The sequence below is a fragment of the Balaenoptera borealis genome, assembly GCF_965194805.1.
Source record: "Balaenoptera borealis genome assembly, chromosome: 5".
Lineage (NCBI taxonomy): Eukaryota > Metazoa > Chordata > Mammalia > Artiodactyla > Balaenopteridae > Balaenoptera > Balaenoptera borealis.
This window is the reverse complement of record NC_138862.1, coordinates 114,941,775-115,003,747: the sequence shown is the minus strand read 5'-3', so window position 1 is coordinate 115,003,747 and position 61,973 is coordinate 114,941,775. Positions and strand designations below refer to the sequence as shown.

The following is a 61,973-nucleotide window of genomic DNA, read 5'->3' as shown; positions in this document are numbered from 1 at the left end:
TGCTTAATCATTATACGCTGAGTCTAAGAAGCCAAACTTTCCCTTGGCAAATTGCTATTCCAACTGGCCCAATGCTACATGTGTGGCCTTTACAGGATCAGCTGTAGACAGCAATGAAATTCTATCAAATTTAAATTCTGTTTAAATTTCCAAATAAGAGATTGATTTTAGTTGACTTATCACATTTACACAACAGTTCATTTTATGATCTCCGGTCTCCTTTTTCCACTCTCACCACCTACTTCATTCTTCATCATTCTCTGATCTGCTTCTCTTGAGCAAGTTAGTCCCCTGACACCCTCCTGCATATCTCTTATCCTCCTCACACAACATTTTCCCCCATCTTTGCTCTTTTAAGTGACCAGGAACTTCTGAATATTCTTGGGACAGCATCCTGAGATAATTGAAGGGAGTGGCATCATAATTACCCTTTTAAGAAGACATTATGTTAAAGTTGTTTATACTGTTTGAATTTTTGCTTTTGATATTTTCTGGAGTACTTTTTTTATTGAATGAAAAATTCTTTAAATTCTATACTGCTTTACAATTTTCAGAATTTTACACACATGGTTTCATTTAATCCCATAGTATGGATTTTCTGGAGTAATTTAAACTATTCTTAAATGTTCAATTAAAGTGGTTAAAAGAGAAAATCTTGTATCAAAGCAAAAATCACCTGTCTTGCTATCCCCATTCCATTTTCCTCCCTGCAATTATTTCGTATCTGTTAAAATCTGATTTGTCACTCTTCTGCTTTAAACCTTCCTTTCTGTGGTTCCCATTGCTTTCAGGGAGAAGCTCAAATGCCTTAACAGGGCTTCCAAGGTTCCCTATGATCTGGCGTTTCTCTTTACCACTTCCTCATTCTCCTCACCAGCCCCGTAGAGAAGTGAAGGAGTCATGGTTAAGAGCATGGACTCTGGAGATAGAACACTTGGCTGTGGTACCTGGTTCTTCTTGTTCCATCTCTGTGACCTTGAGCAAGTTACTTAACCTCTTTGTGCCTCAATTTTCTCATTTGCACTTTGAGATAATAACTGAACCTACTTCATGAGGTTGTTGTGAGGATAAAATGAGGCAACATGTGAAAGGAACTTAAAACAAGGTCTGACATACAGTAAGTACTAAGTAAATATTTGCTATTGTAATTTTTATTTCAATTATTTTAAGATGCTATACCCTCTGCTCCCAGATATCTGTACTGCTTTTCTTTCTTTCTAGAACTTTCTCTCTTTAATTCTTATCATTATTTGTATAATTTTCTCTCTTCCTTTTTATTAGTCTGAGTTCACAAGAGAAACAGAACCAGTATATATGTATTGATTGGCTCACCTGATTATGGAGGCTGGCAAGTCCCAAGATCTGCAGGGTGAGTCAGCAAACTGGAGGCCCAGAAGAGCTCATGTTTAGTTCCAGTCTGAGTTCAGAGGCCTAAGAACCAGGAGAGCTATTCACTCTGTATTTCTGGGTTTTATTCTTCAGCATTGGGAATGGGTACAGTCTATGGCTATGAAAATTGTGGTACAATTATTTTAAAATTTTTGATCAAAAGGATATCATGAATTGCTCCAAATTTGATTTTCAGAAACCTTATTTTCTATTTTAAAGATGAAAGAAACTAAGGGCTAGACAGGCTAGGTGACTTGTTCAAGGCCATAACACTTCTAGTGAAGATATCACCAGGACATAGCTAGGTTCCCATGACATAGCCCATGCTCATTTCTCCACCTCACCTCTATATGGAAAGATGACCAGCTTATACCAGGTCAGATTAGTGGCCATGGCCTCAATAGCTTTCTGTTCTAGTGTTTCCAAAATTCAAAATGGTCAGAATCAACTAGAGGGCTGTTTAAAACACAGATTTCTGGTCCTCCCTTGAACCAGTTTTACTGGCTAATCTTTCTCGGTGAGGCGGGTTAAAGAAGACAGGTTGGGCTTGCTACTCTACTGTGTTTTTACTAAGTTCTGCCACCTGTCTAAGCACGCATGTGGAACTATTTTCTCTATGATTGTATCCTTGATGCAGTTCAGCTTTCAGCTATTTATTTAATTTTTAAAAATCTTTTGAAAGTAAAAAAAAAATCAATGTTTCTGGAATAGAGCTTTCAATATGGGACTGGGCAGGAACTACTGCTATTAATATCATGATATGAGTCAAAGAAAAACAAACAGTCAAGATTTTGTTATGCAAATTTTGGAAGTTTCATTGTCCTACTAAGTACGGGTAAGATTGTTGTTTATGATTGTGTAAGTAGATCCCACGTGTCCCATTTCTGAGAATTTCTCCCCAGAACTCTGACCAGCTGTAAGGTAACCCTGTACCTATGTTTGTTTCTACAACCTGACTTTGCTCCCTGCTCATTCCTGGAAGGGGAATGGGTGGATCCCTGACCAAAAGGGCTGATCAGATCCTGCTCCTGAGACTTTGAAACAGAGGTATTTGTTACAGATTCATTTAGTTCTAGAAACTGAAGGACATTTATATGCAGGAGCAGGGGGGTCAATTACTTACCTTCATGTGCAAAGTGAAGCAGAGAAAGTAGCCTGGAGACACATACACACACCCACATAGAGAGGCAGAGAATAACTGAGTTCTTGCTGCTTTTCCAGTTGCAGGTTCTAGTTCCTAAGGAGGCCTGACCAGAGGTTTGTAAGATGCTCCTGATCCTTTCTGAGACTCTGATTTTTGAGTGGGTTTTTGTTTTTGCCCTCCAGAATAGCCTAAGAGAGTTTGCTACAGACATACTCTTCCTATAGAACCACCTTTCCTCGGGGAAAGTGTTGTAATTGGCGAGGAATGGAGAATCAGCAGTGCCGCCTCTGTGACGAACTAGTTACAGGACCTCAGGGACATGACTTTCCTACCTCAGATCTGTCACCTGTAAGTAGAAGAGTTCATTTAGATTATGTTTAAAGAGCCCTTCCAGCTCTAATATTTATGCTAAAGGAAAACAAGGAAAATGGAGGTTGCTCATTCTTGATCTGGAATTTTAAATGGGAGCCTCATAACCTTGGGGCTGAGTCTGGGTGGGGACAGCAGCGTTCCCCTGAAGGACCTTAAAGAGAGAACCAAACTCAGAGGAAGAGTCAAGAGGGCTTAAACAATTACCGCTAAAAATAGGGAGAAAGTCTGGTCATTCCAAACGTCTTTATTAAGCCTTTGTGCAAGGTTTTCAACATGAGGGTTAGGGTTAGAATCACCTGGGAACCAAAAATTCAAAATCAAAACCAAAAAACAACTAATGTTCTGGTCACACCCTTGGCCAATTAAATCATGAATTCTACAGCGTGAAGAGGGAGGCAGGCAGGCATTCCTGGGTGTTAAAGCTCTCCAGGTGATTACAATCATGGCCAAGTTTGGGAACTACTGTGCGTTTGTATTTGCATTTGTTTAAAAAGAATGTGATTAACTTTAAAAGGTCACAGCTGAATATAAGCAAAATAAGCAGTGAGGGCATGCAGGTAAAAGCAGAGCTCCTGTCAACTGAAAAAAGAAAACTTAAAATGTCGAGAGCCATAAAAGTTCCCTGTTCCAAAGACTTTTATAATATGGTCTATATGTTTAAAGATTTCTTAAGAATATCAAGGTAATATAGATAGCAAAATATCTGACTTTGAAAATCTTGGAGTTATAAAGATAATGTTAAATTTCCTTCACATATTTTTAAAGAAGGTAAATAAATGTAATATATATTTTTAAGAAGGCTTCTAACAAAATAGTTTGAATAAAAGGAGAAAGCTTCAGGATCTAAGGTAAGACTTCTCTGTGCTAAAAATCAATAACGAGATAGCCTTAATCTCAGTGTGTTAACAACGTAGGCCTTGTTTGCATGGAACTGAGTTTGTATGGAACTGAGACAATTTAGGGGACGTTAGGGGCTCACAAAAAAGGATTCAATCTTAGCATTTGAATTTTCAGGTTTCATTGGAAAAGACAGTGGCCCAAGAGAGCTTTTTGTAGTCCATGGTTTACACTCTGCTTCATTCTCATCGCTCAGTTTCTCTCTGGTTTCTTCATCTATTTTCACCACTTACTCTCTCATTCTATATCCTCTCTAGTTGGTGGATTCTCCATACTGTCTTCCATATGCTTAAAACTTCTGTCTATTGACCTGAAGGATCTTCAGTCCTTTCTTCATTTACCTACTTTATGTTGGGCATTGGGCATACAGCAGTGAATAGGTAGGAAATTTCCCTGCCCTCCTAGAATCAGCATTTTAGTGGAATAAAAAGACAATTAACAGGAAAACAAGTAAACAAGGTAATTACTGAGTAGGATACATATTATACTAAGAGGCACACTAACTGGTGGATATGAGGAGATAGTAATTTTCTTTAGATTGCCGATTCACAAGTTGGCTGCAGTTAAAATCACCTGTAGAGGTTTGGTTTATTTTGTTTTAATTCTGATGCCATGGTCCTATTCAGATTAATTAGTAGGAGTGGGATGCGGTCAGCTGAAGTTTTTATAAGCTTCCAGGTGATTCTGATACATGGTGAGGATTGAGAATTACTGTTTTCGAGGAAGACCTCTTGAAGAAGATATATGAACTGAGACCTGAAGGAAAAAGAAGAGGAAGCCAGCTTGCTGGAGGGGGGGAGGAGATTGCCCCAGAGAGAGGAAAGGGCAGTTGCAAAGGCCCTGAGGTGCTAGGGACTTTGGTGTGCCCAAGGAAGACAGTGGAGGGCAGCATAGCTGCAGCACAGTAGATTAGAGAGAATGGAGATTTAAAAAGGCAGGTAGGAAAAAAAAAAAAAAAAAAAAAAGGCAGGTAGAGAGCAGTTCATGCCAGAGTTGGAATTTTATGTGTTTTATATGTTTGAAGTTTAAATGAAATGAGAAGTCAATGGAGAATTGTAACCAGGTAAGTGACATGATCTTAAGTATTTTTTAAAAGAACACACTCTCTGCTGCATGGAAGATGGATTTTAAGGGGGCAGTGGTCACAGTGGAGAGACCAGATAAGGAGACTATGGCCTCAGCCCAATAGAGAAGATGGTGTCTTGGATAGCGTGGTGGCAGTGGGGTAAAAGGAATGCATGGACATGGAGAATATTTTTGAAGACAAACTGGTAGGACTTGCTATGTAGCTATTACCTAACTCCCCAAGAAAGAAAATCTGAGTAGTGAGTCAGTAACTTAGTTGATAGACCCACTCCATTCCCATTGCAGAACACCATGCCATCTTACAGGCTACTAGTTTTCCTTGTGTCAATCAATGGATGATTGTCTTAGTATCTGGAGCTCAAATGAATCATGGCCCATGATGCAGCTCATGTGGGACAAAGCAAGTTAATTCATACAGAAGGAAGAGCTTTATCTGGAGAGAGGTTACAGGTATAATAGTTACTCAGACTTTCTTAGATTCCCCTTTAATGATCATTTTTAAAATAAGATTGATCTTTAGTGAATGACATAATGATCAAATATATAAATTATGAAAACTGCAAACTTCTCACACAAAGGTGTGTGTAAATGTGTTTTAATTAAACTTGGGTAAGACATGCATATTTTCAAGGCCAAGTTTTTTTTTTTTAACTGGGTTTCCATTCTGCTGGCCTCAGGCTGTCCAGCTAAACTGATTTTGTCTTTAAAAAATGCACATAGTAGTTTGGTTATAAAGAAGGAAGAAAATGTTGTGATTTTTGTTAGACTGTCATAAATCAAGTTTGAGAAAAACAACTAAAAATATTAATTTTGTAATGTAGCTTGTCATATGCAAAAATTCACATAGTTCAAAGAAATCTTGTAAATGAGAATATCTCTCTAAAAATGTTATAAACAGTCTTCAAATTTCTAGTGAAAGTACACGTGGAAAAAGTACTTTAATGTTTTCAATGAAAATTCACCAAATTTTTAAGTTCCCCAAACTTTAAGTATTAAGTCTTTGGGCATTTATTATTTATACATTTTGAATGTAAAGGTCTGTTACTTTTGCCTGTGACCAAATGGGCAAAACATACATTTTGAGCCTGCCCAGATCCAATATCTTGATTCATTGACCTATAAAGTAAGAATTTCTTGGTTTTGTTTCTATAAAAAGGGAAAGAGAAAACATGAGAGCCAGAACAAAAACAGTATTTTTTAATGTTGCCTTTTCCCCATGGATTTCTCAGTTCTCTGTAATGGATACCTTCCATGAGTCCTTAAAAAGGATTTTTGTTAGCCAGAGAAACTTTCCATGAGCTTTCTTGCTTGCCAAAATTATTAAGACCTCCTGACATGATGTATGCTAGCCCAGTAATAACAAACTCTACCTCTAAAATTTTAGCTGCATGTAGAAAACAGCTTAAATTGTATGTACATTTTGCCACTTGTATTTTAACCTGAATTCTGCATTCCTTCTTTTTTTAAGAATTAAGATTTATTACTTGAATAACTATACTAGGTACTAGACTGGAGAAGGAATATTAAGTAGTTAACAAAAAACTATGTAGGAATTCCCTTCTAGGCTGAGCCACTGACTAACCTTCAGCTTTAAGATAATTCTGCTAGTGAATAGGAACATTGGTTGGATGTGAAAAGTTATGGAAGCTCAGATGTTTTGAATAAATGTTGATACAGTAGGGAAATCAACAGCATTGATCATAGGACTGTTTCCTTCCTTATCCTCCACTCCTTTAGACTTCTTTCCCTATCTCCAAATGAATGTCTTGTGGTTCTTTTGTTCCAAGCTCCATCTTCCATTTTCTTATCATTTGCTCCTGTACCTAGTATGTAATTCTTATCAAGTTCTCAAAGCATTTTCTTTCTCTTTCACAAACTTGCTGAAATCTCAGGACCCCAAGAGAAGCCCTGGAAATGAATTGATAAACATTTTCTTTCTCATTTAATTCCCCTGGTGTGACCCACACACAGTGTAAGATGATTTCATAGCACAATCCTAGGCTGTTCTATTCACAAAAAATGTGGAATCTAGAAAAACGGTACAGATGGACCTATTTGTAGGGCAGGAATAAAGACGCAGACGTAGAGAACCGACATGTGGACATGGAGGGGTATGAATTGGGAGATTGGGACTGACATATATACACTACCATGTATAAAATTGATAGCTAGTGGGAACCTGCTGTATAGCACAGGGAGCTCAGCTCGGTGCTCTGTGACGACCTAGAGGGGTGGGATGGGGGGTGGGGGGTTGGGATGGAGGTCCAAGAGGGAGGAGATATAGGTATACATATAGCTGATTGACTTTGTTATACAGCAGAAACTAACACAACATTGTAAAGCAACTATATCCCAATAAAAAAAAGATGTCTGATTGTGTGATACCCACATACCACAGAAACAGTGATTTCAGCATCTTGGGAAATGCTTTTTCAGGTGGTGGTTAACCTTCAAGTTTTTCTCTTCCAAAATGACCCAGAGGGAAAGAGCAACAAAAGAGTATAAAAAGTAGAAAAGAAAGACCCCCCACCCCCAAAATAAGCCATTCCCAAATAACAGTTATCTGCACCCAACACTTTGCTGAGAATTCAACTGAAGGAGATACAGATGCAAACAAAAAAACAACAGTTAGAGTTATGGGTATATAAACTCTAAGGGAAAGACCTAAAATTCTCTGCAATGAGTGTTAAAGACCTGATACAAAGAAACAGAAATTTTGGAATAGGTGCTTGTGGATCAAGACCAGTGCAGAATATAACAGGATTAGGAAGTCACACCCAACCAACAAAAGGGAAGGAAAATTTGAATTGAACCAGGGAAGATAAGTTTCCTTCTATATTAGTTTCCTATTGCTGGTATGAAAAATTACCACAAATCTAGTGGCTTAATACAATACAAATTTATCTTACAGTTCTGGAGGTCAGAAGTTGGAAATGGGTCTTACTTGGCTAAAATCAGGTGTTGGAAGGAATTCAGGGCTTCATTCCTTTGGGAGACTCTAGAGGAAAATCTGTTTCTTAACTTTTCCAGCTTTTAGAGGTTTTTAGTGACTCTCCTCCTTCATTTTATTCCATAGTGTCAGCATAGTGACTGCAGCGTCTGGTGAGAGGTGGCTATGTCAGTGCCTGTCACGGAATTATTGGAGAACAAGAAGAGTGAATAGAGGTGGTTGTAGAGATTGTCAAAGGAGTTTAAGTACATGCAAATCATCCTCTGGGTTCTCACAGAAATGCATGCAAGTTACTCAGCAGAACATGGATATCATTGTGGAAAATGCAGGAAAGAGCCAGTGTAATTTGAGTTGATACTATTGCAATCTTTGGGTCTTGGTGAAACTTGGGGTTACATGTATATATATATAGTCCATTCCTGAGTTTTGAGTTCAGACATTCTCAGCTAATCTTTTTTTATTCTCCAAATTCTATTATCCAATTATATATTGCTAAAGATAATTACTTGTACCAGCTAAATCTCAATTGAATTTGCTAGTACATTTTGGTATTTAAGTTGAGCAGTCTCAGCAGACAGCATCCCTTACAGAAAGGGTCTAGCAATTACTCGTGTTTGAGTGAATTACACATGACATGAATGGCTCAAAAGTGTTATAACATAAGAGCCACAATTGTTCCAGTTTGCCAACATAAAGAAAATATATTCCATACTTGATTTACTGTTTCTTCTGTAATTTCAAATTATATGTGTATGCATTCAATTTAGGATGTTGTTTCTTTCCATAAAACTGTTTAATTTGCCTTTAAAAGCAGATTTACTGTGGTATAATTATTATATAAAGAACTGCATATATTTAATGTGTACAATTTGAGTTTGAACATATGCAAACACCAGTGATACCATCATGACAATCAGAGTAACAGGCATATCCAATACCTCCCAAAGTTTCCTTGTGTCCCCTGCTCTTTGTGTGTGTGTGTATGTGTGTGTGTGTGTGTAAAGATGGTCAGCATCATTAATTATTAGGGAAATGCAAATTAAAAATATGAGATATCACCTCACACTGGTTAGGATGGCTATTATCAAAAAACCCCCAAAAGATAACAAGTGTTGGCAAGGCTGTGGAGAAATTGAAACTCTTATACACTGTTGATGGGAATGTAAAATAATGCAGCAATTATGGAAAAAATATGGAGGTTCCTTAAAAAATTAAGAATAGAACTACCATATGATTCAGCAATCCTACTTCTGGGTATGTATCCAAAAGAAGTGAAATCAATCCTGAAGAGATATCTACACTCCCACGTTCACTGCAGTATTATTCAATAATAGCCGAGATATGGAAACAATCCAAATGTCATCACAGATGAATAGATACAGAAAATGTATACATGTACAATAGAATATTATTCAGCCTTATAAAAGAAGGAAATACTGCCATTTGCTACAACATAGATGAACTTGGAGAACATTATGCTAAGTGAAATAAGTGTCATAGCAGAACAAATATGGCATGGATTCTCTTATGGGGTATCTAAATTAGGCAAACTCATAAAAGCAGAGAATATTTTTCATTGAAGTGCTCATGGATGCAAGGTTAAATTTTGTATACATGATCCTTAATGTGGGGGGAAAATAAGTTTATCATCCATCATCAATAATAATGTTAGATAATCCATTGTTAGAAATATATCCCTTTGTGTTGAGACATTTTCTCAAAAATGTCTTTTATAATGCATATACGCCTAAGAAAAATGGCTCATTTTGTTTTTAATAATGCAAGGTCATGTCCTTTAAGAATTAGTTTCTCAAATAGTAAGTACTTTGCAATGAAATTACTGTGGATATGTGAATTTTATATAAGTATGAATGCACTGATTTAGAGCACTGAAGGAGAAATTCTGTTGGGATATAGAAGGGCAAAATACTTCTTAAAAAGTAGTTGATATTTGAATTGGAAAAAGATTATCTAGATGGAAAGGAGTATCAAAAATGCCAAGATGAATAGACTCCAAAGACAATCTTTATTTAATTTATAATTTTTGTCATGAGCATCCCTGTGGGAAAGAGCTTACCATAGTATTTCTGAGTATATCCTTAATATGTTTCTTAAAACATGCTTTAAGAGCCAATGATATAGTGTTAAAATTTTGGCATATGAAAAAGCTAATGGTGTTATGGAAGTGGCGTGCATTTGGTTTGGTGTTCATTGGCCAATGATTAAGGGAATATCCACAGAAACCCTTATAAAATTGTTTAGGTAATTCTCTTCAGTATGGCTTCTGGCTATTTGCATTCTTTAGCACAGTGTATTATAATATTCCAATGCTGAATAAAATATCTTCTAGACCTCGGACTTGGCTCTTAGAGAGCTAAACATTTTTCTTGATGTCATTAAGTTGATAGATAATTTTGGAGGCCACTATAAAGTCTATTTACAAGTGGAGGGAGTTGGGATTGTGGAGCACATACAAACAAAATCCATCTGGTGCTTATGTGAGTTTGTGCTTATAAAGGCAGTTTCCACCGTACAAATGGATTGTATTTTAAAAATTCATTTTGAAGTTCATTGTTTGGAACCTAGAACACATTTTCCCTTAGAACCAGCTGTTCTGTATAGCAGCTAGGTTCCTACACCAGCTATCAAAAGCCTCTTTAACTCACGGGATTCCTGAAATGTCCATGGATACTAATACCATTAAGGAAACAGCTATCATGAACAATGCTGCTCTCTGGAAAAATGAGCTTGAGTGCCAACTGGGGATTCTGGAGCATTCTCTTCCCCTTACCTTCTGCAAGTCATGCAATGAGAGAAACTCTGTAAAGAAAACAAATTAACTAGGTAGAAGAGTGCTAAATGCCAGAGCAAAGCAAAGAGAAATCAGTTAAATAAAAGACGAAGAAATAGAGCAGTTGTAAGAGATGGAAAATAGAGAGGCTTCTAGAAGAGATACCAGAGAAAAAAGTAATAGAACATCAGAGAAATAATATATTAAGAGAGAATTTCTGAGAATTCTTTATATGGAAGAACAAAATGCCAAGAGTTGTTAAAACAACTTTGAAGAAAAATAAGGTAAAATTATAAAACAATAGTAAATTATAAATGACAAAAGTTATTAAAAAAATGGTAATCAGTATAACATGGTATTGAAACAGGCTAGGTAAAGGGACCAGTCGTACAGAATAAAAAAACTAAGAAACAGATCCACCTATATATAAAAATTTGATATAATAATGAAATTGGTATTGCATATCAGTAGGGACATGATGCAATAAATTGTACTGAGTAGCTATGCATATTGAAAAACATAGTTATAACCCTTCCTAAAACCATATACAAACAATAACTCCAGGTATTATATACTGCTAGTAAGTGTATAAATTAACATGAGCTCACACTTGTAGAGCGATCTGGATATGTATTAATTTTCTATTGGTGCTGTAATAAATTAAGTAGCTTAAAACAACACAAATCTATTATCTCACAGTTCTGGAGGTCAGAAGTCTGAATTGGGTCTCTCTGGATTAAAATTAAGGTGTCAGCATGGTTGTGTTCCTTTCTGGAAATTCTAGGAGAGAGTCTGCTTCCTTTTTTTTTTTCTAGCTTCTAGAGGCAGTCTACATTCCCTCCATGTTCCAAGTCAGAAACATTGAGCTGAGTCCTTTTCATACTACCATCTCTCTGGTTCTTCCTCTCACTCTTTTCCTCCTTCTTGCACTTATAAGGACCCTTGTGATGACATTGGGCCCACCTGGATAATCCAGGATAATCTCACCTCATGGTCAGTTGGTTAGCAACCTTTATTTCCCTTTGCCATGTAAACAAACAGATTGACAAATTCTGGGGATTAGGACATGGGCTTCTTTGAGGAACTATTATTCTGCCTACAATAGGAACTATCTATTCAAATTGAATGTTTTTTATATCTGATGACTTTGCAATTTCATTTCTAGGTATAGTCCCTTCAGAAAATATAGCACATTTTCAAGGGAATTTATATAAGATAGTTGCAGCTTTCAAGGGAATTTATATAAGATAGTTGCAGCATTTTTGGTAGTATAACCTAAATGTCTGTCATCAAGAGCAAGGGAAAATTGTGGTCTACTGGTACAACAGAATATTACACAATAGTCAAAAATAATGAACTAGAGGCCACAAGTGTCAACACGGACATTTCTCAATAACAAAATGTTGTAGGAAGCCATTTATTCTATGAAACCATTTATATAAAGTTTTAAAACCTGAAGACAACCGTATTTTATTTATGGACACACTGCATGAGGTGTAAGTAATTCTCACCGAGGCTGCAATGTTTTTAGACTCACCCTTTAGCCTTCACTTTTGTGCTTATGCCCACCTTTCTATGGCAGGCGTTGGTAAATTATGGTGCTGTGGGCAGGCCACCTTTCTCGTGAATAAAGTTTTATTGAAATACAGGCTGCCTACCTTTTTGTAAATAAAGTTTTATTGGACTAGAGCCATGCTAATTTTTTTTTAACATCTTTATTAGAGTATAATTGCCTTACAATGTTGTGTTAGTTTCTGCTGTATAACGAAGTGAATCAGCTATATGTATACATATATCCCCATATCCCCTCCTTCTTGTGTCTCCCTCCCACCCTCCCTATCCCACCCCTCTAGGTGGTCACAAAGCACCCAGCTGATCTCCCTGTGCTATGCCATGCTCATTTTTAGAAAAACGTTTTATCTGTGGCTGATTTAGTACTACAGTGGCAGAGTTAAGTAGTTGTGACAGAGACTGGATAGCCCTCAAGTCTAAACTATTTACTACTGGCCCTTTAAGAAAAAGCTTGTTAGTATGAGGTTAACACCACTTGTCAGTCCTGGGTATTGAGCTGGTTCCTGGAGACACAAAGGTGCTTAGAGGGTCCTGCCCTCAAGGAGCTTAGACCAATAGAGAAAAAGATATAAAATAAGTTCAGTAAAATGGTTTATACCCTAGGAAGGAAGTTCTGTAAAACACAATGAAGTGGGAGATTTTTCCTCAGGTACTGAAAGGACAAATAAATGAGGATTAAAATATAAAGTGCCTGGCTCATAATAAGACTTCAGTGCTGGGGGTTTACTATTGATATTCATATGTTTGTGACTGTCATCATCCTATGAAACTGCATGAATAAGAGTAAAGAAAGGGAAGGAAGAAAAAAAGGCAGAAAAAGAACATTTAGAAGAGGAGAACATTGAAAGTGTGTTAAATAATGAAAGATAAGGAATGTCTATTTTTACTTTTTTACAAGTTAATATTTCAAAATAGAGTCAATAAAACTGTTATTTATCTTTTTTATATCAATGAAATGTAAATCAGTCATTTTTACCAGAAACATAGCCGTTTGACTTCCCTAGTGCTAACTATAAATAAAGTGAATAGATTTCTCAAATTATCTTGCTTGGGTTTTCATACTAATATTTACTGGAACATACATGCCTATGAATTATAAATATGGTTTATTTAAAGCATACCAAATAATTTTTTTGGAACAAAGTCTTTCTTATGAGAGAACACATTTATTTTCTTTAATGGATTCTTAAGGTAATAAAAAAAATGTAGATAAGTTATCATTGTGATCATTACCCATTTTTATTTGTGGGGTTTCTAAGGCCTGTTCAGTTCCCTGGAGAGCATGTTTCACTCTGCTACTCAGTCAATCATGTTTCCCCAAATGGCCATTGAAGTTATTTTGGCTCATGTCATCTTTTGAGAGAGAAACCATTTTTATCTGTCTCCAGAATAATAATAGTTTACATGTAATATATTTTTCTCTTCTTCACTTCTCTTTGATCATTCAGTGGCTCCACGTATTTGTTCTCTTGGGATTTCTGCTAAGGAGGAGCTGGGCACTTGTCTTGAACAAATGATTTTCACTCAATTACAAAACTATTATTACTTGGTTTTCCTTCCTGGATAGTTTTTCAAATTTTCAGCTATTATTGAACATCTCATAGCTGTGAGATTTTTAGAATTAACTTGATGGTAAAACTTTGTTAAAAAGGCATTTTGCTCTTTTCTCTGGTAGAACATTACCAGGCTAGCAATTTCCTTCTAGGGCTAAAATTTCTTGCTTAGTTCTATTATGTATAGCATCAAAATGGTATTTCATTAACAAATAGGAAGAGAACTTTTATCTTCCTCTAATAAAATGTTCATTTAAATTCAATTTAATTGTACTCCTGTAGTTTTTATTAGGCTTCATTTTTTCTTCACCTGGCAATGACCTTCTTAAGGAGAGGCAAGAAGGAATCCAACTAGCAACATTGCAGGAAAGTGCTGTTACATTTGGGAGGGTAGAGGGATGGGAAACATAGCTGATGCTGCTAGTTGAATGGGAATGGAAGTACACTAATGACAGAGTTCAGAGGGCATGCCCCGAAAACCTTCCTACTCACCTATGAATAAAACACCCAACTTCCCCAAGGCCACATCTATAACATCCAGGAGATGCAGTTTTGAAAAAGTATAATTCTTGAGAGATTACACATTTCATTCTGACCTTGACCTCAGAAACCTTACTTGTTTAACTTTCCTCTTAAGAATTTTGTTTTGTATTAAAGTAATGAAATATATTCAGAATTCTAAAATCTAAAATAGTGAAATATGTTTAGGTTTCAAAATGGTTGCCTTACAATTGGTGCATTTTACAACCATCTATCCTTTTTTTTTTTTCTTGTTCCCTGACCTTCTCTTTGCCTAACTTTGCCTGTGCAGCCAGAATGAGGGCAAGCGCTGAGCTGACCTGAGCTGAGCAGACCAAACAATACCCCCTTAGAGGCTGTGTGACCTCAGGCAGGCTCCTCAGTCTCCAAGCTTCAATCTCCTCCTCTATAAAATAGGCGAAATGCTAAACAAATGCCTAATTGCACATTTTTTTAAAAGGAAGCCTCCTCCCAAATGTCTTGTTTTTTTTTTTTTTTAATTTTATTTATTTATTTATTTATTTATTTGGCTGTGTTGGGTCTTCGTTTCCGTGCGAGGGCCTTCTCCAGTTGCGGCGAGCAGGGGCCACTCTTCATTGCAGTGCGCGGGCCTCTCACTGTCGCGGCCTCTTCCGTTGCAGCGCACAGGCTCCAGATGGGCAGGCTCAGTAGTTGTGGCCCACGGGCTCAGTTGCTCTGCGGCATGTGGGATCCTCCCAGACCAGGGCTCGAACCCGTGTCCCCTGCATCGGCAGGCAGATTCTCAACCACTGCGCCACCAGGGAAGCCCTTGTTTTTTAAATTTTTAAAATTTTTATACAGAAGGTTCTTATTAGTTATCCATTTTATACATATTAGTGTATACATGTCAATCCCAATCTCCCAATTCATCCCCCCCCCCCAACCCTGCTTTCGCCCCTTGGTGTCCATACGTTTGTTCTGTACATCTGTGTCTATTTCTGCCTTGGACTCTGGTTCATCTGTACCATTCTTCTATATTCCACATACATACAATATTTGTTTTTCTCTTTCTGACTTACTTCACTCTGTATGACAGTCTCTAGGTCCATCCACATCTCTACAAATGACCCAATTTTGTTCCTTTTTATGGCTGAGTAATATTCCATTGTATATATGTACCACATCTTCTCTATCCATTCATCTGTCGATGGGCATTTGGGTTGCTTCCATGACCTGGCTATTGTAAATAGTGCTGCAATGAACACTGGGGTGCATGTGTCTTTTGGAATTATGGTTTTTTCTGGGTATATGCCCAGTGGTAGGATTGCTAGGTCATATGGTAGTTCTATTTTTAGTTTTTTAAAGAATCTCCATATTGTTCTCCATAGCGGCTATATCAATTTACATTCCCACCAACAGTGCAAGAGGGTTCCCTTTTCTCCACAACGTCTCCAGCATTTGTTGTTTGTAGATTTTCTGATGATGCCCATTCTAACTGGTGTGAGGTGATACCTCATTGTAGTTTTGATTTGCATTTCTCTAATAAATAGTGATGTTGAGCAGCTTTTTTGTGCCTCTTGGCCATCTGTATGTCTTCTTTGGAGAAATGTCTATTTAGGTCTTCTGTCCATTTTTGGATTGGGTTGTTTGTTTTTTTAATATTGAGCTGCATGAGCTGTTTATATGTTTTGGAGATTAATCCTTTGTCCGTTGATTTGATTGCAAACATTTTCTCCCATTCTGAGTGTTGTCTTTTCATCTTGTTTATAGTTTCCTTTGCTGTGCAAAAGCTTTGAAGTTTCATTAGGTCCCATTTGTTTATTTTTGTTTTTATTTCCATTACTCTAGGAGATGGGTCGAAAAAGATCTTGCTGTGATTTATGTCATAGAGTGTTTTGCCTATGTTTTCCTCTAAGAGTTTTATAGTGTCTGGCCTTACATTTAGGTCTTTAACCCATCTTGAGTTTATTTTTGTGTATGGTGTTAGGGAGTGTTCTAATTTCATTCTTTTACATGTAGCTGTCCAGTTTTCCCAGCACCACTTATTGAAGAGGCTGTCTTTTCTCCACTGTATATCCTTGCCTCCTTTGTCATAGATTAGTTGACCACAGGTGCATGGGTTTATTTCTGGGCTTTCTATCCTGTTCCATTGATCTATATTTCTGTTTTTGTGCCAGTACCATATTGTCTTGATTATTGTAGCTTTGTAGTATAGTCTGATGTCAGGGAGTCTGATTGCTCTGGCTCCGTTTTTTTCCCTCAAGATTGCTTTGCTTATTCGGGGTCTTTTGTGTCTCCATACAAATTTTAAGATTTTTTTTCAAGTTCTGTAAAATATGCCATTGTTAATTTGATAGGGATTGCACTGACTCTGTAGATTGCTTTGTATAGTATAGTCATTTTCACCATATTGATTCTTCCCATTTAAGAACATGGTATGTCTCTCCATCTGTTTGTGTCATTTTTGATTTCTTTCATCAGTGTCTTATACTTTTCTGAGTACAGGTTTTTTACTGCCTTAGGTAGGCTTATTCCTAGGTATTTTATTCCTTTTGTTGCAATGGTGAATGGGATTGTTTCCTTAATTTCTCTTTCTGATCTTTTGTTGTTACTGTATAGGAATGCAAGAGATTTCTGTGCATTAATTCTGTATCCTGAAACTTTACCAGGTTCACTGATTAGCTCTAGTAGTTTTCTGGTGGCCTCTTTAGGATTCCCTATGTATAGTATCATGTCATCTGCAAACAGTGACAGTTTTACTTCTTCTTTTCCGATTTGGATTCCTTTTATTTCTTATTCTTCTCTGATTGCCATGGCTAGGACTTCCAAAACTATGTTGAATAATAGTGGTGACAGTGAACATCCTTGTGTTGTTCCTGATCTTAGAGGAAATGCTTTCAGTTTTCCACCATTGAGAATGATGCTTGCTGTGGGTTTGTCGTATATGGCCTTCATTATGTTGAGGTAGGTTCCCTCTACGTCCACTTTCTGGAGAGTTTTTATCATAAATGGGTGTTGAATTTTGTCAAAAGCTTTTTCTGCATCTACTGAGATGATCATATGGTTTTTATTCTTCAGTTTGTTAATATGGTGTATCACATTGATTGATTTGCGTGTATTGATGAATCCTTGCATCTCTGGGATAAATCCCACGTGATCGTGGTGTATGAACCTTTTAATGTGTTGTTGGATTCTGTTTGCTAGTATTTTGTTGAGGATTTTTGCATCTATATTCATCAGTGATTTGGGTCTGTAATTTTCTTTTTTTGTAGTGTCTTTGTCTGGTTTTGGTATCAGAGTGATGGTGGCCTCACACAATGAGTTTGGGAGTGTTCTTTCTTCTGCAATTTTTTGGAAGAGTTTGAGAAGGATGGGTGTTAGCTCTTCTCTAAATGTTTGCTAGAATTCACCTGTGAAGCCATCTGGTCCTGGGCTTTTGTTTGTTGGAAGAATTTTAATCACAGTTTCAATTTCATTACTTGTGATTGGTCTGTTCATATTTTCTATTTCTTCCTGGTTCGGTCTTGGAAGGTTATACCTTTCTAAGAATTTGTCCATTTCTTCCAGGGTGTCCATTTTATTGGCATAGAGTTGCTTGCAATAGTCTCTTATGATGCTTTGTATTTCTGCGGTGTCCATTGTAACTTCTCCTTTTTCATTTCTAATTTTATTGATTTGAGTCCTCTCCCTCTTTATCTTGATGAGTCTGGCTAAAGGTTTATCCACTTTGTTTATCTTCTCAAAGAACCAGCTTTTAGTTTTATTGATCTTTGTTACTGTTTTCTTTGTTTCTATTTCATTTATTTCTGCTCTGATCTTTATGATTTCCTTCCTTCTACTAACTTTGGGTTTAGTTTGTTCTTCTTTCTGTAGTTCCTTTAGGTGTAAGGTTAGATTGTTTATTTGAGATTTTTCTTGTTTCTTGAGGTACGCTTGTATTGCTATAAAATTCCCTCTTAGGACTGCTTTTGCTGCATCCCATAGGTTTTGGATAGTCATGTTTTCATTGTAATTTGTCTCTAGGTATTTTTTGATTTCCTCTTTGATTTCTTCAGTGATCTCTTGGTTATTTAGTAATGTATTGTTTAGCCTCCATGTGTTTGTGTTTTTTACATTTTTCCCCCTGTAATTTATTTCTAATCTCATAGCATTTTGGTCGGAAAAGATGCTTGATATGATTTCAATTTTCTTAAATTTAGCAAGGCTTGATTTGTGACCCAAGATGTGATCTGTCCTGGAGAATGTTCTGTGTGCATTTGAGAAGAAAGTGTAATCTGCTGTTTTTGGATGGGATGTCCTATAAATATCAGTTAAGCCTATCTGGTCTATTGTGTCATTTAAAGCTTGTGTTTCCTTATTAATTTTCTATCTGGTTGATCTGTCCATTGGTGTAAGTGAGATGTTAAAAGTCCCCCGCTATTACTGTGTTGCTGTCGATTTCCTCTTTTATAGCTGTTAGCATTTGCCTTATGTATTGAGGTGCTCCTATGTTGGGTGCATGTATATTTATAATTGTTATATCTTCTTCTTGGATTGATCCCTTGATCATTATGTAGTGTCCTTCCTTGTCTCTTGTAACATTCTTTATTTTAAAGTCTATGTTATCTAATATGAGTATTGCTATTCCAGCTTTCTTTTGATTTCCATTTGCATGGAATATCTTTTTTCCATGCCCTCACTTTCAGTCTGTATGTGTCCCTAGGTCTGAAGTGGGTCTGCTGTCTTTTGTAGACAGCATATATACGGGTTTTGTTTTTGTATCCATTCAGCCAGTCTGTGTCTTTTGGTTGGAGCATTTAATCCATTCACGTTTAAGGTAATTATCAATATGTATGTTCCCATTACCATTTTCTTAATTGTTATGGGTTTGTTTTTCTAGGTCCTTTTCTTCTCTTGTGTTTCCCACTTAAAGAAGTTCCTTTAGCATTTGTTGTAGAGCTGGTTTGGTGGTGCTGAATTCTCTTAGCTTTTGCTTGTCTGTAAAGCTTTTGATTTCTCCATTGAATCTGAATGAGATCCTTGCCAGGTAGAGTAATCTTGGTTGTAGGTTCTTCCTTTTCATCACTTTAAATATATCGTGCCACTCCCTTCTGGCTTGTAGAGTTTCTGCTGAGAAATCAGCTGTTATCCTCATGTGAGTTCCCTTGTATATTATTTGTCATTTTTCCCTTGTTGTTTTCAATAATTTTTCTTTATCTTTAATTTTTGTCAATTTTATTACTGTGTGTCTAGACGTGTTTCTTCTTGTGTTTATCCTGCCTGGGACTCTCTGCACTTCCTGGACTTGGGTTCCTATTTCCTTTTCCATGTTAGGGAAATTTTCGAGTATAATCTCTTCAAATATTTTCTCGGGTCCTTTCTCTCTCTCTTCTCCTTCTGCGACCCCTATAATGTGAATGTTGTTCCATTTAATGTTGTCCCACTGGTCTCTTAGGCTGTCTTCATTTCTTTTCATTCTGTTTTCTTTATTCTGTTCCGCAGCAGTGAATTCCACCATTCTGTCTTCCAGGTCACTTATTCGTTCTTCTGCCTCAGTTATTCTGCTATTGATTCCTTCTAGTGTATTTTTCATTTCAGTTATTGTATTTTTCATCTCTGTTTGATTGTTCTTTAATTCTTCTAGGTCTTTGTTAAACATTTCTTGCATCTTCTCGATCTTTGCCTCCATTCTTATTCCGAAGTCCTGGATCATCTTCACTATCATTATTCTGAATTCTTTTTCTGGAAGGTTGCCTATCTGCACTTCATTTAGTTGTTTTTCTGCAGTTTTATCTTGTTCCTTCATCTGGTACCTAGCCCTCTGCCTTTTCATCTTGTCTATCTTTCTGTGAATGTGGTTTTCATTCCACAGGCTGCAGGATTGTAGTTCTTCTTGCTTCTGCTGTCTGCCTTCTCCATTTATCCTTTAATTATATCCTTTAATGCATAAGCTGTGGCATACAACTTCAAATGCATTGTTCTCTTGGCTGTCGTAGTCCAGGTAAATAAAGATTAAATGATACATTTTTGATTGTTTTGGATGCATTGAAGCAGTAAGATCAATTTAATAGTAGTCTGAATTGAATTAAGAATTTAGAAGAACAAAGTCTAGAAAGTCTTTGACTTACAAAAATGTGTTGTTGGCTTGATGAAAATGTCATATCTAGTTTTGGGGTATGTGTGTTTATAAAGGAAATAATATAGCATGAAGGTTAAGGTAGAAATTCTAGAGTCAGCCCTAATCTTATTCCTAGTTATTAATTCTGTGACCTTGTGAAGTCTCTTAATGTCTATAAATCTTAATATTCTCATTTCTAAATAGGGTTGAATATAAAGAGTTTGGCATAATGTTTGTCAAATTACAGGGCACAATAAAGTGTTACACTATGTGACAGAGTCACAATGCATTTGAAAATGGGTGGCAAACAGTAAAGCACTATATAAACGTGAGGTGCTCTTACCACATGACTTTCATGAGAAACATGTAGATTTCCTGCACAGAGCTGAGATGGGGAAATTGTCAACCAGACATTGTTTGTATTGCCAGTGGCTCAATAAGTGGGAGAAAGGGTTAGCTACAAGTAACAAAATAAAAAAATTCATTATATTAAAGTTTAGCTCAATACAAATCTTTTTATTGGTTTGTTTGTTTTTAACCTGAAAGTATGAATAAGCAATCAAGAATCAATATTCTGAAAATGCATCAAGGGGTAAATGAGTCTTAGAGAGTATGATCTTCCTGAAGCAATTCTAGTACAGCTAAGATCTTGGTTACTGTTGGAGCATGTATGTGGGGCAGAGGGTATAAATACAAATTCCTTAGCCTGATATTCAAGGTCTTCACAATCTCGTCCCTGACACGTTTCCAGTTTTTCTTTGCAGTATATCCTTCCATATTCCATAATCTTCACCGTCTCTGTCCAAGCCATGCATATGCAGACATCTTTGTCTCTGTTTTGCCTAAAGTATCTTCTCTCTCTTCCTCACAATTGTATTTGACATAATACTTAATCAGTAACTAGAAAATCCTGAAAGCTTTTCTAGTTTCACTTTTGGAGATCATAACCTCTCTCCCTGTGTCTCCCAATCATATTTCTTTCATCTCCATTTGTACAAATATGTCACTTTACTTTGAATTACAGTTATTTGTGTTTCTTCTTCTTTTTTTTTTTTTCTTCAAAAAGCTTTACTGTTTCCATTTGGTCCGAGGTTTGGGGGAGAGTGCTCCAGAGTGGTTAAAAAGCTGCCTAGTGGCTGCAGAGAGGGGCTTCAGGCAGAAGCCCTGACACCAGAGAGGGCTCCTCAAAGGCCACTGGGCTCCGGAGGCTCCTAGTCGTGCTTGAGGGTGAGCCTTTTGAAGGGATTCTTGCTCAGGCAAGCCTAGAGATCAGCCAGCCTCCAGAGGTTGGTCAGGTGGTCACCCATCTTGATAAGTTTCACCTCCTTATCTGGGAAGTGGCTCTCTAGGAAGTCACAGAGGTGGGGGCCTACACAGGCAGAACCCAGGGCATGCAGATCCAAAAGGGCCTGGTTCAGCTTCTTCTCCATGAGAATGGCAGCTTCCATAGTGTCCTGGGTTTTACCCCACTCATTTTGAGATGGCTTCTGCACATCCTGGAAGAGGGCATGACCACCATACTGCTTTTGCATTTTCAAGAGACTGTCAGCACCCTCACGCTTCTCCTCAGCCAATTCACGGAAAAAGTGGCCCATGCCCTTCAGAGCCATATAGTCGCAGTTGAAATAGAAGCCCAAAGGAGGCTTGCAGATGCATGTTGACCAGGCGGTTGATGGCGACCTCCACCTCGGTGCAATAATTCTGACAAATCTGGGAGCTCATGGTTGATCGGTAATAAGTTAAGCTCAAAAAATGGTGTTGGCTAGTCCTGGTGATGAAGGATAGCTGAATGGCTGATTCCAAAGGTTGTGACTGGAAAAAAGTTTGGAGAGTGGTCAGAGACTGGAGCAAGGGATGTCCCTGGGGTCTGTTCCGTCCAAACATCGTTGGAGAAAGAGAGAGATCTGTGGGACGGCTGAGTGCACTGCCTATTTGTGTTTATTATTCTTTTACTTGAAGGCCAGCTCCTTGAGGGCAAGTTCCTTAAGATCATCCTCTGTGTCTTCTGGTCTCCATAGCCCCTCAGTGCCTGGTCCAAAGCTTTGCACACAATGAGAACTAAGAAATGATTTTTGTATTGAATTGAAATCAGACTTCTTTGAATAAAGTCCATTACCTATGGGAGTGTTCCTGCTGAGGTTTTGAGACATATCAGCTTTCCAAATGGCCTTAACAGTTAGGGGTAGTCATTGTAATCTTTGATGGTTTCAGAGAAAGGGGACTTGTAAAAACTTTGCTCTTATCAATGAAAATGATCAGGCTGATATTGGGTATTAGAAAACCTATAACCTAATAATTTTGCTTACGTCATTGGAAAAGGAACCTCACTAAAAATAGTGGCAGCTGTTCCCTTAATGATACATTAATCCAGAAGCCTGTGGCCTTCTGCAATCTGTTAACATTTGCTGAGGACAGAAAATTTTAACACCACAATTTTTGGTAAGTTTATTAGATATATTTGAAGAAACATATGTATTGAGCCTCTACTATGAGCCATACGGTGTTCTAGTCTCTAATGTGACATTTGATCAAGACATAGCTAAAAACCATTTTATTTAGAAGACTGAATGCCAAACTTTGTCTTGTGATTTAAAGCAATGAAAATTAATTCACCTAAATGGACTTTTTCATATGTCTTTAATGTATGCATTACTTTCTTCTTATTTAGTGTTTTTCCTTTAGAATTTTTATATTTATCTCATCTATATAAATATAGAATTTCCTTTTTAAAATTTCTTTATCACTTATTACAACTAGTATCTAAAAACAGTACTTTTTCCCTTATTGTTCCATGCTGTGTTTTAATTATTCTACCTTTTTAAAATTAATTGTTATTGGAGTATAGTTGATTTACAATGTTGTATACCATTTTTTACTTAAACTCCAAGAAAGTGAAGAAATTCGCACTAAGGTGTAAATAAGAGGTCAAAGTTATGCTAAGCATATGAAATGAAGTTAATGAGAACCTAGCAATGCTGAATTAATTTTAAAAATACTTTCTTTATAAGATCCTTATGGATCAAATAAACTACAAAAGGAAACAAGTAAGTAATGCTAAAAGGAAACAATAAAGGAAAATGGAAAAATAAAACATATGGACTATAAAAAATAGTGATTAAAATAGCACACAAAGGTGGATGGATATGAGCCTTTTGAAGGATAACAGATAAAGAAATATTGGCAGTCAGTAATTCTTAAAATGACAACATATTCATTTAAATACTTAGGCACCTGTGGCTTCCTGGAATTATGTCAATTTATAACCATTCATTTATCCATTTATTTATTTACCAAGCATTTATTTTACTATTTTTTTTTCATTTTTGTTTCATTCATCCAACATAGATTATAGATTTCAGGTTTCAGAGATGATGACAACCAGTGGTAACTTGATATAGTAAAGCAACTGAAATATATAAAATTTCTATAAATAACATCTGTAATAGAATGGTGACAGTATATTTTCTTTCTCATGGACATTCATTAGGTTAAAACATTTTAAAAAGGAGGCAGTGGTTTTATGTCTTGGGAATTCTTTTATAGGAAATGTACATTTCCTATAATAAATACTTGGGCCCTAATAAAGCTGTTAAAAATAAATGAAATAAATGGTTATTTTTAAGGTAATACCAGTCAATAAAATTGAGTATGAAAATATGAGGAAATAATTCTTAACAGAGGAAGCAAGGAAAAAAATTGATTACTTTAGCTGTCACTTTAAAAATGAACAAAAATACTTTGTGTTTTTGTAAATTACTCATGCCTCCTCATATTTGGGGAGAAGAATAAAATCTAAGGTAAATAACACAAAAGTTGCTTTCCTACATCGGATATACTTTCTTCAAAGCTGGGTATATGTCAAATACATTTTAAGGCTACTATTGGCCTTTAGCTCCACCAAAAGACCATCAGAATCACATGTTGATCATGCAAATCTGAGTTTGTTAGACTTACAGTAAGAAAGAACACCAGTATGATAGATTTTTAGCCAGGTCTGTGAAGGGAGAATTCCCAGGAGCAAGTATATAGGGCCCTAGGTGATTTTTAAGGCTGATATTGCAAGGGAGGAAACTGGGATTGGCAGAATTTATAACAAAGTAGCTTTGGTTTGGTGGACATGATAAGGAGAAGGTCTTGAAGTGAGCTATTAGTCTTTATAAGTAAGCTATTTTGGTTGGTTCATAGATTTATCTTCCAAAGCAAGTATTTCCTATAGCAAGCTGCTAAGTTGCTTTTGCCCAGTCCCAGTTTTGTTTAGCACAGAAGCAGGAAAATATATTTAGTCTTCAAAGTTTTTAGCCCAGGAACAGTAAAGTATGATCTTATTTCTCACTGCAAATAACTTAAAATTAATTCAAAGACCAGATATTTTTCTTTTAGGGTAAGCATGCTTCTAGTTCTAGTTCATTCCTTCACCATGAAGGGATCTCAAATGACTCCTGTGCCTCTTTAGTTCTTTTGGTCCTTACAGTATTGTATTCTTGTCTCCTTTTTAAATAGTCAAACTCCCATTGTTTTATTCACACATTTGGTTGATCTCCTCTGTTTCCAGTGTTGTGCTAGTTGTCAGGTACACAAAGTTGAATGAGTGTAATCTTGGATGAGACAAGCATTTAAACAAATACATGCAAGAATTGATAGCTTGTGCTGTTGAAACATTTTGCAGAGGGTACACAAAGAGGGTGTGGATGGTTGGACAAAGTTTTATACCGGAGCTAATGCTTGATCTGAGTTTCAAAGCATATGGAGGAAGAGGGAGAGAAAGGAAGAGAATTGTAGGTTAAAGGAACAGGTGTGTAAGTTTGGGAAACTGCCAACTAAACAGAATGACAATTTAAAATATAAGTATTACTTATATAGAAATATTTCATTCTTGCTCACATTTTCTTTGAACATAGGTCTTATTTCCCTAATAAATCTGAAAGGATCTTGTGCATGGAAAATCTTTTTATATCCCTCATGTCACCTAAATCTGTATCTAGAGAATGTGCAGTAAATACTCTGATTTATTTATATATGGTAACTGAGAAGACCTGGAGGAAAAATACTGTAAGTTGGATTATTTACTGTAACCAGTTTAGCAAATTACTGTTATTTTAACAGGGTTTTCAGTGGGTAGAAGACACATGGGTGATTCCTATAGTAATTCAAGCAAGAAGCTCTCCTCAGCTCTATAATTAATGATTGTGCCCAATATTCAGGGCCAGATTATTAATAACTCATAAGAAAGAGTATTTACCTGATACTTATGTGCAGTAATTTTGTGTGGAAAGAATGGATGCATTTGTATATCACATTAATATTACCAAGCATGAAAGAAAGTCAGCTAGGGGGTTGGGGGAAAGCTTTTCTTTATTATTATTATTATTTTTTTTAATTCTTTTAAAGAACGATGGTGTTTTTTGGGGGGGGGGTTTATAGTTTTATTTATTTATTTTTGGCTGCATTGAGTCTTCGTTTCTGTGAGAGGGCTTTCTCTAGTTGCGGCAAGTGGGGGCCACACTTCATCACGGTGCGCGGGCCTCTCGCTATCGCGGCCTCTCTTGTTGCGGAGCACAGGCTCCAGACGCGCAGGCTCAGTAGTTGTGGCTCACGGGCCCAGCTGCTCCACGGCATGTGGGATCTTCCCAAACCAGGGCTTGAACCCGTGTCCCCTGCATTGGCAGGCAGATTCTCAACCACTGTGCCACCAGGGAAGCCCGAAAGCTTTTCTTTATGTATCAAAAAGATAGCCTTGTGAGGTTTGCTCTCCTTCTTTCTTGTAGTCTGTGATGCTGATGTGATACAGTCATGCCTGAAGCTCTGGTAGCTGAGTTGTTTCATCGAGGTTACAATAGCATAAACACCAAAAAGCCCAAAAGCTGAAGATGGCTGAGCAAGAGGTTATGAATAGGCTGGGTTTTTGATGACTTTGAGTTGAGGAACCAATTCTGGGCTTCCTAGCTCCAGACTTCTCCTTATGGAAGATTATTAAATTGCTTAAAGAACTGTTTGTCGGGTCCTAAAAATCTTGCAGGGATAAGCTTTCCTTACTGAAACAATCCCAGTATATGCCTCTTACTAGATTTTCAATGAATATTTGTGTAAGGAGTGTTACTGAACTCAGAGGGGCTTGTGGGTTAAATTGTGTTAGTCTGCTAGGACTGACATGACAAAAGATCACACAGTGGTTGGCTTAAACAACAAATTCATTTGCTAACAATTCTGGAGGCCAGAAGTCAAAGATCAAGGTGTGGACAGGTTTGCTTTCTCCTGAGGCCCCTTTCCTTGCCTTGTAGATGGTCACCTTCTTGCATTGGCCTTATATGTCCTTTCGTCTATATATGAATATCCCTGGTGTCTCTCTGTGTATCCTAATCTGTTTTTATAAGGACACCAGTCAGATTGGATTAGGGCCCACCCTAGAAGACTCATTTTAACTTAATTACCACTTTAAAGGCTCTATCTCCAAATATAGTCACATTCTAAGGTATTGCAGGTTAGGGCTTCAACCCTATGAACATGAATTAGGGAGGACACAGTTAATTCCATAACATAAATATTATGATTTAGTGACTATTACTGCTTGTTTATTTCTTCATATGAACTTTTGAATCAGCTTGTTTATTTCCAAAGATAATAAGTTCTTATTTTGTTGGGATGCTTTAGACCTGCAGACTAATTTTGGGAAAATTAGTAACCTTATGCTATAAACCTTGTGTAAGGAGAGGTAAGTTTTTCTTTTGATCAAGTGTTTTTCTGTCTTTCAGGAGCAATCTAAAATTTTCTTCTTAGAATATTTTCATTTTTTTGCTAATTATTATGTAGCTATATTATCTTTGTCTAAACATATTGTATATATTATGTTTTTTAATGGTTGTATTTTTTTATTGAAGGCTGTTTATATTTGTACCTAAAACTTCATATAGCTTGTAATAGTTTTGATTTTGAATCTCGTGGCTTTTCAAGTACTACAGTGCTATCATGTGCAAGTAACGTTAATTTTGCCTTTTTCCTCCAAGTTTTACAACATATATTTTTTTCCTTTCTTTCTCTCTTTCTTCTTTGTCTAAGTGTGTTAGCTAGAAGCCAGTTTTCATCTTCTAGTTGTTTCCTATTAAGCTTGCTGATGGATTTTGTATTTAAAAATAACTAGAAAATATCCATCTGTTGTTATTTTATGCATGGTTTTAACCTAGCATAGATATTAAATTTTATCAAATGTTGTTTCAGCAACTCTGGCAGTTATGCATCAGTATGGGTGCAGATATCATGCAGTCTTTCTGTACTCAAATGGAATGTCTCTAATTGTAACTGTATAAGTGGGTAGAGCTATTTCAGCTCTTTTAAATAGGCAGGCAGTATGGTTGTACTTCCTGGGCTCACATGGGGAGCCGTTTCCTGTTCCCTGCTATGTGTGTGGCCGATTTGACTTCCATACCTACAGTCCCTAAAGCACCATCTCTAGTACATATATATGGTTATGACTCCATCTGGGTTATAATACTGTAATCTCTGCTATTGCTCTGGGCTCCCTCTGCTTCTGTAACATGAAGATTTTCCCTTTCTCTTTTTGAGTGTGGTCCTATACCTTTTAACACTTAAATATTCTATCTCTTATTTCTATTTTGGTGGGAAAGAGAGATCCAAATGAGGAACTGCTCCATGTTGACCCAGACATTCTGCTCTCTCTGTGCATTGTCAAGTCACTGAGTTATTAAGTGGCTTTTATCCAAAAGTGGATAACTCTAATCTACCTAAAAATTATAAAACAAAATTTTCTCTTTAGTCAGACCATGTAGAATAGTGAAAAGTCCCTAAGCTTTGAGGCCAGTAAGACTAGATATTGAATCCCAGCTTTGCAATTCACTTGCTTGGTAATCTATTTTAGGACAAATTATTTAACTGCCATGATACTGAATTTACAAAATGGAAATGATGACAGTTACCATTGATTAAAGGACTGAATAAAATAATGAATGTAAAATGCTTCCCAAATAGTAGAGGTTCAGTAAATTTTGTCATCAACTCTTGCTCCCCAAGAAGTATTAATTGGAGTATATATGATATATAGTTACATTTTAAAGTGTACCCATTTCTCATTCTTAGGCAAGTGAAAAATATTTCAAATTGAGGGAATGATTAAGAATAACATTGCTGGAGATTGGTTCAAGATGGCGGAGTAGAAGGACGTGCTCTCACACCCTCTTGCGAGAACACCAGAATCACAACTAACTGCTTAGCAATCATCAACAGGAAGACACTGGAACTCACCAGAAAAGATACCCCACATCCAAAGACAAAGGAGAAGCCACAATGAGATAGTAGGAGGGGCACAATCACAATAAAATCAAATCCCATAACTGCTGGGTGGGTGACTCACAAACTGGAGAACACTTATACCACAGAAGTCCACCCACTGGAGGGAAGGTTCTGAGCCCCACGTCAGGCTTCCCAACCTGGGGGTCCGGCAATGGAAGGAAGAAATTCTAGAGAATCAGACTTTGAAGTAGAGCAGGATTTGATTGCAGGACTTCGACAGGACTGGGGGAAACAGAGACTCCACTCTTGGAGGGCACACACAAAGTCGTGTGCACATCGGGACCCAGGGGAAGGAGCAGTGACCCCATAGGAGATTGAACCAGACCTACCTGCTAGTGTTGGAGGATCTCCTGCAGAGGCGGGAGGTGGCTGTGGCTCACCATAAGGACAAGGACATTGGCAAGAGAGGTTCTGAGAAGTACTCATTGGTGTGAGCCCTCCCAGAGTCCGCCATTAGCCCCACCAAAGGGTAGGCTCCAGTGCTGGGTCACCTCAGGCCAAACAACCAACAGGGAGGGAACCCAGCCCCACCCATCAGCAGTCAAGCAGATTAAAGTTTTACTGAGCTCTGCCCACCAGAGCAACACCCAGTTCTACCCACCACCAGTCCCTCCCATCAGGAAAATTGCACAAGCCTCTTAGATAGCCTCATCCACCAGAGGGCAGACAGCAGAAGCAAGAAGAACTACATCCTGCAGCCTGTGGAACAGAAACCACATTCCCAGAAAGATAGACAAGATGAAAAGGCCGAGGGCTATGTACCAGATGAAGGAACAAGATAAAACCACAGAAAAACAACTAAATGAAGGGGAGATAGGCAACCCTTCAGAAAAAGAATTCAGAATAATGATAGTGAAGATGATCCAGGACCTTGGAAAAAGAATGGAGGCAAACATCAAGAAGATGCAAGAAATGTTTAACAAAGAAAGACCTAGAAGAATTAAAGAACAAACACCTAGAAGAATTAAACAACAAACAAACAGGGATGAACAATACAATAACTGACATGAAAAATACACTAGAAGGAATCAATAGCAGAATAACTCAGGCCAAAGAACGGATAAGTGACCTGGAGGACAGAATGGTGGAATTCACTGCTGCAAAACAGAATAAAGAAAAAAAAATGAAAAGAAATGAAGACAGCCTAAGAGACCTCTGGGACAACATTAAACGCAACAACATTCACATTATAGGGGTTGCAGAAGGAGAAGAGAGAGAGAAAGGACCCGAGAAAATGTTTGAAGAGATTATGGTCGAAAACTTCCCTAACATGGGAAAGGAAATAGCCACCCAAGTCCAGAAAGCACAGAGAGTCCCAGGCAATATAAACCCAAGGAGAAACATGCCTAGACACATAGTAATCAAACTGACAAAAATTAAAGACAAAGAAAAGTTATTGAAAGCAACAAGGGAAAAATGACAAATAATATACAAGGGAACTCACATGAGGTTAACGGCTGATTTCTCAGCAGAAACTCTACAAGCCAGAAGGGAGTGGCATGACATATTTAAAGTGATGAAAGGGAAGAACCTACAACCAAGACTACTCTACCCTGCAAGGATCTCATTCAGATTCGAGAGAGAAATCAAAAGCTTTACATACAAGCAAAAGTTAAGAGAATTCAGCACCACCAAACCAGCTCTACAACAAATGCTAAAGGAACTTCTTTAAGTGGGAAACACAAGAGGAGAAAAGGACCTACAAAAACAAACCCAAAACAATTAAGAAATTGATAATAGGCACATACATATTGACACTTACCTTAACTGTGAATGGATTAAATGCTCCAACCAAAAGACACAGACTGCCTGAATGGATACAAAAACAAGACCCATATATATGCTGTCTACAAGAGACCCACTTCAGACCTAGGAACACTTACAGACTGAAAGTGAGGGGATGGAAAAAGATATACCATGCAAATGGAAATCAAAAGAAAGCTGGAGTAGCAATACTCATAATAGATAACATAGACTTTAAAATAAAGACTGTTACAAGAGACAAGGAAGGACACTACATGATGATCAAGGGATCAATCCAAGAAGAAGATATAACATTTATAAATATATATGCACCCAACATAGGAGCACCTCAATACATAAGGCAACTGCTAACAGCTCTAAAAGAGGAAATCGACAGTAACACAATAATAGTGGGGGACTTTAACACCTCACTTACACCAATGGACAGATCATCCAAACAGAAAATTAATAAGGAAACACAGGCTTTAATGACACAATAGACCAGACAGATTTAATTGATATTTATAGGACATTGGATCAAAAAACAGCAGATTACACTTTCTTCTCAAGTGCACATGGAACATTCTCCAGGATAGATCACATCTTGGGTCACAAATCAGCATCAGTAACTTTTAAGAAAATTGAAGTCATATCAAGCATCTTTTCTGACCACAATGCTATGAGATTAGAAATCAATTACAGGGAAAAAAATATAAAAAACACAAACACATGGAGGCTAAACAATACGTTATTAAATAACCAAGAGATCACTGAAGAAATCAAAGAGGAAGTCAAAAAATACCTAGAGACAAATTACAACAGAAACACGACTATCCAAAACCTATGGGATGCAGCAAAAGCAGTTCTAACAGGGAAGTTTATAGCAATACAAGCCTACCTCAAGAAACAAGAAAAATCTCAAATAAATAATCTAACCTTACACCTAAATGAACTAGAAAAAGAAGAACAAACAAAACTCAAAGTTAGTAGAAAGAAGGAAGTCATAAAGATCAGAGCAGAAATAAATGAAATAGAAACAAAGAAAACAGTAGCAAAGATCAATAAAACTAAAAGCTGGTTCTTTGAGAAGATAAACAAAATAGATAAACCATTAGCCAGACTCATCAAGAAAAAGAGGGAGAGGACTCAAATCAATAAAATTAGAAATAAAAAAGGAGAAGTTACAAAGGATACCGCAGAAATACAAAGCATCATCATAGACTACTGCAAGCAACTCTATGCCAATAAAATGGACACCCTGGAAGAAATGAACAAATTCTTAGAAAGGTATAATCTTCTAAGACTGAACCAGGAAGAAATAGAAAATATAAACAGACCAATCACAAGTAATGAAATTGAAACTGTGATTAAAATTCTTCCAACAAACAAAAGTCCAGGACCAGATGGCTTCACAGGTGAATTCTAGCAAACATTTAGAGAAGAATTAACACCCATCCTTCTCAAACTCTTCCAAAATATTGCAGAGGAAGGAACACACCCAAACTCATTCTATGAGGCCACCATCACCCTGATACCAAAACCAGACAAAGATACTACAAAAAAAGAAAATTACAGACCAAAATCACTGATGAATATACATGCAAAAATCCTCAACAAAATACCAGCAAACAGAATCCAACAACACATTAAAAGGATCATACACCATGATCAAGTGGGATTTATCCCAGAGATGCAAGGATTCATCAATATACGCAAATCAATCAATGTGATACACCATATTAACAAATTGAAGAATAAAAACCATATGATCATCTCAATAGATGCAGAAAAAGATGTTGACAAAATTCAACACCCATTTATGATAAAAGCTCTCCAGAAAGTGGGCCTAGAGGGAACCTACCTCAACATAATGAAGGCCATATATGACAAACCCACAGCAAGCATCATTCTCAATGGTGGAAAACTGAAAGCATTTCCTCTAAGATCAGGAACAACACAAGGATGTCCACTGTCACCACTATTATTCAACATAGTTTTGGAAGTCCTAGCCATGGCAATCAGAGAAGAAAAAGAAATAAAAGGAATCCAAATCGGAAAAGAAGAAGTAAAACTGTCACTGTTTGCAGATGACATGATACTATACATAGAGAATCCTAAAGATGTCACCAGAAATCTACTAGACCTAATCAATGAATTTGGTAAAGTTGCAGGATACAAAATTAATGCACAGAAATCTCTTGCATTCCTATACACTAATGATGAAAAATCTGAAAGAGAAATTAAGGAAACACTCCCATTTACCATTGCAACAAAAAGAATAAAATACCTAGGAATAAACCTACCTAGGGAGACAAAAGACCTGTATGCAGAAAACTATAGGGGCTTCCCTGGTGGCACAGTGGTTGGGAATCTGCCTGCCAATGCAGGGGACATGGGTTCAAGCCCTGGTCTGGGAGGATCCCACATGCAGCGGAGGGACTGGGCCCGTGAGCCACAATTGATGAGCCTGCGCATCTGGAGCCTGTGCTCCGCAATAAGAGAGGCCGTGATAGTGAGAGGCCCGCGCACCGTGATGAAGAGTGGCCCCCTCTTGCCGCAACTAGAGAAAGCCCTCACACAGAAACGAAGACCCAACGCAACCATAAATGAATAAATTAATAAATAAATAAATTAATTAAAATAAATAAAAAATTCAAAAAAAAAGAAAACTATAAGACACTGATGAAAGAAATTAAAGATGATACAAACAGATGGAGAGATATACCATGTTATTAGATTGGAAGAATCAACATTGTGAAAATGACTATACTACCCAAAGCAATCTACAGATTCAGTACAATCCCTATCAAATTACCGATGGCATTTTTTACAGAACTAGAACTAAAAATCTTAAAATTTGTATGGAGATACAAAAGACCCGGAATAGCCAAAGCAGTCTTGAGGGAAAAAAACGGAGCCAGAGGAATCAGACTCCCTGACTTCAGACTATACTACAAAGCTACAGTAATCAAGACAATATGGTTCTGGCACAAAAACAGAAATATAGATCAATGGAACAGGATAGAAAGCCCAGAGATAAATCCACGCACCTATGGTCAACTAATCTATGACAAAGGAGGCAAGGATATACAATGGAGAAAAGACAGCCTCTTTAATAAGTGGTGCTGGGAAAACTGGACAGCTACATGTAAAAGAATGAAATTAGAACACTCCCTAACAACATACACAAAAATAAACTCAAAATGGGTTAGAGACCTAAATGTAAGACTGGACACTATAAAACTCTTAGAGGAAAACATAGGAAGAACACTCTTTGACATAAATCACAGCAAGATCTTTTTTGATCTACCTCCTAGAGTAATGGAAATAAAAACAAAAATAAACAAATGGGACCTAATGAAACTTAAAAGCTTTTGCAAAGCAAAGGAAGCTACAAACAAGACGAAAAGACAACCTTCAGAATGGCAGAAAATATTTGCAAACCAATCAACGGACAAAGGATTAATCTCCAAAATATATAAACAGGTCATGCAGCTCAATAATAAAAAAACAAACAACCCAGTCAATAATTGGGCAGAAGATTTAAATAGATATTTCTCCAAAGAAGACATACAGATGACCAAGAAGCACGTGAAAAGCTGCTCAACATCACTAATTATTAGAGAAATGCAAATCAAAACTACAATGAGGTATCACCTCACACCAGTTAGAATGGCCATCATTAAAAAATCTACAAACAATAAATGCTGGAGATGGTGTGGAGAAAAGGGAACCCTCTTGCACTGTTGGTGGGAATGTAACTTGATACAGCCACTATGGATAACATTATGGAGTGTCCTTTAAACTAAAAATAGAATTACCATATGACCCAGCAATCCCACTACTGGGCATATATCCAGAAAAAAACATAATTCAAAAAGACACGTGCACCCCAATGTTCATTGCAGCACTATTTACAATAGCCAGGTCATGGAAGCAACCTAAATGCCTATCGACAGATGAATGGATAAAGAAGATGTGGTACATATATACAATGGAATGTTACTCAGCCATAAAAAGGGACGAAATTGGGTCATTTGTAGAGACGTGGATGTATCTAGAGACTGTCATACAGAGTGAAGTAAGTCAGAAAGAGAAAAACATATACCGCATATTAACGGATATATGTGGAACCTAGAAGAATGGTACAGATGAACCAGTTTGCAGGGCAGAAATTGAGACACAGATGTAAAGAACAAATGTATGGACACCAAGGGGGGAAAGTGGTGGTGGGTGTGGGTGGTGGTGTGATGATTTGGGAGATTGGGATTGACATGTATACACTAATATGTATAAAATCGATCACTAATAAGAACCTGCTGTATAAAAAAATAAATAAAATTCAAAAGAAAATAAATAACATTGCTAGTCATAGGTCATAAATTTACTCCCAATAATCTTTCTTATTTTAGATAATATCTTTTGTGATGTTTTTTAAATAGAAAGCTTAGGTTCATTTCATTTTGGGGGAGGGAGTGAGAAGTTACTATAAAAATCTGACTGGAAAGATTAGTAATAGAATTAGCACATCCAACAGATACAGGCACTTCAGAATTTCTTTCTTCTATAATGCAGACATGTTAGGCTAAAAGGTCCCCAAATCTCCTTTAGTTCTAACATTCTCTGATGTTTCTGTGATAATATAATTCATCTGTTTCCTTTTACATAAACGGAAACTGAGTCCCAGGGAATACAGGGTGGCCAAGACCACATGCAGTAGTTTTTTCTGTAGCAGAACCAATCTGGAAGGGGGTGGGGTTCTTAAGGCCCCAACACATTTTGAGGTTTCTCAGAGCCAGCCATTCTACCGAAGACAGGAAACCCCAAATATTTGTGTACCAGAGTCGGCTAAAGTTTTCACCATGGCATGGCAACAGTGAATGTATTTATTAGAATTGTCAGTTCTCATGTTTCTTGATATAGATATACTACAGTTTATAATTCTAGGTTCATTTTTATTCAGGGATGGACGTATAGATAGGTAGGTCCCTATTATTTTAGAACTTTCACAGAAAAACCTGAACTGTATAATTTGATTATTTAAAATAGTGGACTAAATCTTAAATTGATAGCTAACTTTACTTGCCATTCATTTTGATCGAACTTAAGACATGTTAAATTCTTTTTATATTTGTAGATTGGATAAGTTGTTTTCAGAAAATCCAACCATAGGAAAGTCAGAATTGCCTTTCTCAATCTTCTCTTCAAGACAAAGTCACTAGAAGCATATGTTTTCAAACATTGGATAGTTTTCACTATGGTCCAACATTTTCCTAAATTAAGTGTTAAATGTTAACATGTTGCCAAAGTACATAACTTTATTAATAATAAGTGTAAAACTTCACAGCAATAATATCTAGTATTTATATTTTTCAAATTGATTTTCTTTTACTCTTTACTTTTACTCTCACAGCATCCCCTTTCCAGAGAAAGGGTTTTACAACCTGAGAAACTCAGGCACAGAATTTTAGAGTGACTTTTCTCTCCATCCTATAGTGTTTTTCCTACATTTCTACAAAAAAGCTACTCTTCCTAAGCTCCAGCATAGAAAGCACCACGTATTTGAATACTCAAGTTGTCACCACCAGCAACTGCTTGAGAGATAATAATAAAAAAAGAAAGGATAAATTTCACAAGCCATGTTTTCACTCCTGAAACATTCTGTTTTGTATACAGCTCCCCAACTGTGTGAACTGCAAGCATATACATTAAAAATAAGCAATCTGTGGTTTTACTAAAGATAAATTCTGGCCTATGAAAATTACAGGAAAAGCTATTATTGCTTGACATCTCTGAATTTATGGCTTCACTTTTATTAAGATTCCAAGCCTAGATTATTTATTCAGTAACACATTTACTCAAATACTTACTGAGTGCCTATATCTGTCAAAGCAACTATTCTAGGCATGGGGGATACAGCAGGAAAAAATCCTGCCCTCATGGAGTTTGCATTTTGGTTGAGGGAATCAGAGATGCTATAAAACAGTGAAATATGTAGTTTGTCAGCTGGTAATAAGTGCTTTTGAGAAAAGCAAGCAGGGAAAGAAAGTGGATGGTGGTTGGGGAAGGGTTACAGCTTTAAATAGGGTGGTGGGGTAAGGTGTCATTGGGAAGGTGACTTTTAGGAGAGGCTTGAAGGATGTGAGGGAGCCAGCTTTTCAGATTTCTGGGGGGAAAGTGTTCTGCTCATTTGAACAAAGCAACAACAACAAGAGATATTTCTCTAAACCTTCAGCCTGATTCACTTTGATGGATGTGCTTTTGAGGTGATTACTAAACCATTCGAAGTTAGTTTCCTTCTCTTCAAGAGATGTTGTCCACATGAATGAGAGCTTATATATTCTTGGCACTGAGGCAGACATGAACAGTCATTGATGAAATTTTCACCTGTAGTATTTCCAGAGAGGGGACTTGGGCACATACTGACATTTAAGGAATAGTAGTGCTAAATGCTTCTCCAGATTTTCAGACTCCATCATCTTTATTTAGAATACATTAGAAATTCATCTTAATGGTCTGCTTGTCTTAGTGAATCACATCCCAAATGTCAGCCCATCAAAACAGCTTATCCTAAGTTTCTGGTGCCTAAGGGTTATTAAGCATTTGAGACAAATTTATATACATCCTCAAATACATCTGACCAACAAAAGATTAAGCTGTCTGTTCTGTGACCTTATTTATTTCCTCAAGAAACAATGAAAACTTTTCATTTTGTTTTGAAACTTACCATTTGAAACTTTATGACAGAGGATACTCTGTTAGCATGAGTTTATTTCCTCCCCTTGAAAAACGATGTTCAAATGATGAACTTTTGCCATCTCTGAGGCTTTGGTACTCTTGCTCTGAGCTTCCAGGAAAAACAGTAGACACCTATGAACATTAATGGAAGAAAAGCATATGGAGATTAAATCCAGAGAGAGATCTGCCCTAACCAGAATTTCCCTTAGAGCTACAGAAGAGACTAAACTGATTTGATGAAAGCTGAGAGGACCTCAAGGCCATAAACAAATTTTGAAACCATGAGTTACTTTAATCTTCTTTATCAAATAACTAGGATTAAAAAATATCACCATCTAGAAGTTTCTGCTGTTGCCTAGTCATACTAGGTCTTGCCTCCTTCAGTGGAAAGCCAACTTCAAAGACTGATAAGAGTGAGCATCAAAGGAAGTATAAGTCATCACTTTTTCTCATTTCACTGGCAAATAAAAGGAGGCTACCTATTTGCTTCCTGTGGAGGTGAACATCCTACTAATTCAGATGCAACCTGTCATTTACTAATTTTCAATGGGAGTTAAGTGCTGGAGTCACAGGCTTGGCTTTGGTTTATTTGGAATGGCTTTCTGAAGGGTAGTGCTGCTTACTTAAAAATATATCTGAGCTGTTACAGAGGTAGGCATGGTACTAAATGTAGAGTAAGCCAACCACTGGTCTTTAGGACTTTATAGTGGAATGGTGGGTAGGGAAGAGAGGGTGTTTGTAGACTTCATTCCAAAGAGGAGACACAGAAAGCTATGGAGTTTTAATGGAGAACAAAACTGCAGCAAGATTTGTTTGGAAAAGACGTTTGAAATGCATATTAAATAATGTATCTGGGTTTGCATCTTGGCTCTGGCGTTCACTAACTGTGTGATTTCGGACAAGTTTTTTAGTCTCTCTGAGCCTCATTAGTTCCTCATTTGTAAAGTAAGCATACTCCTTCCTAACTTGCAGTGAGGTTCTAGGTATTCAAGAGACTGCATGCAAAGCACTTGGCATTATGTCCAGGACAAAACGGATGATATCGTCATTAGAAAAGGTGAGGAGGGGAACCTCACAAGCTTGAAGATAAGAGTGCCTAGCAACTAGAATTATGAAATCTGAGTTAAGACTGGGCTCTTCTACTAGTGAGCTCAGTGCTAGGGAAACTCAGTCAGCGTTGGACTTAGTTTGCTGGTGGAGTGTTAGGTAGGTGGTAATAATCACTGCCCAGATTCATTGTGGTGTCATGAGTGTGATTATAAATATGAAAGCCCTTGAAGAGTCAAACAGGCACACAAATCAAGAATACTAGCATACAGAGAGCAACTTGAAATTCATATTTGGCAGGTATGTATAGAAAATCTTTAGGAAAAATATGGGAATTAAAAAAAACCCTTAAAGGACCTATGAATAGTTTCTTCTGCTGACTCTCTCAAGGCTTTCCAGACTTCCTCTTCTCTCCTCTAACCCTCAGACCCTGAATCAATTCCTTCCTTCTGACTCTTCTTTTCCAAGGGTAGTGCTCTAATGTTCTTTATTATCTATGAATTATGTGAGAAATTTATTAGTAAAATTTTCACTCAGTAGGATTACAAGCCAATCTTCCTGTGCATATAATTGTAACTTATACAGTGAGGGGAGGGGGATTGATTTTTATAGTGAAAGAAATTAACAAAGTTATTTGTGACTAAACAGTGATTTTTTTCCCCAGAAACTTCATTTATGTGTGTACAATAGTAAGATCTATATAACATTTCTCTACTAGGAGAAAAGAACTAAAACTTTTGAGAAAACAAAAAAGTACCTGAATCAAAGGTCATAGGACTAACAAGTGGCAGAGCTAGGATTTGAACTCAAGTCCCTCCATTGGCAAAGCCAGGACACCTGCTGCCTCTCTTAGTCTTGGCACTTAAATTTGACATTGGAACAGTTTTCAAAGATGCTGATGTTGTATAAGTCTACAAGGTTTACTTGTATATTACCTTTTAACTCACCCTCTACAAGCATTTAACTTGGACATGGCCTTTCAGAAAAGTGTTGTTATTAACAAATGTCATAGCAAAAGTAAATTAGTCTTCGTTTAGTAGTTTATGTAACCTCCCTCCCTGACATTTAATGTTTTGCTAAAACTTATATGTAGAGAAGGATCTAGTTCATAAGTACTTTTTAAAATTATTATTCAAAACCAGTGGTTATTTCAATTAGCTATCATCTCCCTTCTTTAGGAGGATTTCCCTTCTCCTTTTTGACAGAAATAGCACCTCTCTCCTTGGTGCTCCTATCGTGCTTTGTTCCTCTTCCATTGCAAAGCCACATTGCTTTGTCTTCCTCTCTCACTAGGCTATCATTTCCTTCTAGATTGTAAGTTCCTCACTAGACCATAAGTTCCTGTAGCCTTCATCTGTAATATCTTAAAGATGGCAGATATTCCAAGTATTTATTAGCCTACTTAAATTCTATGTGCAGTATTTTGGAACTGTTTCAGAGGAACTTAATTTTAACCATACCCAGTTTTTTTTGTCAGATAATTCATGGATAATAAAGAACATTAAAGCATTAGCCCTAGTAATGAATAAACAGAAGGAAGGAATTTAGGGCAGGGCTAGAGGGTTGGAAGAGAGAAGAGGAAGAATGGAAAGACTTTAGAGGGGCAGCAAATACATTTTCAAGGCCTTAATTTGCTGAATGTATTTCTGATATTAGGAATAGGGAAGTGTAGATAATTGAATCACACTGGAGTTTTTGGTCGAACTAGTAGCAATTTGATAAAAATGAATCTCTGACTCATGCCTCCCTTCTCTGCTTGCAGACACACAATGGTTGGTAGAATTTATTTCTGTCGGAAAACACGTAGCTGTGTATAGCTTGTGACATGATTGCTGCATCTTTTTCTTTCTCCCATTTTTACTGTTTGTCAATCTTATTCTGCATTCACTGAGAATGCCCATCATGACTTTTGGTCTCTGTCTCAACTTGGATTCATGTGCTACAGTTAATAAAAAATATCTTTAAAGAGCATTAAGGTCTTAAAGAATACCGAAACATTTTGATATTTGGAGGCAATTGCTAGCAAAAGGAATCAAAGAACATATGGTGAAAATTTTTTGTACAAATTCTGAGTAGGACTGGGCTGGGGGAAATTGTGAGATAAAAGAAATTGACCTGAAGACTTCTCTTAATTCCCTCACTCCCAGCAGGCCCAGATAGCAGCCCCCCCCATACTCTTTTGTATCCCCCATCCTCTACTCAATCCCCTGCAATCACCACCAGTGTCTTTTGGTCTCAGAAATAGATATGACAGATCTCTTCACTTTGAGGTATCTCTGTTAGGTCGTGATACATAAACACTCTTACAGATTTTTAAATAGACAAAAGAAGTCTCTAAAATTTTAAGCCAACAAATGAACATCTAATTGTGGAATGTAGGCCATGAAGGAGCAAGTTGAAGGAGAATTTCTTTAGACAGTGTTAGGCTTCCCACCAAAGTTTGCCTTGACCCTGGAAGATGATAATCTGAGCTTCTCTGAAGAAAATGTATAATTTAGAAGAAAATTCAAAAACCATTAAATCCACATGGGAAAAATTCCAGTTGCTTTAAGTTTTTGGTGTTTCTTTTGATTTCGTATTTTTTCTTTGACAGTTACTTGGAGGATGTTTTATTTAGAAGAGCATCTTCATTTTTAGGATGTCTAAAACCAAACGTCTCTTCAGTTAAAGATAGCTGCTGTAGTAGGGCTTGGGAAGGGAATGGACTAGAGAGTGAGAAAGAGCTACCTGGGGAAGGGGGACCAGAAACTATGCCAAGAGTTCCCAGTTCAGGAGAAGGAAGGTCAGCATGAGGAAAAGTCACAGGGGAACAAAATTATTCTCTCCACCTACCTGTGGCTCCTCCAGTGCCACCATCAGTCATCTGATTTCCACGGACAACAGCACCTCTACGGCCTAACAAATGTACTCTCAACAAAGGAATCCTACTCCTGCTCACTTTACTTTGAAGAAATAAACTAGAATGTTTCACAAATAGCCCAATGAACAGGGTGAAAGAGCAGATGTTACGTTTAAATGCCACACATGGCTACTTTTGGTTCTTGGAGGACCCAAATGCTAAATGACATCAGGCATATATTTTTAGCCTTATTTATAATGTAACAACATTTCACCATCTCCTCATTGTCAATGTTGCTTCCAAAGTATTATGAAGGAGGATCTGACCCTGCATTTTTTTTTTTTTTTTAATCATTTTTGGCTGGGTTGGGTCTTCGTTTCTGTGCGAGGGCTTTCTCCAGTTGCAGCGAGTGGGGGCCACTCTTAATCGCGGTGCACGGGCCTCTCACTGTCACGGCCTCTCTTGTTGCGGAGCACAGGCTCCAGACGCGCAGGCTCAGTAGTTGTGGCTCACGGGCCCAGTTGCTCCGCGGCATGTGGGATCTTCCCAGACCAGGGCTGGAACCCATGTCCCCTGCATTGGCAGGCAGATTCTCAACCACCGCGCCACCAGGGAAGCCCCTGACCCTGCATTAAAGCTCCTTTGACTTTGAACACAGCACATGTTTTCCATAAGGAAATCAATAAAATTTGGTGGTAGATTCAAATAACATTTTTTGTTGTGAAGCATTGTTTAGATGATTTGAAGTTACTCATTTTAAAACTTTGCAAAATCACTTGGGTCTGTGCTTCTTGGTTTTCTTCTTCATTCATTAACTCAACAAATATTTATTAAGTACTTAATATGGACCAAGTATGGTGATAAATTGTTGGAGATATAAAGATAGCTCTGAAGAACTTCATAGTTTGGAGGGCAAGACAGACTCATGAAGTAATAATTAGAAATACAGTATCATCATTACTATCAAAAGAGGTATAAACAAAGGGTGACTCCAAAGAAGACCGGGCCTCTGGAGGGAAATGCAGGAGGAACCAGGGAAGGCTTTCCTGAGGAGTCTGATGAAAGGACATGGAAATTAGACAAGAGTATGAAAGCTATTCAGGCTACAGGGCAACATGTGCACAGACTTCATGTTGTAACATCACAGCAAATGCACGCAACTGTATTTAGCAGAGTTGTATGTAGCAGCTGATTTTGTTCCATCAGCTGAAGCAACATTGGATAGTTGTGGTGGCTTTTTTGATACAGCTGGAAGCAGGATGCAGATATTGAGGAAAGGGTGTGGGTACACAGGGTTGGGGGGTAAAAGACCACTGCCCCCACCATCCTCAGGTGCTATAAACCGTTAAGGGACACCATGCTTGAAACAAACAGGCAAGTAATGATGCAAGGACTCAAACGTTCGGCTCAAGGCCAAGTGTTAGCAGTGGACCCTCAGTATCTCTGAGCCTGGGACATGGCCTGTGAGTGGGGTAAGACTCACCTGAGTCTGCCATTCTTGTGGCCCAATCTCATGAGGTCCAACGAAAGCCAGTGGGAGTGATCCACTTGTCTAGCCGCTGTCCTGGAACCCACATCTGGTCCAGTCTCTTGTTACCCGTAAGTGTGAGTTTTGCAGCTCCTCAGGATCCAGTTGATCCCAATGCAGGGTAGAGAGTTGGAGAGCATTTGGAAGAGAAGAAATAGGTTCAGGATCCATGTGGTTCTCCATCCAGGCCCAGGGCATTTTGCCCAGGCAGCACTGCAGGACCCAGTTGGTCCCAGTCACCTGAGAGGAAGTTAAAACATTTTGAGGTAGGCATGCCAAAGCACAGGGCCTCAAACAGTGGCCCTCCTTTCCCAGATCTGCCCAGGTTCATAGTCCCAATTCCACTGCTTACAAACTCTGTGATCTTAGACAAGTTTCTCAGTTGAACCTCAGTTTTCTCATAGGTAAAAGGCATTTGTAATGCTTTACAAAGATGTTGTGAAAACTATATGAACTAATGTATAAAGTGCCCCAAATGTGGAAAATGCTTGGTGAAGTTGACTATTACTAGCAATTCTTGCCTCAAACAGGGACATGACTGGGGTCAGACTGAGTTGTTTGGGTATAGAAACAAATTGCTGTATTTAGGAATTTCTTGTATATAGAAAGTAATATTTTGTTCTTATTATAAAATGATTATTTTAGAAAATTTGAAAAATATACAAAATCATTAGTTTATTCAACAAATATGTACTCAGCATCTACTGTGAGCTGTAGTGCCAGTTTTGGACACTGCTCATCCGGCAGTGAACAAAATGAAGTCCCTCTCCTCTTATATGAGAGATATACAATAAAATAGACACATACAAGTTATATATATACATATATGTACACACATACACATAAATTATATATAGTATGTCATAATATGTCAGATGGTGATAAGTGCAAAGTAAAAAATAAAGCTGGATGGGGGATAGGGAATGCCAAGAGGTTCGGAAGTAGCAGTTATAAATACGGTGGTCAGGAAAGGCTTCACTGAGAAGGTAACACTTGAGCAAGCTCCTGAAAACATCTGGAGGAAAAGCATTCAAGGCAGAAGAACAGTAAGTCCAAGAGTCCCAAGCAGGATTGTACCTGACCTGTGTGAGGAACAGCATGGAAGCTGGTATGACTAAGGTAAGGTGAATGATTAGTAGAGAGATAGTTTGCAAAGACAGAAAGACATGGGGGTGGGAGAATGCAGATAGTGTAGGGCCTTGCAGATCATTACAAAGACATTAGTTTTTATTCTGATGAACATGGGGAGCTACTGTTGGGAGAAACTGTCTTCCATGGATTTCTTGCTCTCCTACATGTCTTGCCAAGAATGCCAAGAATGCAAGGTCCTGACCACTCTTTACCCAGGCCATTTCTCAGGGTTGTGTTTGTAATAAGCAACCTTGAGGGATGATGTGACATCTTCCTCCAGGACAAAGATCAGGTTTGCTCAGTACTTCCTACAAAATGATGGGCTTCTTGACCTCAGTGTCTCCTCTCCTACAATGAGACCCATTGTCTATACACATTATCAATTAGGTCCATTGTGTTGCCCTCTTGGAACTTGGAGGATATGAGGAACTGCTACAAATAAGCTGATGCTCATGCTGCTTGCCAGGCTGTGAGTAATAAAATCCTTGTTTTGGACCCAGGAGTCTTGTGTCTTCTGTCAGCATCCATGAAATAATAATAGGCTAATTTATCAACTTGTAAGTAAGATAAAAATCAGATTTCAGACTCTTCACAGTTCTTGGTAGCCATTGCAAAATTTTGATCAATAAAAATGACATGATCTGACTCATGTTTTAAAGGCGTCACTCTGACTACCCTGTGGACTATAGACTTATAGGGCCAGGGTAAAAACGGAGACCACCAAGGAAACAGCCATAGTAATCCAGGTGAGAAAATGTGGTCAGCTGGATCAGGGTAGTTTTGCAATGTTAATGAAAAGTTGTCCTATTCTGGGTATATTTGGCCAAACAGGATTTCAGCCAGATTGGATACAGTTTGTGAGAGAAAGAGAATAAAAATGAAGAACAAGATTTGGTACAAGAATTTGCCATTTGTAAGATGGTTGTTTGTTTTGTTTTTCTAACTAAAACGGTAAGGAAAGGGGAAGGATTTGGTTGAGAGGGCCTAGAAATTAAGTGGTTGTTTTTTACACATTACATTTGAGTTGCTTATCAGACATTTAAATAGATGTTGAGTGGATAGTTAGATATTTGAGTCTGGAGTTCAGGACAGAGGTCAAGACATGAGACATAAAAACGTAAGAAGAAAAATACTCCCATAATTCCACTTGCCAGAAGCAGACACTGTTAACTGCTGGTTTACTTCTCAGTCTTTTTTGTGTAGATATATTATTTGAGCCAAAAGAATATTTAAAAAATATATAGGACCTTAGCCAGAGGTAATGACATTTTATCTCTTAATATGATTTGGAAACACATTGTTGAAACTCTGAAAATGACACAGAGTCACTTTTTCATAGTGATAGAAATGCAAAATTTGCAATGATCTGGCAGAGTGTTGCCTGGGCTTACAATGCAGATGTTTGCCAGATGGCTTTAGCTCTATCTATAGTTGCCACTCTGAAAAAGTTGGGTGACTTTTTACCTGTACCACACTCTGTGATTCAAAACACACTGCTTGACCAAAATCACTCCAACTGAAATTGAAAATGGGCAGTTGTGTAAACCATGCTGGACAAGAGGGAAGTGTATTTTTCTACTCTAAGCTACATACTGACAGCTTGTGCCATGAACATTACCCTGTTGTGGGTTTTTAAGTGAGTTCCTTTCAGTAGAATTCAGGGCCTGAGGGTATTTAATCCAGAAATTTTGAAACAACAGTTATTCTGAGCCCCACCCCACCCCCACCGCCGTGGGTGGAAATTTATCAGCACAGCCTTTTCAATCTATGCATGTTTGTTACCACTTTGTTGCTTCTGAGCAGGGTGGTGTGTTGCTGTGTTTCTCAAACTGAGCCTGCATCAGGGTCTCCTGAAGACCTTGTTAAAACACAAATTCCTAGGACTCACCTCCAAAATTGCAGTAGATCTGATGTGGTGTCCAGGAATTGAAATTTCTAACAAGTTCCCAGAGGATGCTGCTATTGCTGATCTGGGGACCACCCTCTGAAGACCATTGTTTTTGTGATTAAGAACAGGTACCCTGGAGCCAGACACCGAGGTTCAAATCAAGGCTTCATCTTGGGAAAGTTACTTATCTCTCCATGCCTGGTTTCCATATTGATATAATGAGGGTAATGATTGTATCTACTTCATAAGTTCACTGTCAGAACTAGATAGATTGATAAATATGAAATACTTAGAGGTTAGCACAGTAAATATGCTTGCTATTCTTTGTTAAGACAACCTTCTTGAAAAAGTTACATTGATTCTCAGTTTCTGGGAAAAGTCCTATTTTAATGTCTGCAATTTCTGGTTAATGTTTACACTGAGGGCATAATGAAAGATATGAACAAATTGCATGAAACGAAGTAAAAGGTACAAGACTTGAAGACCATCAGCTGCAAGGACATCCAGGCATGACTAAGCAGAAAAGCTGAAAGATCTAAGTCTAAATGAAGTGAATTAGCTTCTCTTCCCACCCCTAACTCATGTTGACAACTTTAGTATAACAACCACAACATTTGCGAGTACGCGTGTGCACACACACACACACACAGACACACACAAGATGATACTTCTGCCTTTTGCCTCCAAGCTGTTTGTATGGTGATCATTTAGTCATTATTTCCATAAACTTCCTTTTATCCTGTGGCTGAAGTGACTGGCTTCACTTCAAGATCAGGTTTGTTGATATTTAAGCAGTTAAGTAATTCTTTGGCTGTCCTGTCCTTGAGGCCTCTGTTCAACCATCCCAAAGCCAGGAAATCTTGCACACAGAGTGTCAGTAATTATTTCAGCTTTTGATATTTAATGCAGTTTTCTGAGCACTGTGTATAGTAATAGGTAGAATAAAATAGCCCCCAAATTTAGATTCCCAGTATATATCATCTTTTTTCCCCCTAACACAAAATTAAGAGTTGCACTAATAAGAATTGCAATGCGAACCACATTGAGAATTTGGGACAGAGATAGAATGGTCTTGATGGTTCTCCAAATTCCATGGAGTTCTTCATGGCTCAGTGTGCCTTTTGACATAAGTCTGGAAAAATTCAGTGCCCACATTGACCCATCCAATCCCTTAGGAATTCCTTCAGTCATACTTCAAGGACATTTTTCTTCACTCAATTTTAGCAAGGCACTTTCATGCCAATACTCTGGACCTTTAATTAAATTTAATTGTTTTTATCTTTGAAACCTTGAACTTTGAAATTCCATCCTTTGAACAAAACTTTCGACCCACTTAACTTGCTCTTCCATTGCATGGTGCTCTTGATTGTTACCTGCACTCCCATTTTCTCAGCTCCCTCACGTCCTTCCCTCCGCAGCCGGGACACAGTAGTCAATTATTTTAACCTCCTTCCCAGTAACTCCTCAAGCCCATTCTCACCACCACTGTGCCCATCAAACAATTCTTTCTCCTTGGATTGACATGTGTTGAAGAAAGCACATATCTGGGTTTAACTGGTGTCATCACAACTTTGTGGTTTACAATTTTGGCTGAACCCCTAATAGTGCATAAATGCAGGCAAGGGCTGTCAGTCATGTGAGCTGCTCCATGTTGTGTGCTACAGGGGAAGAGCAGCAGGGCTTTGGCTTTTTTAATTTAATAATGACTAATACTTCTCCAGAGGAGAGCTCTAGGGAGGCGGCTAATGGAACAATAAAATTAGTCACACAAGGCACAATATTTTGGGACATTTTAATAAAACTCACCGCTTTCACTGCCAAAATTGCTTCTGCCGCCACACAGGGACGTGGCAGCCGCCTTTCTGGAAACTGAACTTTAGTCTTTGCTTCCTCATGTCTTTCTTACTACTTTTCAGCAACAGGATGATATTTTAAAAACTGCTTAGAAATCAACTAATCATTTTACTACAAGCATGAGGCTTCTCAGGGCCTGAACTGCCTACCAGAAGGGCCCAGTGTGGTGACAGATTCCTGCAACCTTGATGTTTCCGGTCATTTACCTGAGACCCATCTCTTCCCAACTCATATTCTTGATTGATTCCTCTTTCCTAATGTAATTCCCAAACTAAAGTCAGAATTCTACCTTTAGGATCCCCTTTGCTGAGGAATCTTGGAGGAATTGTTGTTCCTTCCTCGGCTGACCAACCATCCTCATTTGCCCAGGAATGAGGGGTTTCTCAAGATGCAAGACTCTCTGTGTTGAAACCTGGATAGTCCCAGTGAAACCAGGCTGTATTGGCCCCGTATTTATGTCTTGCTCCTCCCGGTTACCCCAAACTCACTTATATCAGAAAACTATTCTCACAGCCTTAAGAAGCAGCCCTCTCCAGGTGCGTATCACAAGATAGCCTGTTCTCCTGTGGAGCAGTTAAATTTTAAAACTAAATCTGCTTAAGCTTTTGTAAAAACATAAAACTAGGTCTTAGTTACTAGTTAGATGTGTAGTAGCAAACACCCTTTCATCAAATATTTTACTTCCTTTCTGCTGAGTACAGCTCCTCATTTAAGAGGTTGGTATTCTCACAACAAAGTTGCATGCTCTTTGTATGTCCTCTTACCCTACTCCATTCCACCCTGTGTTCCCTCTACCCATCTTCCTCAGCTGAGAGGCCCAACTATAAAGAACAAAAATGGTGTGCCATCATGGTTTCTCCTTCAGCTCTGCTCCATGTTCTGTAGTATCAACCCGTGACTCTTTTAGTCCCCGTGGCCTGATCATGCCTTTATCACTCATTTTCCTATGACAGAATTATTGGATAAGCCCTACCGGGCCATGACACTCATTTTGGGAGAGAATTGTATCCTTCTCCAAGTCTGATGTAGCACACATTTTCTTTTATTATCCTTCACAATTTAACAGATATGTGTCCTGAATCATGCATTGAAAACATGGTCATTTCCTTGACTTCCTGAGGATGATGTTTCCTTCCCTATTTTTCACCGTTTTGACCCATTCAGTGGGCCTCAAGGAGAGAAGTGGAAGAAAATACCTCTATTTGCTATCTTCATTAGAAGAAAAAACAATACCAAGTACACATTTTTCTATTTCTTCATAAAGTTTCTTTCTCTTCTCTTGGACACATGTGGTGTACTGAGAACCCAGACATGGGGTTCTTGGGGACTCTGTTGGGGCTCTCATCTCAACCTGACAACCTGGAGATGAGCTAAGCATAGGTTCAATCTATTTGTTTTCATTAGTTTTTTTCCATTCTGCCACTTCCTTTTTCCCCATGTCAAAGAAAAGTATCAAATTTTATCAAAATATAAATGACATTTGGGAATTCTTTAAACATTGGTGGTGAAAGTCTTTTGCAAAATTCTTAATAGTCTTGCATTAAACATTTTTGCCATCTCTTTTTAGAAGAGGACAGGTTAAAAAGCCAAGCTTCCCCTGACTCTAATGAAAACATTTTGTGCAAAATCAGTGAAATGTTTCTGTACTTAAAAAACAAAAGAGATGGCATTCTCTCTCTGAGAGACATGAAATTTCCATTTAGAGAGGATTGTGGTGATTTATACATATTTCTTTGGTTTCCAAATAACTATAAGAAAGAAATATTTCTTTCTGTGTAGTTAAATATACATCTCGAATTTAATGAAACTGTTATAATTAAAAATCTACCTGTTCCCCTTATAAATCTGAAATTTACAGTTCCATGTAATAACTTTCTAAATGTCAAACATTACTGCACATTTATTACTTTATGATGTAGCAGTAAAACTCTTTCAAAGGTTGAACTCTCCTCTGTAAATAAGACCTAAATCCATAGTTCAAGCTATGTTAGCAGAACTGAAGATTTATTTTACTTGACTGGTATGGCACTGGGCAAAAGCAAATGAGGAAAACTTTGTAAAACTAGTCTAATTCTGAGACTGCAAACTTTGCAAATCCAGTGACATTAAAAATAAAAGGAAAGTAGTATTTTTTTTCCTCAAAATTACTTATCTTCTAAATAAATCTTTCTGTGCTATGTCCAATGTTATCAAGCCCTTTTTGAACGTCTACTGTGTTCCAGGTTTTGGGAATAAAAGGGAAACTCCTTCCTTGAAGGATCCTATACTCATTATTCCCTGTGTGATAATGGCCACTCTGTGCTTTGGAGTTTTTGGAATACCCTTCAATTCAGTTGTCCCATAAATTCAACCATATTTTGGAAACTATGGTTACTAGATCTATGCTAGACATACAGCTTTTCATCTGGAAAATAAGACTCTGATGAGTTACTTGAGACTTAAAATTCCACCTTCCATATTATGACAAGCATATTTGACTTGATTATATTTTTATGCATTTCTTTCCTTTGCCTTTCCTCTTCTTTTTCCTTCTCCTAGAAACTTTAAACAAAGCTGACCATTCTGAATACACAATGACATTGGAGAGAGTGGCAGGGCATCCGATCTCTGAGTTTTCTTCCCATCTTTTTGGTCTTTCATCCTTAGTCACCTTTTCTGAATCCCCCTTCTCTAATTAACCTCAAAACATTAGCTTTCCACAGGACTTGCATTCTCCTTTAAAACATGCTCTCCTTAAACTGTGTCAGTCCATTTTCATGGCTATAAACACAGTTTATTGACTGACACCACCATGGATTTCTCTGTCTCAGAGCTCCTCTCTGAGCTCAATTTAGGAACTGCCCAAATTTAAATACTGGCTCTGCCCCTCATCACTCTACCTGGACTTGGGCAAATTTCTTAACCTCGATATGCTTTAGTTTTTTCATGTGAAAAGTGTTTAATACTAGTACAAAACTTGTAAGTTTGTTATGAGGATTAAATTAGTTAATGCACAAAATTGGGCTTAATAATGATATAAAACACTAGGAGTTGGGGGGACCTTCAAGATGGCGGAGGAGTAAGACATGGAGATCACCTTCTTCCCCACAAATACATCAGAAATACATCTACATGTGGAACAACTCCTACAGAACACCTACCGAATGCTGGCAGAAGACCTCAGATTTCCCAAAAGGCAAGAAAATCCCCATGTACCTGGGTAGGGAAAAAGAAAAAAGAAAAACAGAGACAAAAGAATAGGGACGGGACCTGCACCTCTGGGAGGGAGCTGTGAAGGAGGAAAAGATTCCACACACTAGGAAGCCCCTTCACTGGCAGAGATGAGGGGTGGCGGGAGGGAAGCTTCAGAGCCACAGAGGAGAGTGCAGCAACAGGGGTGCAGAGGGCAAAGCAGAGAGATTCCCGCACAGAGGATGGGTGCCAACCAGCACTCACCAGCCTGAGAGGCTTGTCTGCTCACCCGCTGGGACGGGTGGGGGTTGAGAGCTGAGGTTCCAGCTTCGGAGGTCAGATCCCAGGGAGAGGACTGGGGTTGGCTGCGTGAACACAGCCTGAAGGGGGCTAGTGTGCCACAGCTAGCCAGGAGGGAGTCCAGGAAAAAGTCTGGACCTGCCTAAGAGGCAAGAGACAGTTGTTTCAGGGTGCGTTAGTAGAGGGGATTCAGAGCACCGCCTAAACGAGCTCCAGAGACGGGCGTGAGCCACAGCTATCAGCGCGGACCCCAGAGACAGGCATGGGACGCTAAGGCTGCTGCTGCCGCCACCAAGAAGCCTGTGTGCAAGCACAGGTCACTATCCACACCTCCCCTCCCAGGAGCCTGTGCAGCCGCCACTGCCAGGGTCCCATGATCCAGGGACAACTTCCTCAGGAGAACACACAGTGTGCCTCAGGCTGGTGCAACGTCATGGCGGCCTCTGCCGCCACAGGCTCGCCCCGCATTCCGTACTCCTCCCTCCCCCGGGCCTGAGTGAGCCAGAGCCACCTAATCAGCTGTTACTTTAATCCCGTCCTGTCTGAGTGAAGAACAGATGCCAGAGGGCAACCTACATGCAGAGGCGGGGCCAAATCCAAAGCCGAACCCCAGGAGCTGTGTGAACAAAGAAGAGAAAGGGAAATCTCTCCCAGCAGCCTCAGGAGCAGCGGATTATATATCGACAATCAACTTGATGTACCCTGCATCTGTGGAATACCTGAATAGACAACGAATCATCCCAAAATTTAAGCAGTGCACTTGGGGAGCAACTGTAGACTTGGGGTTTGCTTTCTGCATCTAATTTGTTCCAGGTTGTATGTTTATCTTAGTTCAGTATTTAGAGTTTATTATCATTGGTAGATTTGTTTATTGATTTGGTTGGTCTCTTTCTCCTTTTTTTTCATATATATATATTTTTCCTTTTTCTCTTTTTGTGAGTGTGTATGTGTATTCTTCTTTGTGTGATTTTGTCTGTATAGGTTTGCTTTTACCATTTGTCCTACAGTTCTGTCGGTCCGTTTTTTTTTTTTTTTCTTTTAGTATAGTTTTTAGTGCTTGTTATCATTGGTGGATTTGTTTTTTGGTTTGGTTGCTCTCCTCTTTCTTTCTTTCTTTTTTTTTCTTTTTTTTATTACTTTTTAATTTTAATAATTATTTTTTATTTTAACGAATTTATTTTATTTTATTTTTCCTTTCTTTCTTTTATTCTCCCTTTTCTTCTGAGCTGTGTGGCTTACAGGGTCTTGGTGCTCAGGCCGGGTGTCAGGCCTGTACCTCTGGGGTGGGAGAGCCGAGTTCTGGAAATTGGTCCAGCAGAGTCCTCCTGGATCCACGTAATATCAAACGGCAAAAGGTCTCCAAGACATCTCCATCTCAAAGTTAAGACCAGCTCCACTCAACAACCAGCAAGCTACAGTGCTGGACACCATATACCAGAAAACTAGCAAGACAGGAACACAACCCCACCCATTAGCAGAGAGCCTGCCTAAAATCATAATAAGGGCACAGACACCCCAAAACACACCACCGGATGTGGTCCTGCCAAACAGAAAGACGAGATCCAGCCTCATCCACCAGAACACAGGCACTAGTCCCCTCCACCAGGAAGCCTACACAAGCCACTGAACCAAACTTAGCCACTGGGGGCAGACACCAAAAACAATGGGAACTACGAACCTGCAGCCTGCAGAAAGGAGACCACAAACACAGTAACTTAAGCAAAATGAAAAGACAAAGAAACACACAGCAGATGAAGGAGCAAGGTAAAAACCCACCAGACAAAAGAATTGAAGAGGAAATAGGCAATCTACCTGAAAAAGAATTCAGAGTAATGATAGTAAAGATGATCCAAAATCTTGGAAATAGAATGGAGAAAATACAAGAAACATTTAACAAGGACCTAGAAGAACTAAAGAGCAAACAAACAATGATGAACAACACAATAAATGAAATTAAAAATTCTCTAGAAGCAATCAATAGCAGAATAACTGAGGCAGAAGAACGGATAAGTGACCAGGAAGATAAAATAGTGGAAATAACTACCGCAGAGCAGAATAAAGAAAAAAGAATGACAAGAATTGAGGACAGTCTTAGAGAACTCTGGGACAACATTAAATGCACCAACATTCGAATTACAGGGGTCCCAGAAGAAGAAGAGAAAAAGAAAGGAACTGAGAAAATATTTGAAGAGATTATAGTTGAAAACTTCCCTAATGTGGGAAAGGAAATAGTCAATCAAGTCCAGGAAGCGCAGAGAGTCCCATACAGCATAAATCCAAGGAGAAACACGCCAAGACACATATTAATCAAACTATCAAAATTTAATACCATGAAAATATATTAAAGGCAGCAAGGGCAAAGCAACAAATAACATACAAGGGAATCCCCATAAGGTTAACAGCTGATCTCTCAGCAGAAACTCTGTAAGTCAGAAGGGAGTGGCAGGACATATTTAAAGTGATGAAAGGGGAAAATTTACAGCTAAGATTACTCTATCCAGAAAGGACCTCATTCAGATTTGACGGAGAAATTAAAACCTTGACAGACAAGCAAAAGCTAAGAGAATTCAGCACCACCAAACGAGCTTTACAACAAATGCTAGAGGAACTTCTCTAGGCAGGAAACACAACAGAAGGTAAAGACCTACAATAACAAACCCAAAACAATTAAGAAAATGGTAATGGGAACATACATGTCGGAAATTACCTTAACTGTAAATGGGTTAAATGCTCCAACCAAAAGACATAGACTGGCTGAATGGATACCAAAACAAAACCTGTATATACGCTGTCTACAAGAGACCCACTTCAGACCTAGGGACATATACAGACTGAAAATGAAGGGATGGAAAACGATATTCCATGCAAATGGAAATCAAAAGAAAGCTGGAGTAGCAATTCTCATATCAGACAAAATAGACTTTAAAACAAAGACTATTAACAGAGACAGAGAAGGACACTACATAATGATCAAGGGATCAATCCAAGAAGAAGATATAACAATTGTAAATATATATACACCAAACATAGGAGCACCTCAATACATAAGGCAACTGCTAACAGCTATAAAAGAGGAAATCAACAGTAACACCATAATAGTGGGGAACTTTAACATCTCACTTACACCAATGGACAGATCATCCAGACAGAGAATTAATAAGGAAACACAAGCTTTAAATGATACATTAAACAAGATGGACTTAATTGATATTTATAGGACATTTCATCCAAAAAAAACCAGAATACACTTTCTTCTCAAGTGCTCATGGAACATTCTCCAGGATAGATTATATCTTGGGTCACAAATCAAGCCTTACTAAATTTAAGAAAATTGAAATCGTATCAAGTATCTTTTCTGACCACAATGCTATAAGACTATGTAGCAATTACAGGAAAAAAAATCTGTAAAAAATACGAACACATGGAGGCTAACAATACACTACTTAATAACCAAGAGATCACTGAAGAAATAAAAGAGGAAATCAAAAAATACCTAGAAACAAATGACAATGAAAACACGACGACCCAAAACCTATGGGATGCAGCAAAAGCAGTTCTAAGAGGGAAGTTTATAGCAATACAATCCTACCTCAAGAAACAAGAAACATCTCAAACAAACAACCTAAACTTACACCTAAAGCAAGTAGAGAAAAAAGAATAAAAAACCCCCAAAAGTTAGCAGAAGCAAAGAAATCATAAAGATCAGATCAGAAATAAATGAAAAAGAAATGAAGGAAACAATAACAAAGATCAATAAAACTAAAAGCTGGTTCTTGGAGAAGATAAACAAAATTGACAAACCATTAGCCAAACTCATCAAGAAAAAAAGGGAGAAGACTCAAACCAACAGAATTAGAAATGAAAAAGGAGAAGTAAAAAATGACACTGCAGAAATACAAAGGATGAGAGATTACTACAAGAAATTCTATGCCAATAAAATGGACAACCAGGAAGAAATGGACAAATTCTTAGAAATGCACAACCTTCTGAGACTGAATCAGGAAGAAATAGAAAATATGAACAGACCAATCACAAGCACTGAAATTGAAACTGTGATTAAAAATCTTCCAGCAAAAAAAAGCCCAGGACCAGATGGCTTCACAGGTGAATTCTATCAAACATTTAGAGAAGAGCTAACGCCTATCCTTCTCAAACTCTTCCAAAATATAGCAGAGGGAGGAACACTCCCAAACTCACTCTACGAGGCCACCATCACCCTGATACCAAAACCAGACAAAGATGTCACAAAGAAAGAAAACTACAGGCCAACACCACTGATGAACATAGATGCAAAAATCCTCAACAAAATACTAGCAAACCAAATCCAACAGCACATTAAAAGGATCATACACTATGATCAAGTGGGATTTATCCCAGGAATGCAAGGATTCTTCAATATATGCAAATCAATCAATGTGATACACCATATTAACAAATTGAAGGGGAAAAACCACATGATCATCTCAATCAATGCAGAGAAAGCTTTCAACAAAACTGAACACTCATTTATGATAAAAACCCTCCAGAAAGTAGGAATAGAGGGAACTTACCTCAACATAATAAAGGCCATATATGACAAACACACAGCCAACATTGTTCTCAATGGTGAAAAACTGAAACCATTTCCACTAAGATCAGCTACAAGACCAGGATGTCCACTGTCACCACTATTATCCAACATACTTTTGGAAGTTTTAGACACATCAATCAGAGAAGAAAAAGAAATAAAAGGGATCCAAATCAGAAAAGAAGAAGTAAAGATGTCACTGTTTGCAGATGACATGATACTATACATAGAGAATCCTAAAGATGCTAGTAGAAAACTACTTGAGCTCATCAATGAATTTGGTAAGGTAGCAGTATACAAAATTAATGCACAGAAATCTCTTGCATTCCTATACACTAATGATTAACAATCTGAAAGAGAAATTAAGGGAACACTCCCATTTACCATTGCAAGAAAAAGAATAAAATACCTAGGAACAAACCTACCTAAGTAGACAAAAGACCTGTATGCAGGAAACTATAAGACACTGATGAAAGAAATTAAAGAGGATACAAACAGATGGAGAGATATACCATGTTCTTGGACTGGAAGAATCAACATTGTGAAAATGACTCTACTCCCCAAAGCAATCTACAGATCCAATGCAATCCCTATAAAACTACCACTGGCATTTTTCACAGAACTAAAACAAAAAATCTCACAATCTGTATGGAAACACAAAAAAGCCCAAATAGCCAAAGCAATCTTGAGAAAGACAAATGGAGCTGGAGGAATCAGGCTCCTTGACTTCAGACTATGCTACAAAGCTACAGTAATCAAGATAGTATGGTACTGGCACAAAAACAGAAATATAGATCAATGGAACAGGACAGAAAGCTCAGAGATAAACCTACGCACGTATGGTCACCTTATTTTTGATAAAGGAGGCAAGAATATACAATAGAGAAAAGACAGCCTCTTCAATAAGTGGTGCTGGGAAAACTGGACAGCTGCATGTAAAAGAATGAAATTAGAACACTCCCTAACACCATACACAAAAATAAACTCAAAATTGGTTAAAGACCTAAATGTAAGGCCAGACACTATAAAACTCTTAGAGGAAAACATAGGCAAAACACTCTATGACATAAATCACAGCAAGATCCTTTTTGACCCACCCCCTAGAGAAATAGAAATAAAAACAAAAATAAACAAATGGGAACTAATGAAACTTAAAAGCTTTTGCACAGCAAAGGAAATCATGAACAAGATGAAAAGAAAACCCTCAGAATGGGAGAAAATATTTGCAAATGAAGCAACTGACAAAGGATTAACCTCCAATATTTACAAGCAGCTCATGCAGCTCAATATCAAAAAAAACAAACAACCCAATACAAAAATGGGGAGAAGACCTAAATAGACATTTCTCCAAAAAAGATATACAGATTGCCAACAAACCCATGAAAGAATGCTCAACACCACTAATCATTAGAGAAATGCAAATCAAAACTACAATGAGGTAACACCTCACACCAGTTGGAATGGCCATCATCAAAAATTCTACAAACAATAAATGTTGGCGAGGGTGTGGAGAAAAGGGAACCTTCTTGCACTGTTGGTGTCAGTGTAAATTGATACAGCCACTATGGAGAACAGTATGGAGGTTCCTTAAAAAACTAAAATTGGAACTACCATATGACTCAGAAATCCCACTACTGGAAATATACCCTGAGAAAACCATTATTCAAAGAGAGTCATGTACCACAATGTTCATTGCAGCTCTATTTACAATAGCTAGGACATGGAAGCAACCTAAGTGTCCATTGACAGATGAATGGATAAAGAAGATGTGGCACATATATACAATGGAATATTACTCGGCCATAAAAAGAAATGAAATTGAGTTATTTGCAGTCAGTTGGATGGACCTAGAGTCTGTCATACAGAGTGAAGTAAGTCAGAAAGAGAAAAACAAATACAATATGCTAACACATCTATATGGAATCTAAACAAAAAAAAGTTTCTGATGAACCTAGGGGCAGGACAGGAATAAAGATGCAGAAGTAGAGAATGGACTTGAGGACATGGGGAGGGGGAAGGGTAAGCTGGGACGAAGTGAGAGAGTGATGGACTTATATATACTACCAAATGTAAAATAGATAGCTAGTGGGAAGCAGCCGCATAGCACAGGGAGATCAGCTCTGTGCTTTGTGACCACCTAGAGGGGTGGGAGGGAGACACAAGAGGGAGGAGATATAGGGATATATGTATATGTATAGCTGATTCACTTTGTTATAAAGCAGAAACTAACACAGCATTGAAAAGCACTTATACTCCATTAAAGATGTTAAGAAATAAAAAAGAACTGTGATGGTTCTGCATGAAGGAAAACAAAAAACAAAAAAAACACTAGGAGTTGTTGTGTGGCTTGAATTACTTATGTCTTAGTCAGGTTGGGCTGCTATAATACAATACCATAGAATGAGTAGCTTAAACATTTCTTTCTTACAGTATTGGTGAAAAGTAAGTTTTCTGGAGGTTGGAAATTCCAAGATCAAGACACCAGCAAATCCATTGTCTGATGAAGGACCCCTTCCTTGTTTACAGATGGCTCTCTTCTTCCTATATCTTCCAGACCAGAAAGGGAAGGCATGCTCTTGTGTCTCTTATAAGGGCACTAATTCCATTCATGAGAACTCCACCCTCATGTTCTAATCATCTCACAAGTGGTTTGCCTCCTAATACCATTATACTAGGGGTTAGGACTTAAGCATATGAATTTGGGGGGGGGGCATAAAAATTCAGTCCATAACAATATATAAATCTCTTAGATCTAGAGTGCAGTTAAGTCATCAATAACTATTGGCTATTATACCCAGATAGCTACCCTACTTCTCTGCCAGGTTGTATCAAAGCATCTTAAACTCTTTTTGTCCCTCTACCTTTTTGTGTCTTGCTTTTTCCCATATTAGGAAAGCACCAACTTCCATGTAGTTATTAAGCGAGAAGCCAAGGATCATTGTCCTCCTTCATCCTTGCCCCTGGTATTCTAGATCTCAGTGAATTCTCTTAGTCTTGAAAATTTTAAAAATTCACTCACTTCTCTTCATTTTCACCCTCAACTCTCTAACCAAGTTCTTGTTTGTTGTTCTCTGGACCTTAGTAGAAGAATTCTGACTTTACCACCTCCTCTTGTACCTCCCACTCCTGACCTTTTTGATCCATTGTCCATACTGTACCTACCAGTACACATATCATTGCTCTGTATGAAATTCTTCTCCTTTGAATTGAGAAGTGGACATCTATCCCTAGGGAAGAGGAGGCTGAGGCAAGGCTAGTAACTAAATTGGGAGGTGGGGTGAGGAGGGGATTGCCTGCCAGGCATGCCTAACTAATCTGTAGATGTAGGAATAGAAGTTGCGAAACTGAGCTGGGGCTAGGTCAAAGGGACTGTGATGAGAAATCCAAGGCAGATGGTGGGATAAAGTTCTGCTTGTGTCCTTCGTGGATGTAGATGAGAATGAAGCTATTATTGGAGGGAGTAAACAAGCTGACTTAGCGATCCCAGACATGTTAAAGCAATCAAGAAGCAAGGAACAATGGAAATCATTTCAGCCAGGAGAGCTGAAAGAGGGCCAGACAATAATGGAGCCAGTCAGGCACAGTAGCTGAAAGTGTGTAATTCAAGATCACTGTCTTAACAGGCCAATTTGGCATTTCCAGGGAAGCTCTGCCTTGGGTGTTGTCTCTCTTCTTTTTAAAGGGGCTGTGTCTGAAAAACAAACTGGTAAAACCTCAGGCAGGAGTAGGGTGTTGGTTTTTAGAGTTCCAATTCATATTTTTCATTGAATAAATTTTATAAAAATAAAAATATTCAAAACCATATACGACGAACAGTAAACCTTCCTGCCACTCTATCTCTGTAGCCACTTAATCCTCCTCCCAAGAGGAAATCACTAGTACCAATTTCATGTATATTTTGGAGATACTCCATTTCACAAAAAAGTATATATGCTATGTGAAAATAACTTAGCAGAATAAACACAATACTTGGCACCTTGGTTTTTCACTGAAAATCTAAATAGATACACCTTATTTTTTAAACAGTTGCTGACTATTCCATTGCATAGATGTGTACCCACAATTTAGCTAGACCCTTAGTAATAGAGATTTAAGTTGTTTTCAACCTTCTGATCTTATAAACAATGTTAAAATGAATAAGTTCTGCATATATCAGTTCCAAATATAAATCAGGTTATATTTATAGAAATGGTTTTTCTGGGTCAAAGAATACGCACATTTTTTTATTTGAACTGCCATTGTTAAATCACCCTTCTCAGTGGCTGTTTCAATTTACACTCCCATTGGTAATGTATGAAAATGCCTGTTTTTCCACACCTTTGGCAGCAATTTTTGTTTTTTTGAAAATAACACTTTGTAATCTTTGTCAAACTGACAAGAGGAAAATATCTATAGCTGCAGATGGTTAAGACCTAGTTGAGGTTTTATTTTATTAAGTTTTCTTCTTCTGCCTTTTGTTCATAGCCTTTGCTGAAATTTTAGTTGGATTGTTGACCCTTTTAAAATTTGTAAAAGTTTACTATCAGTTAATGAAGTTAACACATTGTCTGTGATATGAGTTGTAAATATTTTTCCTAATTTTATTTTCCTTCTATAGACTTTATTCTTGGCCTTGATAAAATTTTTGGTAGTTGAATTTATCAATCTTTTATTTGGCTTCTGAGTTTTGTGCTACACTTAGAAAATTTTTACTCCAAGTTTATTTTACACGATACTCCCATATTTTCATCTAGTAGATTTACATTTTTTTTAATTGTTGATGATGACAGCATTTACTGAATAAGCTGATTTTCTTCATTGATTTGAAATGCCACTTTTATTGTATACCATATCTCTTTGTGTGTTTCATCTACTATTGGATTTCCTTTTCCCATTATCAGTTTTCCATTATTATAGCTAATCATATGCTTTTTATTGTAGCTTTATGACATTCATGTGCTGGATTAATTATTATAGTTTTATAATATGCTTTGACTTCTGAAAAACTGATAATCCATCAGTAATCTTCAGAATATCCCTACTGACTTTTCCTTGTTAGTGTTGTATATGAACTTTAGAATCAGCTTATTTTTATTTTTTAACATCTTTATTGGAGTATAATTGCTTCACAAGTATTGTGTTAGTTTCTGCTGTATAACAAAATGAATCAGTTATATGTATACATATATCACCATATTCCCTCCTTCTTGAATCTCCCTCCCACCCTCCTTATCCCACCCCTCTAGGTGCACACAAAGCACTGAGCTGATCTCCCTGTGCTATGCACCTACTTCCCACTAGCTATCTATTTTACATTTGATAGTGTATATACGTCCATGTTACTCTTTCAGTTCGTCCCAGTTTACCCTTCCCCCTCCCTGTGTCCTCAAGTCCATTCTCTACCTCTACGTCTTTATTCCTGTCCTGCCCCTAGGTTCATCAGAACCTTTTTTTTTTTTTTTTTTTTAGATTCCATATATATGTGTTAGCATACAGTATTTGTTTTTCTCTTTCTGACTTCACTCTGTATGACAGACTCTAGGTCCATCAAACTCACTACAGATAACTCAATTTCATTTCTTTTTAGAGCCAAGTAATATTCCGTTGTATATATGTGCTACATCTTCTTTATCCATTCCTCTGTCCATGGACACTTAAGTTGCTTCCATGTCCTGGCTATTGTAAATAGTGCTGCAATGTACATTGTGGTACATGTCTCTTTTTGAATTATGGTTTTCTCAGGGTATACGCCCAGTAGTGGGATTGCTGGGTCATATGGTAGTTCTATTTTTAGCTTTTTAAGGAACCTCCACACTGTTCTCCGTAGTGGCTGTATCAATTTACATTTCCACCAGCAGTGCAAGAGGGTTCCCTTTTCTCCACACCCTCTCCAGCATTTATTGTTTGTAGATTTTTTGATGATGGCCATTCCGACTGGTATGAGGTGATACCTCATTGTAGTTTTGATTTTCACTTCTCTGATGATTAGTGATGTTGAGCATCCTTTCATGTGTTTGTTGGCAATCTGTATATCTTCTTTGGAGAAATGTCTGTTTAGGTTTTCCACCGATTTTTGGATTGGGTTGTTTGTTTTTTGATATTGAACTGCATGAGCTGCTTGTATATTTTGGAGATTAATCCTTTGTCAGTTGCTTCGTTTGCAAATATTTTCTCCATTTCTGAGGGTTGTCTTTTCGTCTTGTTTATGGTTTCCTTTGCTGTGCAAAAGCTTTTAAGTTTCATTAGGTCCCATTTGTTTATTTTTGTTTTTATTTCCATTTCTCTAGGAGGTGGGTCAAAAAGGATCTTGCTATGATTTCTGTCATAGAGTGTTCTGCCTATGTTTTCTTCTAAGAGTTTTATAGTGTCTGGCCTTACATTTAGGTCTTTAATCCATTTTGAGTTTATTTTTGTGTATGGTGTTAGGAATTCTTCTAATTTCATTCTTTTACATGCAGCTGTCCAGTTTTCCCAGCACCAATTATTGAAGAGGCTGTCTTTCCTCCATTGTATATTCTTGCCTCCTTTATCAAAAATAAGGTGACCATATGTGCAT

At 37.8% G+C, this 61,973-nt stretch overlaps 1 pseudogene across 1 annotated transcript; it reads right to left on the bottom strand.

Moving 5' to 3' along the window:
- Window positions 1–16,047: 16,047 nt before the first annotated feature.
- Window positions 16,048–25,681, bottom strand: LOC309629260 (ferritin light chain pseudogene; annotated as a pseudogene). The gene has a single exon. The product of its transcript is annotated as a ferritin light chain pseudogene (transcript).
- Between the last annotated feature and the right edge of the window lie 36,292 nt (window positions 25,682–61,973).